This window comes from Cyclopterus lumpus, chromosome 22, assembly GCF_009769545.1.
Source record: "Cyclopterus lumpus isolate fCycLum1 chromosome 22, fCycLum1.pri, whole genome shotgun sequence".
Classification (NCBI taxonomy): Eukaryota; Metazoa; Chordata; class Actinopteri; order Perciformes; family Cyclopteridae; genus Cyclopterus; species Cyclopterus lumpus.
Window position 1 is genome coordinate 12,396,887 of NC_046987.1, and position 72,089 is coordinate 12,468,975.

At 42.8% G+C, this 72,089-nt stretch overlaps 3 protein-coding genes across 3 annotated transcripts; 1 reads left to right on the forward strand and 2 right to left on the reverse strand.

Moving 5' to 3' along the window:
* Window positions 1–5,240: 5,240 nt before the first annotated feature.
* rnf144aa (ring finger protein 144aa) lies at window positions 5,241–32,313 on the reverse strand. Its single transcript, XM_034563029.1, has 8 exons — window positions 31,690–32,313; window positions 16,851–17,001; window positions 15,558–15,662; window positions 14,579–14,639; window positions 13,198–13,414; window positions 11,615–11,762; window positions 11,151–11,240; window positions 5,241–9,201 (listed from the first exon to the last, which is right to left on the reverse strand). Exons 2-8 carry the CDS (start codon window positions 16,983–16,985, stop codon window positions 9,070–9,072), a joined length of 888 nt encoding a protein of 295 aa, XP_034418920.1. The 5' UTR covers window positions 16,986–17,001; window positions 31,690–32,313; the 3' UTR covers window positions 5,241–9,069.
* Window positions 32,314–33,247: 934 nt separating this feature from the next.
* On the reverse strand, window positions 33,248–35,834 carry rsad2 (radical S-adenosyl methionine domain containing 2). Its single transcript, XM_034563028.1, has 6 exons — window positions 35,417–35,834; window positions 35,168–35,329; window positions 34,670–34,899; window positions 34,433–34,582; window positions 33,760–33,792; window positions 33,248–33,632 (listed from the first exon to the last, which is right to left on the reverse strand). The coding sequence occupies exons 1-6, from the start codon at window positions 35,733–35,735 to the stop codon at window positions 33,468–33,470; spliced, it is 1,059 nt and encodes a 352-aa protein (XP_034418919.1). The 5' UTR covers window positions 35,736–35,834; the 3' UTR covers window positions 33,248–33,467.
* Window positions 35,835–36,496: 662 nt separating this feature from the next.
* cmpk2 (cytidine monophosphate (UMP-CMP) kinase 2, mitochondrial) lies at window positions 36,497–40,607 on the forward strand. Its single transcript, XM_034525633.1, has 5 exons — window positions 36,497–37,181; window positions 37,469–37,583; window positions 37,964–38,165; window positions 38,351–38,584; window positions 39,946–40,607. The coding sequence occupies exons 1-5, from the start codon at window positions 36,591–36,593 to the stop codon at window positions 40,064–40,066; spliced, it is 1,263 nt and encodes a 420-aa protein (XP_034381524.1). The 5' UTR covers window positions 36,497–36,590; the 3' UTR covers window positions 40,067–40,607.
* Window positions 40,608–72,089: the final 31,482 nt, after the last annotated feature.

The window sequence follows — 72,089 nt, forward strand, 5'->3', positions numbered from 1 at the left end:
TTAAGCTCGCTTTTCAGAAAGTTTACTGTTGACAGAGGGCACGCGAGAGGAGTGAACGCCAGAGCGCGTTAAAAAGACTGCACACTCAAGCAATATTAAACCCAGCGCTAAGGAGCTGATTTACAAGCAGAAGGTGGAGGAGGAGGAATATTGGGGGAGAGGGGCGGGAGGCCCGAAAACTTGCACTTAAGTACTACTAGCGACACATTTAAACCAGGTTGAAGAGAGCATTCTCAGTATTGAATCAGTTTTACAGTGACCTCAGGGTCACAATCCCTCCGTGGTTTCTGTCCCAGCATGAACACTTTCCACTTGTTCCAGCTCTGTAACTTTTCATCAAACCCGTCCATCACTCAGAGCTGCCTATTGTCGTCAGCCATGAGGGACACCTGTGTTTCTGCCATAAGGCAGCAGTTATCATCAAGCTGTCGGATATCTGTCACTATGGCAGGATCTATGTGGAAACCTTTGCTGTCAAAACCTGTCAAATTTCGCAGAGTCTTTAATGAGAAAAAGCCAAGTTGAAACCACAGGCGCAGACGTGTGTGTGTGTTTTGTGTGAGAGTGAGCGATACAGCAGGCTGGGGGAACAGGTGCATGGCTGGAAGCTGTGGTGGTGGTGGTGGAAGGAGCAGTAGGGGCTCAGTACAGTACGTCATCTCTCATAGCTGACGGTTGCAGTCCCACTAATCAAACACACATCAGCTGCCAGTGACTCAAAGACACATGACTGACATTACATAAAGAGCAGTGGGCTTAAACTCTATGTGAAACTCACACACTTTGAAAAATACTTTGTTTCAAGCCTCAGGTATTTGTCAAAATAAATAGAAAAATCTTTTGTTAGCTGTATAAAAATTAAAAGTTTCTTGCTAAACCAAACATGAATAGAACATGAAAACATTGTTTTGTGATTTCCCTACAGTTCATGTTCCACCTGGCAATATCGTAATCAACTCCAGCCTGTTTGTTTGGACTATGTGCTCATTGCAAACCCAATCCCTCAGGCCTTCGCTGTTCTCAGGTATGTCATCACGGCAGGAAACAGAGTTTGTTCCTGGCCTCGACAACCATTATCCTCACCTGCCTGGTGAGGCTCAGATGAATGACCCCAGACTTACGTCTCCCAGACACTCTCAGAAGAAAGAATGCGGGAGTGGGGAATGAGACACAACGCGGGTTGTAGAGCAAGAGGTAGGATGAGGTAGATGAATTTTTCTCACGCAAAGCTGGAGGTAAAGGGAGAGGAGGTATGTGATGACACATGAAGAGGCAGAGAAAGAGAGTGGAGGGGTTTAAAGTTCTATCTCTAAGTGACATTGACAGGTTCTTATGCAAGAGCCTCATGTGTAAATGCACAGTTACCATTCTGACATACTGTATGTGACCCACAACAGTTTGCACGGTGTGGATTGTAGTTTAATATGAATATGAACTTGCGTTTTTGTTTTACTTAATGTTTCATTTTCTTGCGGAATGAAATGAGAAGATCAAAGCTACAGCAAGCAGCTTATTTTTAACTTTGCAAACAAACTTGGAACAGGAGGAAATACCTGGTCTGGCTTTGTTTAGAAGTAAAAAAGAAGTCCACCTGTCACAGTGTTGATACTTGCCCTGTAGGTTGCACAGTAATATCTTCATAACCATCATTATTTGATCCATCAAGCCGGTGGAACAGGTTTGTTACTCTCGTTGTGCAGACTATCCGTACCACCAAAGCTAACTATGTATGTGCATTTCCCTATTCCTATTAACATATATTTCATTTGTTTATCTGTTCTACCTCACAAGATTTGAGGAAGACGCATCGTACGGTTTAAACAAATGAGATCCGTGTTAACAAAGATTTAGAGGTGTTACTGGTGGATTTTTCTTTTTTTCTTGAACTTTTGGACAGAGACAGTCTAGCTTTTTCCTTCTGACGTCAGTTTGTGCTAAACTGACCCTCACCTCGCTGTATCTCACATTGGATTGACACACACAAGTGTGGTATCGATCTTCTCGTCTAACTCTGAGCAAGAAAGCTTGTGTCCTTTAACTGTGGAACATTTCCTCAGAACAGATCAAATCTTCCTCTGATATTTAAATAAATTCCATCGATGTTCTCTGTGTCAGTGCTATTTATTAGAGCCTTCTAAGCAATTAATTGTGGGAAGAACATCTTTTGTTTTTGAATTGACAGGCCAGAGCCTTGTCTTGTTGAACTACAGGGAGCTAATGAGCGCTAATAGGTGTCCTTAGGCCTTAAGGGACAATGAGCAGTGCAACTCCATGCTGGGATTAAATAGATCGGAGGCGGGGCCCTGTCATCTTATGTCAGTCACCGGTTGATGTACAGCGGCCGCTGGTCACAATTAGAGTCCTGTGTGCTGTGTGTGCAAGTATGAGCAAATGCAAATGCCTATTATTAACCCTTAACTCCCCATCGGGAACTGGCAGGGAGCTTTTTCGATTTTAATGTCAACTCGTGTTTACTTGAATCTTTCCTCCGCAGGGGCAAATGCTGCCCGTCAGCGTTACATGTCAGGACTGAGAAAAGGGCCTCTAGAATGGACAGCAATGCTCAGTGAGACAGAAGCCAGTGTGTTGCTGTATACTGCACTGAAGACTGCCCTCGGTGACACATGAGCGAACAGATGAAGAGTGCTGAACCATTCAGAATGAATCCCTATGTTTGGGCCCGAGCTGCTTTGAAATTTGGTGGTGCTGAGGACATTTTGCCTCTCTGTTTTTGATGTATCAAAAGTCAGTGTGTACTTCATAATTGACAAACGGGCGTGCTGTTTTACCAGCTCTCTAGTTCCCTCTTCTGGCAAGCAGATTCACCAATAACATCACGTAAATTATAATATTACTCACAACACAACTACGGAATGACTTCAGCTCCACCGGAGTGCTCATGAGCATTTACCTTTAGAACTCGTGTGGGTACAACGATGTCTCTCAATACTGATTTATGGTTATGTGATGATCATAGAGGTAGCTGACACTTACAATCGTAAGACAAAGGCATTTATCCAATGACATCCATAGGTGTGGCCTCCTTTTCTGCAACATGTAGTCTTATTCTATCGTAGCTTTGCTCAGGGAAAAAATATTACCACTCACTTGCTTCTTAACTGATTCTTGCTGCGTTATAGAGTATGCACACAGAGCCAATAAGCAACACTTATAGTACCAGTACTGTAGGTTTCTATCATTGATACATTTACACCTTAAATCTGCATTCCGAGATCAGTTTTAACATGCAAATTAAATTCACTCAAAAACAGCCATCGTGAATTCTGACTGTAATAAGACATCCTATGTGCTCTCTTGCATTGCTGCTATAGTATTAGGGCTACACGGTTAAGAGGTTGTTGGTTGGTTTGTTTGTGCAGAGCAACAGAGGATGCTGATGGGGAGCAGGAAGAGGATCTGGCAGCAAGGCGTCGGAAGGTAAAGCCAGAGCAGACCCGGCTGATCGGCCTGCAGCCAGCGCACGTGTGACAGCAGAACCTTGTGTTCTATACAGAGCAGGTGCAAAGGCCTTGTCTTCATTCTTTTCATCCATCCCTTTCTCAGCTTGGCCCTTTGTCTTCTTGGTCTCGCTGTCCATCTCTCCATTTATGTTCCCGCACCTCCTGGCCCCCCCTCCTCCCTTCTCTCTAGCCCTGTATCATACTTCATTTGCTCCAGATAACACATAAACTTCAACGCCCATCCACAAACTCTGTCACCATGATGCCCACAGATGGCAACTTCCTGTGGTCCTGCCCAGTGATTGGTGGAGAGACTTCCAAACAGAGAACAGCTGGTGAGGGATGATATATCACCAAGCGTTTGCACTTTCATTTTCAGGGTTGTCTTGTTAATGCTCCCAATCCAGCATCTGGCAGGAAAGAGACACAAAGGCAGAGCGAGGGAGAGAACAACCTGTTCTTTGGCAGACCTTAACAAAAGGCTGACACATGTCTGATGAACACACAGAGCTGCAATGGAACAGACAGAGCCGCCGTGAATATGAACCAAAGATGCTTGACGCATGACGAGATAAGATGTGAACATTTTCTATGAAAGGTCGTTGCTCAGAGAATTACAAGGGGAAGCTATTGTTTGTCTTCTTTGTAGCATAAAGAATACAATTGTTTTCATTCTATATTATGGATTTTTCTTTTTCTAACTTAACTATGACAAGTTTGTGACATACTATATTATGATTTGTTCTATGCCATACAATACCATGACTTTTTAAATGGAGGTTCTATGAACCTATATACACCTTATATGGCATAATACATCATGCATTTCTTGTATGGCATACCTTTTTTGTGACAAACTATACTAAGACATTTTACATCACATTTTGTAATGGGATACTATACACAATTCTATATAATGATGACCTAGGTATGCCATAAAAAGCTGTATTTTTATTTTAATACTATACTTTGTGACATTTCTATGACATTTATGTGGCATACCAGTTTTTTTAAAATTAAAACATTACCATGACATTTTTTTAGGACATACTATACGATAACTTTTCGCATTTGTGTGATATTTCTTAGTATATTACATCAATATATCACACTTCTTTATGCCTAGCCATATATATTTTCATGACATACTAAATACACTATGACTATTTAATGAGATTTTTATGGCATACTTTACTGTGACATATTGTATATTTATCCTCTGCTCCAAACTCACTGTCCCAGCCACCACCTGTCAGTGGATCATAAACTTCCTGACAAGCAGCAGCTTGGGGAAAATCCCATCCAGCAACCGGATTATCAGCAATGGCGCCACCTAGAGATGTGTGCTCTCCTCTCCCTCTACACCAGCGACTGCACCTCAGGAGACCCATCTGTGAAAAGGAATGAAACTTACCTCCAGGATACCTGCCTTGACCCTGATTGAACTCTCCTGTGTCTAATCACCTATTTAAACCCTGTGTAAATGAGTGCCTGTTTAGGGAGCCGTCATATGATTGAAGGCTCACCTGTTGTAACAGGTCAGAGCTGGAAGTGGCGATGAGGTCTGGTGCATGAAAAGGATGTATATGAAACTTGCCTCCAGGATACCTGCCTTTACCCTGCTTTAAGTCTCCTTGTTCACTAAGAGAGTAAACATACACTTTCAACACCAGAGGGAGCCAATTCACAACAACATGGACCACAAGACTTCATGATATTTTGTACATGCAACATTGTAATAATTCAACACATTCCTGTGAATGAATAAAGAGAGCAGAATCACAAAAAACTACAACCTTTAATACCGGGTGTCACAGTGTTAGAGGAACTGTAGATATACCGAGATGTCGTAGTTGTACAGAACCGTTCCAAATATGCCATTTTACAATGTTGAAATCTTTGCATCACCCAGGTCAATTAACTTTCAATTACTACCTAAACTAGAGACATTGGTTGCTATCTCTAAATACATGTGTCTGGTGTACAGACAGCATGTCCTTTGACAATAATCCACTTACTGAGGTGACTGATTTAAATGTAATTGACCAATCAGGCCTGAAGGATTCCGCTCTTAAAAAACGATAATTAAAATACCACAAGCTATGATGTAAAAACAGGCGTATAAAATGAAAAAAATAAATAAAATCAAACAAAAAAGTAACAAACATATTTAGCCAACCTGCTGAATAGAGGAAGGTCGATCGGTCAATGCTGTATATCATATGGCTGATCATCAAAACATGTTTTTCCAAACAAAAATAAAAACCAGGCAGCTGACTGATACCATTCCAAAGATCTTTAGAGGCTACAATATCGTAATATTTAACATGTAGAAGTCAGAGAAAAATCATGCAGTTTCATCTCGACACAACACAGTTGTAAAACCGCGTGTAATCAAACTTGATCTTAGGTTAGTTGCAAAGTAGATCTTGAGCGTATACGTAGATTTGACCTTGCCTCTTATTCAAGTGCCACATTTTAGAAGCAATCCCTTAACTCGGTCAGACTGTTGAATTCAAACACCATGGCCGATGTTTCATCTGCTTTAGTGGTTATATAGGTCTTTATATTGAGCCCTGCCAAGCCTCTAGTGTAGAAGACAATATGCAATGAGACACTGCAGTGATTCTAATGTTTGCTGTTCGGCCCTTTTATGTTCGTTGCATAATACAGTATCCACCTGTTCAGAGTTGCCAGCAAACATAGGTAAAGGAGGATGGTGTCTCAAAAAAATGGAAGTGGCAATGATTTTGTTTAGACTTCAGTTAGTTTGTGCCTGCTCAAGATTTTGATGATGCTGATAGTTTTGTGTTTAAATGAATCTTTATCCTGGTGATATCAGAGCCCTGGTAACATTACATAATGAAAAAGGACAGTTGCAATCTCCCATATGTATATTGACTTTTCTATTGAGTAGACATTAATTTCAGCTGCTAAACTCCTCAGTTAAACAAAGCAGGCACCATACCACACACATCACAGATCATATCAAGAAGCAAAACAATGAAACCCATATACAGTGCAGCGTCTACATAAAGAAGCATTACTTTTTTTCCCCCACCCCATAAAAACTGTTAATACATTACAAATACATGGGCAAAATGTACACACAGTAGACAGCTCTGTCCTTATCCCTTCCTAGAAATCTGCTTGGCACGATTGTCATAAAAAAAAAACATAACATTTAAGAATTTACCTATTTTCTTTTAAGCACAGCACCAAACTTCTAAAGTAGAAAATTGGACTGTCTTTGATATCAAATTATCATGCTCATACAGTAGGTCAATGAAAGTAACAGAGTCTATAGGTAACATGTAGAATTAATGTAAGGCTTCTAAAAATTAGGATTATCATACTGAAAGTCAGAGCTAAAATCACGAGGACTGGAGTGAGTTGCAGATTGGCTATGTTCAGTTTAGATTAGCTACTGTTGTTACATGTTAAACTTTTTTTGATCGCCACACCTTTCAGGAAATGCTACATAAACACTTGCAAATAACCAGAAGAAAAGGCGAAAGTAAGTAGTAGTAAATGACTTATTCAAAACATTCAAATGGCTATGCATGGTAATAAAGAAATTATGAGAGAGAAAATTGTTTATAGTTAAATGGCTTTACCTTTGTTCCTAGATAAACTGTTTTTGTGAAGCTGAGATTCCCCTCAAAAGAAATGAGGATATTAATAAAGAAAAAGTGGCCGAACTCCATTCTGGTTTTGAAGCTCACACACTTTAGATATAGCTAAAACGCAGATAGCTAAGAGCAACTTAGAAGATGGAAGTACAATTGATAGTTTTCCGAATAACTCTATAAAAAAATCAAATAAAAGCTATGATATGCAAATATGGATATGGTGACATTCTGCAGCTTTCACCAGATAAACCTACTCTTGGCATACAGTTGATTATGACCAATCAATAGCCTTTTAAAAATGGAAATGCACAAACTTGCATAGATAAAGTGATATAGTATAGAGCAGCTTCATATTTAGGTGCCCAAAAATGGAACATTCTTTTATATTTACTCTATAGACCTTTCTTATGCCCGTTACAGGCAATAGCTGCTTGTTATCGGAGGTCTAACTACCAACAGAACAAAACATCGACACTCTGACCACTTACATATGCAAGTTTGCAATTTGGGCAGGTATTTCTTAAGCCTCAAAGAGGGGGAGATCTGGTACGAGTTGAGCTTCAGATTGTTTGTGACTCTCCGGCTCAAAAAGGCTAAGGGAATACAGGACCGAGGTCACATAAAACATCAGTTGAGGGCAGTTTGTTTTTATTCTTCCTTTTTGTTTTTTACAGTATGGTTATTGACAGCGTGGCATATGGATGACATCATAGAATCATCTGAATATAAAGGGCTTTGTTGACAACACGCTTTCCCTGGGATTTTCTTTTTATACTTTAACTCTCCTTAATGCACAGGGGGAAATGCCTGATTTTGGCTATTCTCAATGTAAGGCTATTCATATCCATTTGGTTACACCACCACCTGGGGGACTGAGGATCTCTTTTAGTGTAGTATTAAAATGGTTCCATAACATGTGGATACAAAGTCCTCTAATAGACTTTACATTATTGTTGAACTTCAGGGGAGTACCACTCAATTTGGGAAATCTGAATGACATCTTTCGCACACAATGTTTCTGTCTCTTGAAGAAATGTCCGGAGGTGTGTCAAAGAAAGTGATTTCGGACAGATGGTAATAATGAAAAACATGAGCTGAAAGTTGAACAGTCTTCAGTGTCACTTGACCAAAGGTAATTAGTGTGTTTTGAAATTTGAGTGGCAATCCCCTTTAATAAGTGTACCTTACCGTTTGGAAAACACTCAAAATACAACACAGACACAACTCTGAGCACAGGTCTATTAAAAGCAACAGGTTTTAAAACATTGACATCATCAAGAGGACGTGCTATACATTGAGCTGAGAGTAACAACAGCCTCCCATCTCCACCTCAGTCGTGAACATGATGTGAAAAAAATCACGTTCCGTGTGCAAATCGAGTGAACACCCAAACATGCGTGGCGTAACTCTAATGCTACGGACTGAATCTGTAGAGCTACGTCGGGTGTGGTGGTGGTGGTGGTGGTGGTGGTGGAGGTTAGGGGGAAGCTTTAAAGAAAACAGAGCGATAAAGTAAAAGTCCTTTCAAAAAGTGGCTCCTGCATTATAATGTCCATACAAGAGAAAAGCAATTGTTAACTTGAATTCTTCCTTCGTTTGTAGTGACCGGCCAAAACACCACACTACGGTAGCCCACGACTGAGCACCACTTGAAGTGACCCAGACTTCCTCCACGTCCCGAAAACACCAATGTCTAATGCGTGGACACAGTGGCCCTTGGACGTGTCTGACCTCCTCTGACCTGTGACCCTGCACCCCTCTTCAGGCCAAGGTGTAGGGTCGCTTTCCTACCATGCCTCTCTCATGCAGAGCGATGGATCCCGAAGCGGCCAGGGCTGTTGCAGGCTCAGCCCCCCCAAAAAAATTAAGCACTCAAAGCTGGTGGGAGGAGAAGAACGTAAAAAAAGGGGGTGAAAAGGAAATCAAAACATGGCCCATCCATGAAGCGGCTCTCTGCTCCAGCTTTGATGACGTGTTTAGGTTGGCAATGGGTCGTCATCACCTTTGCTGCACTTGCACTTGCAGCAGAGGACAATGGGAGTGGCCAGAAGGAGGAAAGGGGAGGCGACCAGCAGGAGCAGGCCAAAGCCAGCGAAGATCCCCACAACCTGCAGAGAAACATAAGGAAAAGATCAATACATTAATGTAAATACAACTCTTGTATGCATACAGTAGCATGTTCATAGGATTTGGGTGCAGCATCCTCTTGTAGAACACACATTTTGGATCAGAATTTATCAGGGCTTTACTTCAGCATGGCAACATAACTTTGGAAAATACAATATAAATGGGAAGAGTAAATACATTTAATGAATACTTCTATCTAAAATATCAAAGATGATAATGGTGATTTACTTGGTATACATCTTACTGTATTGCCTTGAAATCTTCCAATGCAATACTAAAGGTTGGCCTGCAGATGGCGATCAATGCCTCAAAACAACAAAAGTTTCTTAGCACAGAAGTCTTTGTTTTCGCATTAACTCAAATCAACAGTAAATTAATTAGGTTGTGTCTTCCTACTGACTTTCTCTCCAGGCCGCACTCATTTACATTCTACTCACTCATGTTCTAGTGCAATAGAGGAGCTTTTTGAAAAGCCTGTAGGAAGTTTAAAATAATGTTGCGCTGCACTGTGCAATACAAAAGGGAGGAATATATTTTCACTTCGTGGATTCGGTATCAAGACGAAGAAGAAATTAGATGGACGGGAAATTAAACTTTGTCAGCTTTCGAGAGGATGTACAAGATGCTAGCAAGTTTTCATCACCCATGTATCATGATTCATGTGTTTACTTGCTGTTAGCTATTGGAATTTAGGGTGGTTGCCGTGATGCAGCGACCGTTGCTAGAGATCTCCTGCATATTGTGACACCCTTGTTAAGTCTTTACTGGTTCTCTGTCCCAGCAGCAACACCAGGAATGCTACAGATGGGCATGCATGATTTCGGTACACAAATCACAATGCGCTGAACAAATATTAACATATACTAACGAATAATGCATTAAAAAAACATTCTGTGCAATGCCAACATTATCTAAGGGGAGTCTTCACTGTTACCGTCTTTATTGACCACATGGGGGAGCCAGACACCATCAAGATCAGAGCCGCAAAATAAAATGCATAACATGGAGTCACTTGCCACAGTGACTTATAATAGCACAATGTTTTTCCTCCCATTACCAGGGCAGAAAGAAACCTTTTCGGGGGTATGGTTTGCAAACAGGTTTCCGCCCATTATTTAAGAACACATTGATAACTATCCTTCAGACCGCTGGTAGACAGATTGTGCTGCAGAGGAAAGCACAGGGTGTTGAGCCCAGTGGGCTCCGGTGATGTTTACATGTTTAGGACATGACCGTCTCGTAACTGATGGTAGACATGTCGCCAGATAAAGACCGGGAGAGAAGGTGTTTTTTTTTGTTGCAAGATAGGTCTGCCCTGGAACATTTTGTATTCATAAGGGAGGCTTTTTAGATGTTGAGGAACAAGGGGGGTGAAACAAGGAGAACAAGAGAGAGACACAAACGCAGAGCAGTGAAGCTATAGCGGACTTCCACCAGCTGAGCTGTAATCGTATGACTCAGTCTGCCCCACTGTAAACATTAGCATATGCTAATGTTTACAAAATAACAAGTATGTTGGACAAGGAGACGTAACCACCCCATGTATAGATTATTGGGCTTGGGAGAGACACCGAGGAGAAATATGGAAATTGAACACACTCTGCTTTTGTGAAAGACTTAAAACACATGTCATAATCAATCCTCTGTATTGAATCCATAATTTAATTTGGTAACCTATTTGTAAAGAAGATCCTTGATTATGTAAACCTTTTATTTTTTTTTAACTGTAAGGTGTACATAATAGGCTTAGTTGAAAACAGCAGGACACTGACCACCGGGCACTAGTACATCATGCGAGTGTGTGAGCCAGTAAGAGAGAACGAGGCAGAACCGTGGAGCACGTTCACGGCCACATGCTGCATAGTGGTTTAAGGGAGGGAGCCCTGAGTGAGTGTGAGGGAAAGAGGGGGGAGGAAGATGGGTTTTTCACCTGTGTTCTGTGCCAGATAACAGACGCCCTGGAGTGGCCCAGTTTGTTCCGACAGGGCCCTTTGTCATAGTGGATCAGGAGAAAGTCGTCCTGGCACACAAACAGTACAGATAAAGATTGACCATTAAAAGTCTGAGAGACACAGGCAGCTGTTCACAAAATTGGTCTTACACAATTAAGATTACATAAGGCACCATGGCTCATAAGTCACCCTGATCCAAGCTCAAAAAAAACATCTCATCCCTTTCTTATCAAGACCAAGGTTAAGCTACAATATACTGATAATGAAAGCCATTGCTGTCACAGGGAGACAAATGATATCTACATCAACGATGATCACATTGTGCAAACACAGTATTGCAATAATCAACGTTGAGATTGTTAGTGTTAGAAAAAGAAGAAAAAAGCAGCTTTCTCTCTATTGCAATGCGCATCAAGAAATAACTTCTGAAGAACCGACTCACATCCAGGGACTCCAGACAGTACCAGCAAAAGGCATGTTTGCAGTTCTTGCACATCATCTGTGCACAGCCTTCGTCCCTCTCAATGTAAACTTTACATTTAGGACAGCGCTTGATTGGTGCGTCATCCTCTTCATTCTTAAAGAAAGAGCTGGGAAGCAATAAGACACAAGTTATTTTCTTCATTCCAAACACACACACACACAAAAAAAATCCCCAAATCACTTAATATTCACTTCACAAGAAGCACTGCAGATGGGATTGGTTTAATGCGGCAATCAACATTTACAATCTTTGGTGTAACAGGATTGTGTGAAACCGTGGATAGCTTTACATTCGGAGTCTACATCTCTTCTCCAATCCAACAGCCCTGAACGGCCTCCAACACTCGTATTCTTCCCTCCTGTCAGTGTCAGTTTGTCTGTATCTATTTCACTTGTGTCAGTAAAGTGCTGATTCCAGAAATCTGGAGGCGAGCAGGTAGCTGGCATTCTGGGCGCCGTTCTTGGACAAATAACAAGCCCATTCGTTCCTAGTGGAAGGGGAAGTCATTTAAGCATCAGCATACAGCTTTTTGAAACGTTCTCACAGTGAACAGGTGTAGTTCAAATGTAAGAGTAGACCTGTTAATCCTCTCTCCCTCCACTGTGGCCTTTGAGCTCGGCCCTGAACCTGTGCAGATAGAGGAAAGCTCTGCAGAGCTAAGAATATTTCGAGAGTAAGAGGGTAGGACAAAGAAACGGGTTAGCGGCATACGTCTCCATGTAGAACCTGTATCCGTAAAGAGAGTAATAAGCCCACCCCAGACTACTTTACTGCGGTTTAGTTTCAGCCTATTGTTTTATATCTGCCTATTAATTTGTGGTTGAGCCCTGGCTGATGCTCAACTGAGCCTCAACGCAGCCAAGGAAGCTGCCGCTCTACATCCAGGAACAAACCGAGTGAATCCTGCTGTATATTGAGTGGTTCAGCACTCAAGGTGAGCTTGAAGAGGTAGTAAAACATTGAGACAATTTATAACTCGGATGAATATTGCTGGTGTATGACACTTTTAAATGATGCTGAAAATAACACTTGAAATGCCTTGATGACTTGTTTTTTGTTAAAGTAAAATATATGCTTGTTCCAACTAGGCTGGTAGTCACCTATGCAAATTGAATTCATATCTACCTAGAATTTCTTACCACGTTTAAGGGTTATTCTTCTGTATATTTTGGATCCAGCAGTTTATAGCTTAGGGCTGCAACTAACTTTATTTTCTTTAGTGGTTAATCTGTCAATTATGTTCTCAATTAGGGAACTCTAAGATGTCAGAAACAAAAGTGAAAGTTTGTCATATCTGAATAAAAAACAAAATATACAGTATTTAGTTTCTTATAAAAAAAGACCAAGAAAACCTTTAATTAATGAACAATTAGTCAATTTTCAAAATAGTTGCAGATACATTCATGATAATATAAGATATGTGGAGGTCAGAAGACAGAGGTAAGTCACATCCATTCTAATATCTGATCTGATATATAACATAGATGAGAGAGAAATTGGGCAGCACATTGCTGTGATCATAAATGGGTCACCGGCGGTACCTGTTTTCTCCTGGCAGGTAGGAGGTAATGGGCAGGTTGTTCTCCTGGCAGGCCTGTCCGGGGTGCCAGTTGGCCTTGCAGGCCGAGCAGAACTCGAGGGCACAAACGGCGCACTGGACCAGCTGGGGTGGCGCAGGAGAATCTGCTTCCTTTAGTTGGCACACGGCCTGGCAGGTCGAGGAAGGGCACCACGTCCGACATGGGTCCAGCAGCACCTCTAATGGAACAAAACAATTTAATTGAACACAAATAAATTGTTTTTATTAGGACGCTATTTTTTCTTTTTAGTAGAAAGCAGTAAAAAAGGAATTTTCAGATGATTTCCTTGTCGTGTTTTAAGCAGCACATCTCCATTGTTGCGGTGGTAGCTGATGCTCCCGAGGTGTCTCCGAATCTCAGCACATGAAACCCACAACAATGTGCATATGTACACACATACATTATTTAGATAATATACAACTGTAAAGGTTCATGTTGATGTTGGTAAATTGCTTTTATACAATCTTACATGTTTGGCTTGCTTTTCCAAAAAAAAAAAATATATATATCTTTTTAAATATGTGTGAAACTGTGTTTTAATGTTTTGCCGGATCCGTTTTAAAGTTCCTAGTGTGATTCACTTGCCCTTGTATCCTCTACTTCCTTCCCCTTACCTCTCTGCCAAGGACTCAGAGCACACATTCCACATGCACTCTTGGCCCAGCCTGAGAACTATGGAATGGCTACAGCAACTGTTCTGCCTGACTGGACTGGGACATTGATGAGACGGCTGACTGCCCTTATCCAGGCAGGCAGCATCAACAGCTATTTCTGAGGATTTGTATTAATTTACAGGACCCCCACGTCTGTTTTTATGCATTTGTGTTCATGCATTTATTTGAGATTTATAGTGAGATCTGCATGTTCTGTGTCCAATGTGTGGGCAGAGAACCCGCAGAGCGACTACCATCAAAGAGTGATCGCACGGCCTGGTTACTGCTTTCTCTGGTAGCATGAACTCTAATATTACTGATCAGCATGTCTACGTTGACACGTATCTTTCCAGCAGTGACATCCAAGCCTTTTACCAGTTGGTTAACATGTATACTACAAACAGTGTTAACTGCAGACATTGCTTACATAGCTGCACACTGAAGCATAGATAAAGGGATCAAACTAAAGTATCTTGCTATGCGAAGAGACCTGCCTGCATCAGAGTCAGTCAGACAGTTTACGAGTCTAGAGCCGAACCAATCCAATTAGAATTTCCTTAAACAAACAAAGTATTCTTGGAGAGCAGGAGGGCCTACGTGAGCAATTGAAAGTCATTGGTCACACAGAACCCACTGAGGGACGCAGGACCCAACACCGATGTGCTGCAGCTGCTTTTCCATTGACTCACCCCTTTCAAACTGGAGCTTCTTGTATCTCTGCATCATCTCCGTGGCCACCATGCACTCAATCTACGGGGAGAGGAGACGTGGGAGGGAAATAAGCAGGTCATTGTGCATATTTATAGACAGCAGCAATAATACATTCAGTATGTGAATATCATTCCCATAACAATGTCCTATTCAAATTGCTACAATGTCAGAACTTACTACTTGCTTACCAAAAAACAATATAAACACCCCCCCCCCCCGATAGAAAAAGAGAATACAGTGTCCTGAAGGTATTTCAAATGGATGGTTAAATGCAAACATTTATTGGGCAATGAAATGATCATCCAGGCTTTGTCAAAGTGCAGTGAAGTATAGATCAGGGCATTGCTGTCAGAGCAGACATGGCTGTCTTTGCCTGAGTGGCAGCAGTAGCTGGGGTTCCATTAAGGGCCAGTGACACTGATTGATTAGAAACAGAAGGCTGTGGTGTGCTGGACCATGCTGTGCCTACGGGCCTCCGAGACCAAGCGAGAGAGTCAGTGAGTCCATCAACCGCCTTGAGGATGACGAACGCTTTGCCCTCAGATTGACCTCAGCTGCTCATTATAATGAAATAAACACACTGGCAGGTGGAGCGCCGTGATCATCTCGAGCTTTGAGGGGGTGTGTGTGTTAAACTAAATGGTATCAACTTGTGCGTTATATGTGGCCAGGGAAAAACGCAGCATAATAGGAGACATGGACACAATGTACCCGTGTAGAGAACCTCCCTGCTGTTTTGCACATGCACTACCAGTTCTGCACAGGCTCCATTTGAATGGACATACAAAAGCTCTATGGACAGACGTTTCACGCAAACTTATGTACACTGCCGTGTGAAAATGAGAAGTGACACTTGCTTTTGAATTGTTTTGATATTAGCAACCAGTCTCCACCTAAAGGGCAATTTAAACTGATGACAATCAAAGTAAAAATCAGACTTTTCCTTTTTATCAATACCTCATTTTCCTGCAAGTGTCCTCTTTTGGGACAGGCAGAGTCTGGACAGCTAATTGCAGTTTCAAGGCCTTCTTTAATCAGGAGTTCCACATACTGCTTCAGGCACTGAGGAAAAACAGACAGACAGACAAATAAAGCACTGAACATATTCAATATCCAGTCAGATTGAATAAAGAAAAACAATAAAACACACACACTAAAGAAAGTTGGTAAACAAAAACTGACATACGAGTCTGTCTGTCACCTCAGAAAAAGCTAGCTAGCTCGCTCGCTAGCTAGCGAGCGAGCGAGCTGGTAAAGAAAATGGAGCACTCAAGAGCAAGGTATTTCCCTGAGGAGTTGGTGGAGACGAGACCAAAACAGACCTTTCACCGGAGTGAATATTAGAATATTGCATTCGCTGACAAGAAACAACTCCATATGAATGCTTATGTTTCTGTGTGTCTGCTTGAATGTAAATACTCAATTGTTTGCGAACATGTTTAACTTTATAAAAAGGTGATAAAACTTGAGGTTTACAGGTTGTTCTCCTGGTCTCAGGGAGCCCGTCTTTTTGTTAATTTTTTAAATCAATGTAGCATTTTAAGCAAAAAAATATTAGCTCTAACTGATCCTTTACAAAGCTCAACAATCTAGTCTAATCTTTCATTAGCTTATATTCTATGTTTATGCATTTTGTTACATTGTGAATTTTGTTTTTATAATTTAAATCAATTTAGAAATATTGGTATCAAATATGGTGATGAAAAGAAAGTAGCTCATGTGGGGTAAAGGCAGCCTTTGTGTTTCTATTATTGACCTCGGTGGAATAAACTGTACTAACTGACTTTGGAAATGACTGCCACCGCCCAGACTGTGTTCTAGGAAGTGGCTTCTATTTTTAGTGCTCATACTTGGACAATGTTTCTATGGACTAGATTGGTTAAGATCCGACAGCCAATGGGTGTTGCTATTGCTCTGCCCCGGCCTTTATTACACAACATCAGTGTTACACACGAGGGGATGTGAGGTTTGTTAGAGATCCTGAGGTCATTATTGGTTTTAATACGAAGAAAATCCAGTGTTTCTCTCACTACATTTACTTCTGACAATACTTGCACTGTATATAACATTTTTGCCACTTCTACTTTTTGAAGTGTATCTAATGAACCCTAACCTATTTCACCCGAGAGTATTGCTCAATAAAAATAAAGAAAATCTGATATCGTTCAACCTTGACTTTTGTGATAATTCATTTCTTCTTAAGTCATCATTCTGCCGAGCATGCGTTACTGTATAGCGTGTCCCGCTCACCAGTGTACAGAAGACACATTGGCACTGTGTGATGGTGGTCATCTGCTCCAGAGGGAATTCCCCAAGGCACAGCTTACACGAGACCAGGGGGTCCACGGCCAGCTCCCAGGTGGGACGGTACCGCGCCGTGGTCATCTTCACGGCCACAGAGCTGAAACAGAGAGGGCAAGGAGCTACGGTTAATAAAGCCAAAAGGCATCCGGGAAATTAAGTGAACAAAGTGGATCGTGGGATTCTCGTAATCCTGTTGAGGACAAAGAAAAATCTTTAAAAAGCGAATATATGTGGCTCAGTTTTGTTTGCGTCTATAATAAACATTTGGACACAATCAGCGTGATGGTATGAGCACAAACTGAAAATGCATTGTGGGTTGTGTCCTGTGTGGGTGGACACGGACATACACAACACACAACACACAGGCCTGCTGTATGCAGAATGGCATTAGCTCTCAACCCTTCATTTCTATTCCAGGCCTCATGCTCCGGCAAAGAAAAAAAAACAGTTCAAAAGATCCTCAAAGTTGTGTATCTATCAGCCATCTCAGCTCCTTGTGACATTTTCACTTGGATGAAATAACACTTTTTTTTTTCTTCACCGTGCGTCATCGCTTCTCTTTTGTGATCGTCGGTGAGGGTTATTTTAGGCCGTCTCGTCTCACTCTCCCTCCCTCCCGTTGCAGCTGAGAGCGAAGAGCACCCACTCGGCTGTTTACAGGAAGTGGTACCGAGCACACAACGTCAACACAGTCAAGCTCTCCCCACGCTGCTTAGCAACCGACTGAGGGAGGATTTTGGAGTGGGGGGGGGGGGGGGGGGGGAGACAGATCGGAGGGGGAGAAGTGTGCCACTGGTCATGGTACGGTCTGCTGTCCACAGACACAAGAAGAGGAAGGCGAGGAGGCTTCTTATTATCGCTCCACGGACTCTTGTGCTGTATGTGCCACCCAAAGAGGGGAGTCGAGAGAGAAAAGAGAGACGGTGTGTTCTGGTTTAGCAGAGATATGAGATCACTTCACACAAAAAAAGCCTCCGCCATAGATCACCTTCACTAGGATGCTATGTTGTAGGCAACACACACACACACACACACACACACATATATGATAATAAAAACATAAAAAAATTAGATGGAGAACAATCTGCTGTAGTAATAAATCAAATCCAGGGATCAATGTGATTGCTGTGGATGCCTTTGGTGCAAGGTGATGTGTCAAGAAGAACATCTTATTTAACTTATTTCATATTGTTATTCTTTTGTCCCAACGTAAGAGAGAAAGAGGATGTGGGTGTGTGTAAGTAAATCACTTCTCGTACTGCTGCTCGAGGAGATAGGAAAGAGGAAGACTCCCAATGGAGACGTCAGTGATGATACAGGAGTACATCCTATGTGGAAGTCCATCATAAGAGACAATCGGTGAAAAATGTAGAATTGTTCATTAATATTATTGTGAGTGAGCTTCACTTTGCTCCAGTTTTGTCAAACTACTGCAGAGACCGAAGAAACAGCAGCAATGTAGGAGTCAGACTATCTGATTCCTTATTAATCATTCAGATGAATATATTGGATGCGTATTAAGTGAGGATTTCAGAAGCCAGATAGCATCTTCTTTTCATTACTTTTTCAATACACAGCCAAGGAGGTTAATAGTGATTTTTTCCACCACATGCATGTCATTTCATTCAGGTCATCTTTAGCTGACTTGGGTCTAATTTGTTTTCATTTTAGTAATAAAACACTTTTTGATTGTTTGCAAGACAAAGACAATAAACAGCAAGGAAACTGCTCATCAGAAAGAGCAGATTTAAGTGACTTGGAAATGTTTTCATCACATTGCGTAAACAACTAGAATGACTGTGCTGTGCCTCTACCAACCAGCCAAGAAGCCTTTTTTCTTTCCAAAATGTCACAACTTCAACATTTTTAGACATTTGTGTGAAATTAACTAGAATATGAATTCTTGAGTTATGGCCAAATACAGGTTTTGTGAGGTCACAGTGACCTTTGACCACAACATTCCAATCAGTTCATCTTGAGTCCAAGTGGACGTTTGTTCCAAGTTTGAAGAAATTCCCTCAAGTATTCCGAAAATATTACAGAAGTACTTATGTACGGATGCCAGAACACATAGTGCCTCCCATCACAGCTATGCATGACGCAGAGGGACAACAACTCTAAAATAAGACACAACAGAGCAGCAACAAGCCCATTTCCAGGTGAGCCAGCTGTGCATCTGTTCTCTCACTAAGTGAGTCATTCAGAGGAAAACGTGTCTCATTTGATAACTAAGATTCCCTCAATACTTCCTCCTCCTCCTCCTTCGCTTCCCGTCATCGCACTGAGCAGGTGGACGGAGGAGAAGTTGTGAAGTGAGAAAAAAAAAAAAATGAGATGCTGAAACATGCCTGACTCACTCAAATCACCTGACATTCATCCATCTATCCAGCATCCATTACGCCAACCAGGAAGCCTTGCGTGGTGAGGAAGCTCTATTATGGAGGTGCTGAGCTTGTATACAAAAAAGGCAATTTGGGAGCCAAGGACTTGGAAACATGACTCTCTGGGGAGTGTGTGGGGAAGAGTGTGCTTTGTTGACGGAGTAATTAAATCCAAATTGGAAATGAGTCATAGTTAAGTAGTTGAGTGGTCACAATTCTGACTGAAGTAGTGACATGAAGCACGAGTGACGGGTTAAAAGTTCAGGTCGCAGGAGCAACAGCCATTAAAATGTCAACATGATATAATGTAACAATATTATTTTGCCAACACGGACAAACTCCCCAGACAAAAAGGGAGACATGGGCCTAATACTAAATACAAAGGCCTGGGAAACCTCAGTACCACGAGGACTGAAATGAGTGTTTCATCATCGTCTGTTTCCATGTCTAAGCTGCTGGACTCCATCAGCCCTGTGGCAAAAGAAACAGAAAAAAAAGTAATATGCACTGTACTGCGCAGGACTTTCAGGAAGACTTTCAGTGTGTGCGTTTAGATTCAAACCGTGGGTTGATGAGGACAAATTAAATAGTTTTGTAAGGATGCCCCAGGAGAGGAAAGGTAGGATGGCGAGAGCAACAAAAGGAAACTGAGTTTTCATGAGAAAAAGGTGGTGCAGTGCCATACCTCTGCTGCATTATTAACTAGATGGTCCATTATCACTAAGAAACGCGCGGCGCTCATGCAAACACATGCAAAAGGTCCAGTGCATGGAGGCCTCTTGTGCGCTGTGTGTGCTCATTTCAAATATAGCCCTCCAGAATATTATACATCTGAAGAGGTCAGGTCAGAGAGCATAAGATCAATGAAGCGGGAGTCAGTCAAACATCCATTCTGAGCGGTGGTCACCACACGTCGGTCTGAAGGGGCTCCACTCACAGCTTCCCCGGCTACAGCAGCACTTATGGGGTAATGATGACTCTATAACCAAGAGACAAAAGGAACACACACACACACACACACACACACACACACACACACACCACACACACACACACACACACACACACACACACACACACACACACACACACACACACACACACACACACACACACACACACACACACACACACACACACACACACACAGAGAGAGAAATCTCAAATTGCCCCGAGTAGTTCTAAAACACTAATTGTCAAGGTTTGATGGGTAAAGTGCAGATATTGCATAGTACTGCGAGTACATTTCTTGATCATGTTTGTAAAAGCCAGCAACACTCAAGGCCTGATGTATTATCACAGCTCATTTAAATTCTGACATTTGTTAATGATTGAAAATGTCTTTCAAGTACCGCATTATTCTTTGCGTCATTAGTCAAACAATAACTTTTGATTAGCTTTTTTTTGTGGGAATGCTCTTATGACTGCTGGTGCACAAAACAAGCGATCTGAAGCCGTCAGGCTCTGTTCAATAACATGTTTAAAAATGCCCATTACAGATTTTCAGACACTTAATTGAAAAATGATCAACAGATTAATATGCATCAACTAGGAACGATATCACAACCATAGTGTTTTGCTGTTGCCATTGGTGTCCCCCCCCAGACCCTGTTCTGCTTTCACGTAAACGCTGCTTCCGAGCACACGAAGAAAACTATGACAAGAGATTACAAGATGAAGCCTCACGCTGCAGAGCCATGCAGGCTTCATTCAAGAGGAACTAAACTCAACTAAGTGCTCTCACTGCACCAGTGTGTACACTCTACATTGCCATTGCTCCTACAGAGGACAGAGATCACATGAAAGCATGTGAGAAAGAGGACAATAAGGGGCCAACAACCTTTCAGGCCGCCATTATTTCCTTGGTCCGACAGCTTTTTCTGTGTGTAATTATATAATGTCACAGTGCATTGCATAAGACTCTATTTATACACATCACCTATGGCTGATGTGAATGAAAGCTGCTAACAACTGTCAGGGAGTGGGAGCAGCCCACACGTTTTCTCACTCATTCTCTTGCACAAGCACACACACACACACACACAAATGATCATTCTTTCAACAACTACGTCCTTCAGCTGATTTAGACGGATGTGCCGTCAACCCATTAGACAAGTCGGAGAGAGTGCAATGAAGGATTTGAAACTGAAGACCAGCTGGAGAAGAAGGCAGGGCTGCCGCTGGAAAAAGGACCTTGAGGATACTATTCTATCTTAAGTCGGGTACTAGCCAATATAGATGTTCAATTGTAGAATTACATGTAGTAAGAGGCGTGATATGATACCAGCTGACTCAAACCATCTATGTTCCAACTGGCCTTATAAGTGAAGCTTACTCTAATCTCAAATTTACTCTGGTCAACATTTCTGTCTGGCACACTGCTACAATCATTTGCTAAGGTCTCACTGGAATTGCAGCTGCAACTTCATTCAACAAAAATGCATGTGAATTCATTCACTTCAAAATCCACGTACGTGTATATATATATATATAATCCGAGGGAGCACAGGCTATGTAACAGACACTTAGTGATCCTGCTTTTCCCTTTCCCCTCAACAGCCCAGCCCTGCTCTCCATGGCCAATTAGAAGGGTCTTTAAGTTGCACTTATGCCACATCCCCTCTGTGTCCACTGCTGCAGGAAAAGGAGAGAGAGAGAGAGAGAGAGAGAGAGAGAGAGAGAGAGAGAGAGAGAGAGAGAGAGAAAGAAAGAAGACACCAGCAACGTGGCACTTTTTCATCCATTTCCAGAATCCCCTGGCTCGCCTTTACTGCCTGCGCTCACTTCTTGTCACCTGGTTGTGAAGCTCTCACTGGGCAATGGTGCAAACAGAGCAGCTCACAGAGACACAAGATGGACCGAAGCATCCTGCAGACTGAAGCAAATCCTCCCATTCGCCCATTAGAAATGAATAGAATAAGAAAATGGATTGTCTGCCATGTGATCATCTTGCAGTGAGCACTACATTGGGCCTAGAGTTGTCCCTGAAAAAGACAAAAATAATAAGCAACAGTTTACCTTTTGATGGCCACCATCAACCCGACACAGGGTACGGTGTTAACAGCTCATACCTTAACTAGAGAGAAAGCAACATACAGTATGTGGCAGCAGCTCTCCTCCCTCATATACAGTTGAAAGGCACACTGTGTTAAAGCCTTACAATAAAATGTCACGCACATCACCTACGGCCAAATACAGTGATTTATCAACATCTTCTGTATTCTTCATACAGTAATACATGATTGCTCTTGAACAGCCATGCAAGTCCATTTACAAGCATAATCAAGTCAAAATAAATAATGACATGAATTACCTTTCACTACATTTACAACACACAATCTGTTAACAGTCTGTGTCCTTCTGAAATGTAACATTGGTGTAGTATCAAAATAAAATATATGTGACACATTAAACTACAATATACAGCACGGTCCTATCTGATGGGAAAACGATATTGATAAATAATGCCAGCATCTATTTCTAGCATGTTTTTAGGCAGAATGTAGGTCATGGGTGTATATGGGCCATAGGGTGATGGAGATCCTACAGTACGATACAAAGCTATGACCCACGTACTCCATCCACTAACCCAAATGCAGAACCCAGAACACTTGCATCGGGACTTTATTTTTGGATAGCTCAATTGCTGAATGTGAAAGGTGACATGCCTTCGTGGGGGGGCAGCAGTTGGGGACGGTCTCCGTCTGTCCTTGACAGGGAGGGGGAGCGCTAAGAGGATAGCTTAGAGTGGCGATAGACCTAGTTTCTCCATGCCCGGAGGAATTACACAATGAACTAAATGCATTTGGGCTTTGTGAGTGGCGTGGAGAAGCTATGTGTGTATACGTGTGTGTGTGTGTGTTCGTTTCGTGGTGTCAAGCAAGTCAACGTCCGTTTTGCAGAGTGAGCCAGACAGGCGCCGACAGTGGTCATGCCTGGGGATGTAGGACAAAAAACCTGCCTCATGCCTACTTGGTCTCTGGCCATTTTTCTGCTGCAATGCAAGCTGGATATCTCCTCTCTAAGCAGAGTATACAGTTACTGCAGGCCGGGTCTGTGATTGCTCTGCAGCTGGTTTGTCTTTACCTAAAGTTGGGCTTGTTGATTGTGAGGACAACACTAAACAGGCTGGAGAACAGCGAAATGACTCAGGCATGCTGAATGCATGTTCTTTCTCACAACTGTTGCTACAGCTCTCAGAATGAGAAATGTGAACATGGTTATTGATGATAATACCAGAAAAGAAGTATAGTGTGGCCTCAAGGACAAGTTTATTCTTTCTGGAGCACATACAAGTTTCAGAAAATGTAAAATCTGCAGTCAGTTTACCAGTAACTCTGGCTTAATCGTCATGTCTGAAACGATGTCCACAGGCAGAGTAAATTCTGTGAGCACACAATGAACACGTTTACCAGAAAGCACTGTAGCGTCAGAAGAGATCAAAGTCTCACAGCGTTAATGCCACTCAGTCGTAGAAACCGTAAAGATGCCCGAAGACAAAAACAAAAAAAAACAGCCGAGCGATGGGATGTAAAAAAAAAAGAAAAAGTAAATTAAAAGAGGAAGGGAGATGTGGAAGGAAACATCAAAGTGCTATAAGAGTTAAATGGTGCAAAAGACAGACAGTAAACGAAAGTAATCCTGTGAAATTGGGATAAAAAAAGTAAAATCTTCCACACCCCTGGAAGCCTCTTACGTCCACTTCTAAGGATTAAGATTTCCAATGTTTTTGTTGTCGTCATTTTCTTTTCCCTCGAATGAGTTAATTTCCACAGGCCAGATAACTTCTCGGTACCTGGAGGAGACGACAGATACCACACGCTGCTGCTGCGATTACACAAGAAAGATGGCGGACTTAATGACCTCTCGGTGAGCAACATGCACAGAGCAAGAGACTGAGGCAAGAGGCTTCCTTCCCACAATGTCCTATTGTTCAGGCCCCCGTGTACTGAACAAGGGCAACAATATACAGTTGAGTCAGAGTAGAACAAAGAACGTGCACAACAAGATAAGACAGATAGAACGTCCTTGCTGGAGAGAGTCACACATTGCCAACTCTCCCCTCCAAAAAAGCCATTTAGGCTCACGTTGGTGCATCAGAAGCTGAGTGAAGACGACAGGCGTGCCACTTTGAGCCTATTTCTATTGACAGATGCAGAGAGCCTGAGCAAAGGGTTGACTTTGCAGGCAATCTGTTGTCACTCATTGCTCTACAGCTTCACGCGTTGTGTTTACATGCAAACTAGATCCAGATCGCAATCTGGTTAAACTCTCAAATTATTCATCTTGAAACGCTTCCCTTTACTGTATTTATAATAGTGCACATATACACCCAATCCAGACATTTTTCTAACGTCATCAATCTGCTCAGCTGGCTATGAACATGTTTGTCCTCAACTGCTCTCCTATGTGTGTTATCATGGGAAGTTATATTCCCCCCCCACACACACACACACACGATTGGTTAATGTTGTTGGCTTAATCTTTACTATTTCATAGTATTTTTTTCTGCCAGGTTATGTTTTTAAAAACAGTTTCTTTGAAGTAAGCCTCATAAGAATGAATTGTGAATTTCCATCCAAAATAACATGCGAAAAAAGAACAAACCCACTTGGTTGTTTATTAATTGGGGCTGAATAGATTTAAATGGCAAGCTATTTTCTCCAAAGAAATCTCAATTTTAAAAACAAAACACCTGGTCACACCCACCTCGGGCTGAAAACCAACAAATATGGGCTGTACTCACAGTTAAGTGACGTAACTAGTGGACACTTCGGCACACTGATGGCAGCGTTTATGAAAGAAAAAAAGAAGAGGCCTTTGGCTGCTCGCCAAAACAAAGTGTGGCAGCCCATAAGAAACCTATTATTAGAGTGACAAAAAACAGATGACAAATAGGAAATGTGCTTAATTACTACACCACCATGCTTTATTACCAACACATGTATGAAAAATCCAGTCAAGCTTATTACATTCCTATCGAAACGTGATTAAAACATTGTCCATGACATGAGGAGGTGGAACATTCTGATCAGCTTTATCATAATCATGTACAAATGAGGACAAATCCATGATGTTACCACAGAGCTGGCACAGCTGTTGTTAAACATATGCAGGCTCTGAGAACTCAGCTCAGGCTCTCGTGTGCTGCAATCAGCTGACACAAGGCAAAAAGTACAGAACTTCACCTCTCCTTTAAAAGTGATTGCATAGCACTGATTGAGACACTTAAACAACGCAATATCACATCAACAGTTCTGTCCGTTCCCTGAAATGAGAACACGACATAACTGGAACCAAACTAACGAGCGTGACTGCTGCACGGCGAGGACTACCATCACTCCCCTTGGAGAACAGAGTTTCCATGGTCTCAGGAAGAGAGCCACTCCGACAGAGAGGCACTCGGAGCCTTAACTGCAGGGTACTAAGACACCCTCACGAGCAGTGGGCAAAACTATTCACACGCAATTTCTGTAATCGCTCAGTCGGGGGCAAAGCAGACAAAACAAATGCGTACACACTCGAGAATGTGCCCGTTTTGTGGGTCATCTCGGGATCTCCGGCAGACTTGTGAATTTGCTACCGACATATCATCCTCTACAGAGGGCCTCTCTCACATCTTATATATTTCGCCGCAACTGCACATTCTGGCTCTAACTTATTGTTCTGCCCTCCAGCCGCATCTTTGCCGTTTGGTGAGCGACCTCCTTGTAAAGCGAACCCAGTAGGAGTTCCCACTGCAGGGGAATGGGATGGAGGAAGCCAAAAACTATCTTAGGAAATGCGCTGGCGTCCTGTTGTTGGGTTTGACGTAGATACACAAAGGATGTAAACCCATTAAAAGTGAGGAGGGAACACTCCTAAGACAGAGGTCTCTCTCTCTGTGCTTTAACATGTCAAAAGAGGGAAGAAAAGCCACAATGACACATTTAAAAAAAAAAAGGCAGTGCCATGAGCATCAAATCATTGTTTTGCTGAATGAAATTATAATGCATACACTTTGTTGGTTGTTTTACCTTATTTAAGCCTTTATAAACACACATTTAGACATTAGGGGTCGACACTAACGTTAAAAGTGATTGCCAGGCTGGCAACCAGCTTCAGCTTTTGTTTTTATAGTCGCCATTCTTTGTAACCTAATATTTTGAGTAATTAAGATATTAGGCATTATACTCCTACCTAATAATGAGCATGTGTATGTTATCCATGCTTTGCATATAATGTTCTGTTCAGCTCAAAGAGGCCGGGACACATGAGACGTCACAAATCTCTCTTGTCGACATTCATCCGGTTCGTCAGTTGAATCAATATGCACATTAATTTGTGCCGTTGACAGTTTAGTCACACTTTTCACCACTCAGTCAAGAACAGATGCCCGTCTGCCCGTCCGTGCGCACGAGAGTAAACACACCAACGCACGTGCACACATGTGCCGTTGTCTGGTTTGAGTTCCGACTGTAACAACAATATTCAAATATCACTAATGCAACAATTTCGATTGCCAGAATTACTCTACACTGTCCCTATTTTATTATATGTTAAAAAGTGGTTGCTACTGATGGCAAGCATAGGCCAAGAATTGGTTGCCAACCAGGCAACCTTTACCTGCACTGTCGCGCCCTGGACATCACATATTCTCTTCTTCATGTTTAGGATCTTTAGTCAGAGTGGAGGTCGAGCTTCCACAAGCGGGGCCCTCACTTTCATTGTTGGGACATAATGTATTGCAGGGATGTCAGACAGTAACGATCACGGGAGGGAATTGTTATCGGTATTACGGATTAAACTATTTTCAGATAAACTGCAGAGCTGTAGTCTCATTATCTCTGCTAAAACTGAAAACAAAATAAACTGAATTGAATTGAATTAATGCCGTGACACTGCAGGCCAAACTCAAAGAGCCAACCGTGATGAAGGCAAACTGATCTGTGTGTCTACCACTACAGCTCAGTACATGCAAAATCACAGAAGGTAAAAAAAAACATAATTAACCATGAAATCAAACCCCATTTTTATATCATCTATGATCAGATTTGTATTCCAAAATCGGCCTTTCAATGCAGTAGTGGTGGAGTCCATCATTCCCCCACTGGGCTTAGACTGCTGACCTAAGCAGGACGGATTCACAGGGAAAGTATGCATGCTGCTCATTCTCATTAAAAAGGCATTCAACTGACCAAACATATGAAACCTTTACTGTGGAGCAAGCAAAGGAAAAACGGTGTTTTTGTTTCCACGATTAGCATGAACAGTGATTGGTTATCAAAAATAGGTCTACAAAACAAGACAGTGGTGGTTTTCTGGATGTTTTTGCACAGACTTATGTTACATTTTCTCAAGGTCTAACGGAACAAGAAGGAGCAGCTGCAGGGCGCTGTGGCAGTTGTAGGTGACAGACACCTCTAAAAAGTGTTGGGAGTCATGACCAAAACAAGAAGAGCATGCAACCATAGCCACTCAAATTGACTCAAATATACTGTATAAAAGAGTTGATCAAATACTCAAAAAGGCAACAACCTTTTCGTTTTCTTTGAGCAATCACAGTAATGATGACAATGCATCATGTTGTGAGACCTTCAAAAAGTGGTCTTAAGACCTAGACGTATCGGGTACTTCAACTGTGCCTCCATCTCTTTAGCAAAGTAACCAACTTCACTGTGTGGAAAAAACGACACGCATCATTAACCAGGTTGCAGTTGTAATCATCTTTGACTGACTTCTTTATTAAGACCAGTGTGTTTGGCTTCGGGCTAAACAGAAACACGAGCGGCTCCTCGATTATATACCTGACAAAGTAGCTGCTGCAAGAGTGTTTGATCTTGTGTTAAACCCCCACTTGCTGTTCCTACGGTAACCCCTGGCGTTGCCAAAATAACAAGGACCGAAATCTCAAGGATTATAACTTTAAAAAACTGTTTGTTTAAGTGGATGTTTAAGTCTTGATATGAGGCTAAGAAATGTCTTTAATGCTGAGATAGTTACTGTGTTCCAAGCATTAGTCAGGCCCACACAAAGGGAAACAAGCATCTAGCAAGAGGTTTAGGCATGCTAAGCAGCAATGTAATCAGATCTGTCCTGAAATGCCCGCTTGTCAGTCTCATTGTGCCGTTCATTGGTGTTCTTCCCCCGTGGTATTCATGCCAGGTTTCACCAGCTTCTGGCTCACGACTGGCACTCCCAGATCCCGGCCTACCTCGTGACTCATCTTCTTCCACTTCAGTTAGAGATTTTCAGAGAACGACTTTCAGCAGAGTACGAGCCTGAACGTGGACATTCTGTTTCTTTTAGGTGGGGAGCATCAGTGATGGAGACAGACATGGTAAGAACAGAGAGTTGGCTCTTTCCCAGTCGAGCCGGAGAGCGAGTTGAACTCCGCTAATGAACATGAAGCATCATTTGTTATTGTCCTATAGAATATTGAGGCTACTGTGTGTGGGAAAATCTACTCTCTCCTTCAACAACATGTTCCTTCCGGACTTTTTTCCAATTAAGAAACTTAACAAAAGAAGCCCTTGCAGGGTGAATGTGTGGGATGGATGCCAGAATTGGAACTGGAATACGATTTTCTAAAACTCCATTATAGCTGCACTGAAAATATCCTGACAATGGTGTTGCATTATCTATTTTCAGGCAATTTTCTGCAGGAGTCAGTCAAATAAAAATGTATCCAGAGTTGCAATGGCATCTGTTTCTAATCTGTTGGCTGTGGCCCACATTAGGCAGGCAGGCAGGAAGGATGGAACCAAAGTATCCTGGAGTTAAAGCCACTAGACAGTATGACACATACAGTCAGTGGAAATATTGTTTTTCCCAATGTCTGAAGAAGATGAACATATAATTGTGAGCACAAAAGGCTAGATGTTCAGATGAAGTTCACTCCCTTTCTCATCTAAAATGGCGAGACTCTCGCTGCTTGTTTGTGCGATACTCTCCCAACCCCGAGGACTTGATGCCATTTACGCATTCCTGAAATCCTAAATCTTGGAGAGTGTCAGCCGGTCAGCTGAATAACAACGTCTCACTTTACTAACCCTACCTGTCCGAAAATACCATAATGCTCTCATACCAATCCCCATCTCATCCGAACTGGCTGGATACAAGCAATAACGCACTGATCTAAAGCGCCGTCTGAGCAATGAATATCATTTTCAGCAGCTATTTACAAGCAAAAATGATTACACTGCTGACTGTCTGGTTCATACTCTAGCTCCCCTAGCTCCCCCCCCACCACACACACACACACACACCACTCTTGAACACTCCCAAAAGCCCTGCTGAAATGGCATTTTAGATGTTGTTGCATAATCCTTGGCAACCAGACTGCACAAAGGCAGACTAGCTCTGGAGTCAGATTACAGCAAAATGTCTGACAGATGAGTAGATGTTAGGGAGCAAGTCAACAAGTGTACACTGCAGTATAGTGTCCTGCATATCTGAGACAACATAGGGTCTTTAGAAATGATAGATTTAAAAACTCCATAATGTCCTGGCCTCACAGACCCTCCTCGTCTCGGTGAAACCGCTCTAATAACAGGCCGCGAGGAACTGACACTACTTTGAGTTTTAAATCACTGGTTAAGTGTATTTAAACAAAACGGGTGTCACATTTCTAGATCAACTCCGTCTCAGGCCGACTAATCTCCTTCACATTAGATGCTGCTCTGTGATCTAACACTTCCTTGTTTATTCCCCAGACACACGTGTCAAAATGAAATCCTACAAATCAAGCACCAGGATGTATTGACAGTATTAAGCAAAAATATTGCAGTTACAAGCCCTGCTGTGTCATTTTCATCCATAAAAAACCCACGGGGGGGGGGGGGGGGGGGATTTGCAGAACAACGAACAACAGTTTGAAGATTGTGCAAAAGGCCCAAAGCTTGTAAAACAAATCCAGTTTCAAGACTTTCCTGGAATCACAATATCTGTTATGTTTACCAAAGTGCCTTATCATCACCATCACGGCAACATAATCAGCAGAGATCCTTTTCAAAAGGCAGCAGTGATATGATTCAGTACTTGGCGATGCCAAGGTCAGGCAGCCCCATGGAAGGCTTGTTATCTAAACATGAAGTGTTGACTGAGCCCTGTGCTTCGTGAGGCTTTTACAGCGCACCAAAAAAAACCCCCCCCCCCCTCCCCTCCCCTCCCCTCCCCTTGTCTATATAAAGTGCACTCCATACGTGCACGCCCGAGAACGTATGCGTTTCCATGTCTCATGCGTGTGTATTTCAGACCTGTACTCCCTCTGGACTGGAACGGCACACAGAGTTCTCTGGGCATCGGAACTTCATTCCGTCTCACTCTTAAGTAAACTCATCACCACTTTCCCCAAGGAGCCTGCTGCTGGTCACAGGAATGCGTTGCCTGTTTTGTACAAGACATCGCTTGTCTTCAACCAATCTGCAGCAGCAGCAGCAGCAAAGTAGTGGCTCGATGCATTCATTCCCCCAATGGGACGAGCTCTTGCTGAGTGGGAGTGGAACAAGTGCATCACAACATCGCCTGCATGTCATTTCACATGGAACATACAACGTTCCCCAATCGTGTGTGTGTGTGTGTGTGTGTGTGTGTGTGTTATGGCTAGAAACAAGAAACTAGGACAGAGACCAACGGCACATGATGACAGGGATCATAAAAGCCGAGGTTCATAACAGGCTGGACCTTAGCGGTTGCATGTTTTCAAGCTGCCGCAGGTACAAAACCAGCACTTGAATACACAATTTTGAAGTGAACCAGTTCCTCTCCACATAATTGACCTCTGACGGATTAACTTTACAGGATGCTGATGATATTTTAGAGAAAATACAAACGTGAGAGGATGATTAGAGAGATGAGAACATGATGTGCAGGTAGGACAAACATTATACATTATTGTCATGTGTTCTCACACACACACACACAGTTTGTCTAGTAGCCTGGTTCCTTAGCTCAGTCTGCTTCTTCAAATGGAAAGAGGAGGACACTGTGTGACCTTTCCTCTGTTGGAGGCCTCCACGCTGAGAATGCTCTGCGTGGAGTTCAGAAGCAACACTCTGCAGTGGCCCGATGTGACACCAGTACGATGTAAAACTGTGGTGAACAACGATTACAGCAACTTTCACACACACACACACACTGAAGCCCTTCCTGGTGTCCCTTTTGAAGCAGCTACCTGCAGCCAGTGCTATGTGTCGTCTATCCAATACCCGTTTACTCCTCCAAAATAGGTCGACGAGGAGTCCACGGTTAAACACCGCAAACAGTTGGCTGTCTGTGGGTCGCGATGCGGCACATTTTCTTGCTGTGGAAACGAGGAAATGGCGAAAAAAACAAAACCAAATGCGACAGCAGTTAACGGGCTCACTGTGACCGTGATCCGTGGACTGCTGTGGCTCCGACTGAGGAAGCGCAAAACCCCGTACCTGGCTTTCTGGGACAACGCCGTCCTGCTGGTGTAACCTCAGGAAAAGGTTGGCAAGATGATCTCCTGAATTGGATTAGCGAAGAAGCGGCCAACCAGTCAGGCGGAGGATGATGATGAGGAGGAGGAGGAGGAGGAGGAGGAGGAGATCTCTGAAGGGGTGATGCCCATGTTCGTTATGTGTCCCTCCAACGTCGGGGTGGAAACATTTGACCCGCTACTGTCGCCTCCAGCGCGTGAGATCCGGCCCCGTGTGACACGCTAACGCCGACGACCATCGGCGACAAACACCGCACAACCCGCGCAGATTAATGCGCACAGCGGAGGGGAGCGCACGCTGCAGCTGACACTGTCCGCGTCGGGTTTGTTTTGCACACCCCGGAACAGCGGTCTGATCTCGGTGACTGAGGAGTCCGCAGCGTCCAGCCGTCACTGCTCCGCGAATCCGGCGTAAAAGCGAGAGTCTATCTCATTGCAAAGGAATCCGGGGGCGGTGTGTTTACCTCTCCGCCGTCCGCGCGGCGGTGCTCGGTGGAGAAATCAGCTGCTCCCGACTGGAGGGACGCCATTTGTTCGTGAGAGGCTTCCCGTCTGCGGCCGCTTAAAGGGAAGCTCAGCGCCCTCCAGCTTTTCATACACGACAGCGCCGCCTGCTGTCGTAATACTGCAATCGTATATTTTTCTGACAGTTGGTTCAATTTACAAGTAAAATATGTGTCCCTCTAGTGGCGGAGAGCCATACAGACACTGTACATACAATAAATAAATATATATTGTTATGATGTTGAGATCCTGGACAAATAATACACCCCTAATGCAATAGAGGTGAATGGAATTTAGTTTATAGTGCAATTTTTATATTTGTACCAATCACTACATTTGATCCACATGCTATTGGGATTTGTTTTAAGTCCCCTTTAAAAATCAGCTGCTAAAACAATGTAGGTTCTCTTGAACTCCAGGGTCCTCAAGTCCCCAGCAAGCACTCAGTTCCAAGACTGATGTGCAATCTTTGTAAAATGCAATGTATACATTTTGGTTCATTGACAACATTCTAATATATTCAAAGGGAACAATATATCAGATAATATATACTTATATACACACAGTCCACCTTTATTAAGATTATGATTTTAATTTCCCTATGAAATATCCAATTACCAACAAAAGTAGAACAATTGGAATGTAGTTAGTATTGGAGCATGGAGTCACCGGTCCTCAACACTATTGACAGGACTGCTCAGCAGGCTCAACTAGTTCTGGAGAATTACAAGTTTAAAATTACATTCATGTGTCAGCATGGCATCTGTTCCACACTACTGGAAGAGTCAGTTGGACTGGTTTCTGCGTGACTACCGTGGGTTCAAATGTTACAAAACAAATTGTTCATGAACAAATGTTGCTTTCTTATAGCTGTTTATCTTACCCCATGACTTTTAGACTTGGCCATAATGGAAGATAATGACTTTTTACGAGACGTTAGGATGCTACCGCCGACCAAAACAAAATGAAATAAAACACTTTTCATAATTATTTTAATTATAAATATATTTATTAAATCACTGTTTACAATGTATTGAAAGACTGTATGTATACAACACTATATATATATTTATTTATTTATCAAAAGAAGAAAGTGCAAACATTTGGACTTTGAATTTGACACTTTTTTTCAATATCCATAAGCAGTGTAGTGAGTTTTAAAAGTAACACATATACAAATTAAAAAAGAACATGTACAGTATCTGTGGAATCACGCAGTGAACGTAAATCTGATTTTCACCACTCCAGCTTCATGTCGGCTTTGCTCCACACATATTTCCCTCCTCTTTTCAGAAACATCTTTTCATCAAAGCCACTGAAGCAAATGGCCTCCTTCACACCAACATCAAGGATGGACTTGGACGGGTCCTTTCGTCCCTCTCGACAGTCCAGGAAACGCATCTGAAAAGTGAAGAAAGAGGAAATCAGCTACACGTTTAAATGCTCATTAAATATGGAACAGTTAGAAGGCAAATGGCAATCAATCTTAATCTTATGTTTGGTCCATAAACAATATACCGATACTTACATATTCATCCAGGATCAGGTAGGAATTCCTCATCTGTGAAGACAAAGAAGACCACAAACTTCAGTTATGTGAGCCTAGGTGTGACTTGTTGTCAGACTATTTACACGCTAACACCACTCCCAAAAGAAAACGGCCAACAGAAATGTTCCAATGTTATTTAAGACACTAGATGATGGTTGGGCCTCCGTCCAATGAGCATTTTACTTGACCACTGTGGTTGTATAACACTCTACATTTGCACCCGGTTTGCAAATGGGAAAATAAACAATGGTCACAAAACTGCTTGTGTTCAAATGTATTTGCTGTCGTCCAAATATATCCAGCACACTGTGCATCCGTTTCCAAAGTGAAACAAGAATGGGATTCTGGTTTTGTAAAACCGGAGAGGAAAATGGCACAGTGCTTTGATTGTGGCTGGAAGTAGGTATTATTAATTTGAGTTGTAAGTAAATTGTATTATATATCTATAATTTCATGTAAATGATCATAGCATCACTTTTATATCAATCTACAATACAAACTAATGCTTCATTTCCACTCGTTCATTAAAAAAAAAAAAAGGGAGCCAGATACACTGATCTACATTGTCTCACTGGGTGTACAATGGTCGTGTAAGAAAGTGTATGTATGTGTATAAGGAAACAAATAAACCGTCAACAATCTCCTCTCATACCTTCTCATTGGACTCAGGAACCAGGCAGGGAACACTGCTGTGTCTTTCCAGGAAGTCCTGAAACAGCTGCTCGCTGATGACGAACCCCTCTGCCTCTCTCAGGGCTTTCTCTCCTGCATTTTCCCCGTCAATCAGCAGACACTGGAATACCTGAGCACAGCAAGCAGACAGAGAGGGTGAGTATGTGTGCCAAGATGTCATACACGCAAACATGACATGACATGTGTCTGCCGTCACCTTCCAGCGGACCGGGTTAAGCTGGAGGATGTTCTCCACCATGTCTTCGTCCACGTTGAAGGTGTTAATGACCGAGTTGATTTTGAACGCCACTTTGTACTGTTGGCACCAGTTGCGGATCTTGTGGAGGTTGTCAACGTGGCTCTTCCTCCCCTGAGCTCTGCCAATTCGCTGGTTGGTGGCTTCATCAAAACTGTCACAGGAGATGGCAAGGATGTCCAAATCGTCACCTGGTGGAGAGAGAGAGTGAGAGAGAGAGAGAGAGAGAGAGAGAGAGAGAGAGAGAGAGAGAGAGAGAGAGAGAGAGAGAGGGGGCGAAAGGGAGAGAGAGAAAGAGAGCATAGTTTTTAGAATCATGCTTTAAATTATTTTTGCATTGGTGCCAAATGCTTTTTTTCTTCTTGGTCTAAAAATATGCTTCGAACTAGTGTGCAATATTATATTAGGTTAAGAAAAAATGATTTGCCCTCAGAAGTTGAGACTAATTTGGAGTCTCACCATATTTCTGGAACCATTTTTCTTTGATCATGCTCCCGTTGCTGACAATGCTGACACTCGGGAGCTGGAGGTCCTGTTTGCAGTACTGAACTAATTTCCCCAGGAATTCTCCTTTGTCGTGCAAGAAAGGCTCTCCTCCAGAGAAGTTGATCTTCTCCATGCCTAAGAAACAGAGCGATGATGAATGTAACCGCATGCAAGAGGTTTGACACCACACACAATAACAACTTAGAATCTGTCAACATGTACCTGATGCCTCCAGGAGTTGGAGGCCCCTCTTGGCTTCATCCAGAGGCAGGACAAATGATGTTTTTGCAGTGTGGAAGCAAAATCCACATTTGTAATTACACTTGCGTGTGAAATGATAGTTGACACTTGTTGGAGTCATCACATCTTGGGCTCTCCCTTCACCCTCTCCTCCGCCAACAGGTGCAACGGAAGACATTGTTCCCCAACGGGCTCCGGGTGTCCTCACTGTTAAAAAGACGCTCGCCAATATGTTTCGCAGGGTGTTGATGCAGAGCTGCAGTAGCAGCACCGGAGACGCGAGCACGGAGGAGAACTGCATCCTCAAGCCGGCCGAGTGTCACTGCGTGTGGACCCGCGCGCGTCTTATATACGGGACTGCAGGGCGAACCTCGGAAACGGAGAAGGAAACTCCATCAGCTGAGCGACTCGATAGTTTCTGTTTACTTCAAGTCGAAAACGAAACACGGGGGGGGGGGGGGGGGGGGGGGTGGTGACGTGTACTGATGCGTCCCATCTATCATACAATGTAGTCCTTGTGCACCAATGAGAAGAATTAGGACATTCAATGTCCCATGGGATAATATTATGTGCTGTTGAATATAATGGTGCAGGTGTTTTTTTGGTGACTTTTAAAACAGGAGCAAATCAGTCAAATTGCATGTTTGTAAACGTTGTTAACTTTTAGTTTCTTTTAACTTGTCTTGTTCTGTGTTTTTTGTTTGTTTGTAACTGTGTTTCTTACGTTGCTGCCTGTCTTGGCCAGGTCACCCTCGAAAAAGAGATGTGTAATCTCAATGGGATTCACCTGGTTAAATAAAGGTTTAAATAAATAAATAAAAGGGTTTCCTGCTAACGTGCGTTTAATTATGTCATGCCCGAGTCTTTCGCAACATCTGAAACAGAACTGGGGCCCTTCATGCCCCACCTGAGGAAGTGCATACGTGGCTAAAAGATGTCACAGAGGCACCAATACTCTGATCCATCCAGCGAGTATTTCCTCCGGTTGCCTCAGGCTCACACCTGTCTATAAACACAACTATGAGTCAAGGGGGAGTGTGTTATTAACTTGTCTGACAGCTGAGGCAAAGTTTCGTTTTCAGTATAACTTTCGTTTCCCCCCGCTTGCGGGCCTACGTCACGCCTCGCTGTCGTTGGACCTGATCCGGGGAAAGAAATGTCACGGCGCGCCATGTCCCTGGTTGCTCCCTGGTCCTCGCGCGTGCTCTCCGTGGAGCTGGATGGAGCGCACTTCTACTTCTCCACTCGAGAGCAGCACCGCGGGGAGGAAGCGCCGCGCGTGTTCAGAGAAGCGCGGAAGGATGCGAGGCTTTACTCCCTCCTCGTCTGCGGCGGCGACAGAGTCAGACGCGCCGTGTGTCACGCGCAGCTGAAAGACACATTGCTGCGAGAGTTGCCTCCAGCGTGTCACGTGTCTCCCATGTCCTCGTTCGTGCCAAATGTCAGGGATTCCCTCTTAAAGGGCTACTTTTTAAAAGATCACTCGGAGAGCGCATCCCCGACCGAGCGCCTTTTGAGGGATTTATCTCAGCGCGATCCGGTGTTTGTGTGCTCATACCGGAAACTTCAGGAGGGTCAACTGTGGACTCAGCATCTGTGGTCTGGTGCAGGCAGCCCGACGGCGGACATGTCAGAGGATTCCTATGTGGTACCCTCAGAAGCGCCAGAGTGTCACCCATCAACACTCAACATCATCAACTCTGATGTGTTCTACAGTTTTGAGGAGGCCCGTGAAGTTCTCAACAAGGTTATTATACTCTCATTATGACGTGGCCTGCCTGTTCTAACAATTATAAAAACAACACATTATGTCAAGATATTGCCTCACTTGCAGGACTCGGGCAGGAGTGGCGCGCTCTTGTGGTAGAAGAAGGTATATCAGTGTGTCCCAAAGAGGCTCTTAATGCCTCCATTTATCTAGCAGTGCCAGGTGGCCGACAGTAGTGTGTGTGTGTGTGTGTTCATGCACGCCGCAGTCTATGGCTCCCTCCTGCCTCCTCTCGCAGCAGCAAACTGATTGTGTCTGTTTTGCAGTGTGGTGACATCATCCCAGAGGCGATGTCTGTGCTGGAGCTGCTGCCCAGCGGAGCGGAGGCCAGAAGTAAACCAGACTTCCCTGTTATTGTCATAGAGGGTCTGGATGCCACAGGTTAATACCATTACCTCATACATAAATATGGGATCAGTTTGATGTATAGATGTCTCGCTACGATTGCCAGTTGTTCTCTGCTAAAGCCATTATCTGCCAGTGAGCTTTTGCCTAATGGAATATCATGTATCATGACCTCAGGAAAGTTACAGCGCTGTGAAAATGGTTTATTGAAGAGCTAGCTTATCTAATACTCTTTGCAAACCTCATGAACCCTCAACCATGTATAGGAGGTGGGATGGGAGTTTTAGCTTTTCAAGAGTCACTGCAGTCCCTTATTACATTTACAAAAGAAAAATATTGTGAATTCTACTCTCCCAGTCTTGTGTTTATTCGTTGTATGCGATTGATTCTTTCCTGCCACCCTCTCCCCATCACAGGTAAAACCACTCTGACTGAGTCTCTGAGGGATGCTCTAGGGGCGTCTCTTTTACGGTCACCTCCCCAGTGTCTGTCCCCCATGAGGGCCCGCTTTGATCGGGAGCCTCCCCTCATCCGCAGGGCCTTCTACGCTCTGGGGAACTACATCACAGCAGAACAAATAGGCCTGCAGGGCATGGAGACACCTGTCATTGTTGACAGGTAAAGACGCAGCTGTTGTGACGTTGTGTGACCTGTTTTGAGATAGTGGGGACGATAGATACATTCCACTGTGATCCAGACCTACAATTTGATGTTAAACACCTCCGACTCCCCCCCGCGAGTTAGCTGAGCATCCATCAATCCATCGTTCACCTTTCAATCCGCCATTTATTATCTGTCCCTAGATTCTGGCACAGCACAGCAGCGTATGCCATTGCCACAGCAGTGAGTGGTCAGGTGTGCAACCTTCCAGCAGAGGGTTCAGAGGTTTATCGTTGGCCCGGTGACCTGCTGCAGCCCAGCCTTGTGGTCTTACTCACCCTGGAGCCTGAGGAGAGGAAGAGGAGACTGAGCAACAGAGGTCAAGGAGAGACGGAAGAGGAGAAAGAGCTGGACCACAACCAGCTTTTCAGACTCAAGTGAGATATTTGAATATGTGTAGGATACATGTTTGAGTCATTTAAAATATGGGGTATTACATTAATAATGAATCTACTAATTGCTTCTTTGATTAATCCATTTATTGTTTTTTCTTCAAAATGTCAGAACATTTTGAATAATCCCTAAAAAGTTAAGGTGATGTCTTCAAAGTGCTTGTTATCTGCAGCCAAAAGTCCAAAACCCAGAGATATTCAATTTACACTCACACAAATAAGAGGAAAAAAAGCTTATTATGAAAATAGTATTTAATTTAAAGAAATTGTTTCTAATAAAATAAACTAGTTTCTAACGATTCTTAAATTGTAACAACGTTAATACCACCAGTTACTATTAGAAAACTCCTTATTCAATGAAACAAGGGAAATTGCACTGTAACTATTTCATCAAAATTGTCCACCTGTTTTTATGAAAAATAAGGTTTTAAGACTGAAATGTATTAAACCAATAAAACTGAAGGCCTAAATGATTTCATTCTATGAAAAAAAAAATTGTAGTCGTACATTAAAATGTTATTTGAGATTTCATTAAACGCACAATATTAATCTGACTGAGGTCCAGTATGGTATTACTACTGTATGTTACACAGAGTGGGTAATGACAGAGAGAGAGAGAGAGAGAGAAAGAGAAAAACACACAGTAGACACACTTAGCGGTGTGACATGTGGACAAATGTTCTGCAGTCTGTGAAAAAAAAAGTTCTCTGTGAGTGTGAAAACATGAAACCACAGATGGGCTTCAAACCGTACGGCACGTTCCACTGAGTCAGGTCAGCTCAGTCTTCGTCTGATCCATCAAACACTTAACAATCAATTGCCGTCCTGTGGGGGAAGCAGCTGATGAGAAAGAACAGGTGATTAGTTGCCGAGCTGTTGTGCTCCATTAAGCTGGTCAAAACTCGCGAGGCACTGCCTGCTCAGATAGTCGCTTCGCAGACAGGTCGATGGCTACTTTCATTCATCCTCTATCCTGACATAATGGCCTTTCCACACGGGACAGCCAGATGTTGGGCCAGCAGAATTAGAAAATGGTGGGAGTTGACCGTCTGCCGCTGAGAGAGTGAGAGATTCTGCCGACTTGGTCAATCATTATTGCGAGGACTGTTCTTCATTTGTCTCAGGAAATGGCTGCGCTCTGAGCCATCTGTGTTGTTTTCTCATACTAAATTTCTCACATGTTGTGCATTTGTATCACTCTCCTCACTGTTCACCAACACTGTGAGCAGTCGAAATGCTCAAAGTTGTCCTGAAAAGATTATTCAGTGTAATTTAAAGTGTCGTCTGCTGTGTTTATATGCTCATTCTCTTCACTTGTTGACCGAGGTGTTTGTGTGTGTCTGCAGAGTGGAGACGGCTTACCAGAGGATCTGTGGCCCAGCATTTGTCACTGTGGATGCTAGTCCTTCTGCAGACCAAGTGCTGCAGCAAGTGTTGCTTTTAATTAGGGCCAAATGCCACTTGTAAACAGTTTTCCATCTCCCCTGCTGTCGGCCAAGCATCAAGTGGGCGCAGTACCTCCTTTCACCACTGGGTGCCAGTAAGGTGTTGTGGATCCACCGGCAGGAGGAATTGTGTCCAGATTGGAGTGAGAAGAGATTATTTTCAGAATGAGTAAAGGTTGAATGGCCGGGGGCCAGAACTGCATGCTACAATCAGAAATACATATTCATGTAGACACACACATGCATGCACTGATATTCACACGCGCACACACACACAAAATTATCGTGAAGAAGTGTGCACTTTACAGTTACTGCTGTTGCGACCTCTCAGAAATGAGACACAGTGCAGCCGCACTTATTGACTATTACTTGTATTTGGACCGACACAGAGAAAAAATGGATGATAACATTTCTATAAGCACCAGTGAGTTAGATTTTAGTCAAGCACACAAACCAATCTCAAAATATACAATTGAGCGACAAGAATGAAAACATTGAAAGACACATTCAGATAAAATACTTTAAAAAAAATCACATTTCAAATTAAAAGAAAATGAAACCAAGTATCTGTTTGGGGGTCTCTCCTTGAGTGAGCACGACTTACATAAGCCAAAGAAGATATACAAAATGTGGGTGCTTACATAAGTACATATGAACTTTCTGTGAACACAAAGTTGTTTTTTTACAATATAAAAGTCCTTTTTTGAAGTGCACTGCAGATGGCGATTCCCTGTAGTTCAATAGTGTGATATTGACACAACTGATGCCATAACCTGTGTGGCTCACAGTGGAGCTGTACAGTACACACCATGTCTTCATGGGCGCAGGCACTCACAAGTGTGCACACATACAGTACATGTACATCTGCACTCCTACTTGTGTAAACACACACACACACACAAACACACACACACACACACACACACACACACTTGCACATCTACTAAGAGCATATACTGTAACTCATATAAATATATAGGGAGGAAATGTACATGTGGCCTATATGATGGGAAGATTAATTGGAGGTTTTAGTAATTATGAGCTTGGCAAAGCTGCAGGCTGGAGAAGACAGAGTGACCCATCTCTTTTACTGTGATGCATCAGCAGAGCGCCAACCACTGCAGACCCTATTCATATGGCAATTAATGGAGCACTGTATATCAATGTCATTCCATTGCTCCCCCACATAAGTGCAAGGATTACTCCTACTACCAATTACGGCAATCCAATGTTTTACTGAGTGGAGAGGTGCTGTGGATGCAAATCATAGCATTGCATGTAATCACATAAACTAAAATAAGGTGTCATTATGTTTATGGGTATGGATTCCTACATGAGGTAAGTATCAGAAGGGTTTATTGAATTCATAGGCCCTCCGCTGACTGGTGACCATGTGTATGTGCTGTATGACACAAAATGAATGTGGCACAGAGCTGTGTGGAATTTTGATTGCCATTAACACAGGAGCCTCTCAAGAGAGTCCACAATGTATGAAGTAGGAGAGCAATGCAATTAGGCATTACGCCATACATCATACCTGAATGCAAGGCTGTGTGTGCCTGTGGTGTCAGACATATTTCCAAGTCAGATGTTATGCTTTGCTATTCTTGGCAAACGCAAAGTGAGTGGTGATATCATGCCACGACTGGCCCTAAACACTACTGTAATATGACGTTAATGACCCATAATCACAGCACATTACACATGCACTGAAGTTATTCTCTTTACATTTGTTAACAGTGCTTTGTGCATGTTGAAACATGGAAGAAGTTCTTTTTGTCAGATAGTCAGGATATACTCAGGGGTTTTAACAATAACAACGACTCTCACACTGAATATTTGTGTTTCGCAGTTGAACCGTGGTTTGTGGAGGAAAAGTTAATAAATGCAATCTGCTTCCAATCTGTGACCTCACAACTGAAGTTACAAGATAAAAGTCCAAACTATAGTTGTGGGGGGAAAAAAGGATCCGTCGAGAGGAGTTCAGCCTTACACACATGTCCATAGACATACATATACAGTACACTTACACTATACACAGCACACACATGCACACACACACACCTTGCCCTGTATGGGGCCACTTTGCACTACACTCCTCAACTTCAATATTTCATCTGCACAACAGAGAAGGAGCAGCAGAGAAGAGGAAAGCCCTCCATGAAATAATTAAAGATCCAGCAGGGATGCAGCAGCACAGCAGCCGCCGTCCCATCCTAAGTAATAGATCAAATGAAAGCTGTCCCTCAGATCATTAATAATGAGTGTGGAGACTGAGGGGGTAGGGGTGGAAGGGAGGGCATAGGGCTGGTACAGGTTGGAGGAGGGAGAGAGGGCATTGGGGAAGCACAAGGTGTTTTTATGTATGCATGTGTGTTAGGAGTGTGTTGGGGGTGGGGGCGGAGGGGTTGAATCGTAGGCTAGGTCCCTTGGCAAAGACCCCAGTGGGCCTCACTTGGCAGCCACATGAAGCGGCATGGCAAGAGGAGTCATGCATATGATCTGGCACCAAGTGTCTGCCAAACTCTAAAGACCCTACAGCAATATCCATATACATCTCCTGTCAAATAAACAACCTTTTACACAGTGAATAAGCAGGTTATCAGGGGCTAATAATGCTCTCTTTAATCAGTGGGGCCTCAGAGCAGTAGCGGGATATGATCGTGGATTTTGGGAGAGCTGAGTTAGCTAGACAGGCAGGGATGGGCTGTCTGTATTGGGGGAGGGGGGATACAAGAGGGAAGAGAAGCCGAGGGGAAGGCTGGAAAAGGTGGCCAGGATGGTGGATGGGGGGGGGGGGGGGGGGGGTGAAGGGGGATGTTGCGGATGCTCATCTGTGAGCTCAAGTCCCTCCAGATTCCTCCAGCTGGCCGATATACAACGTATTTCCCAAACACTATCCTCACCAAATACAGTATGGAACATTCCCTTAAGCAGCTTCAAATACCATCTGAGGTCTTTCCTAAATATTCACCAACCTCCTTAACATCCCAAACAACTGCCAGGGCGGGTGTGTAAAGGAATTGCACCAAATTGGATTAGAAAAAGCTGATTAAAACAGAGTGACTGCAAAAAAATGTTAAGAAGGGCATTCAGAACCCACGATTGAAATAGCCTACTCAAGTAACCGCATATTTTAAAGACGTTGAAACACAACATTTGGAGGAAACAATCATATTTTATTCAGCGTTAGTTATCCAGAAGACTAAATGAAAGTACATGATCACAATTACAATTGTTCCCCCTTCTTGACCCACACACAATCTAGCCCAATCTCCTCTCCAACCTCATTCCCTCTCACACACGTCCAGCGTTGCACACATGAACACACCGCATGCTTGCACAGCACTACCACCTCCCTCTCAACACAGCAGGTGGTAGCAGACACCCCGGCCCCATTCTCTGTGAATGACGTGCGGTGGGATGTAAAAACACGAAGAGTGTAGGAGTTGAACTGATCGGTGGTGAAATGTTTGTCAAAAAGCATACAGCAAAGCTCACAATGTGCTGGAAAAGGCAAAGGCGAGGCAGAGATGTGAGGGGAATTACTTTGTTCAGGAGGAAAAAATAAAAAGGTTTAGAAAATATCCCATCAAAAACATGTATAATTCAACAGCTTTTCATCATCATGCTCACCCTTTGTCATGGTGTGTGAATACTTATTTGCAGGGGCAAAGACAGCATCTCTGCCGATAGGTGCAGGTATTAGGCACAGCATGCTCTATATTCAGGATGCCATTATATATTCAGGTTGTGCTTATTTTCTGATGTTTTCTGAGGATAGGTGCTGTATAGTCTGTGATGATTGCATGAAATCTCACCAGTTTTGCCTGGCGGCTGTTGGGGAGGCTTCACCAGGAACAGTTAAATATTTAAACACTGCTGTGAGATCTCATTAAAAACGGCACACCAGCCCCCATAAGGCCCCTACAGCACTCCCTCACACACTCCCCGAAAAGCCAGTTAGAACTTGGTGGAGTGTGACAAAACAGTTATTGTCTATTTACTGTGGAGAACTTGTGATAAATCATCATATCCTGTCAAATAAGGCAGCTGGCAGTAGTGTTGACAAGTGGTAAGTCGTCATATGAGGGTAGAAAATGATTGAGAATTCAGTTCTGTTTTGACAGCTGCAAACACACAGAAATATGCCAAAAACAAAACAACATGACAGCTAGACCAGACTAATATTTCCATAACACACATATGAAACAAGACAAGAACAAACTTTGGCTCTCTGGGGCCTTCTTGCCTTCTCACACAATCTGGGCAATTAATTCCAACTCTATTGTTTTGGGCTTCCCTATTTTTAGCCTGGCTGCCCTCTCAAATAAATTGATTTCCTGTGGCGAACTTGGAATGTTCCTTGTGTGCCATGTTTTTTTTTTTTTTCCCCTCCTCCAAACACACAAATGCCGTCCTTCTTCCCCCAGAGGAATAAATCAAAGGCAACGCTGCCAAGTTCTATGCAGCTGTGTGTGTGCATCTCTTTTTATACATGAAAATGGTTTATTTTTGTTTCAGTTCCATTATTGCTTCGGCATGTCTCCTATACTTCATCTGGCATCAGCAGACAGCAGACAGCTGAGAAGCTACTTGCTTGACAGGCAAGTGGCCGACTGACTCTCAAAAATACCCAAACTGACTGACTCTCCGTCTCTGGTCTGACTCTTTGATTTGATCTCTCATGAGACACAGAGGTCTGTTTTCTGTGTGCTCTCCACCACAAAACTAATGGCTGGGTCAAAACACACTGAGCTCTCAGATCGCAAGAAGATATTTAAACACACAGCGCTACATACAAATAAAAGTAGAGCAACTTGATCCTGGATTCTTGTAATGGTGTCGGGGGAGCCCCTGGTCTTTGATGAGCACGACTAAAGACAGATGCATCGCGGTTGGGGGAAGCTGCGCTTGCAAGGAAAGATGAAATTACAATGCAGACTGACAAAGAAAGTGAGGAATATGAATCATTAAGCAGAGCAAATGTTTGCTCAACTTCAGTGGGACAACTCTGTAAACGTGCACCACGTACTGTCGTATATCAAATTACTTTTTAATTTGAGTGCTGTTAACTCAGTGCACCAAATCCTGGCGGAAGTTGAGGGTGTATTGTGAATTCATGAGTGAATTTTGTTAAACCAGATGACCAGGGATTTGGTGTGGCTTACGTTTCAATTTCGGTTGTCACATTCCGCCGTGTGAGAGGGAAAGGATCGTAAATAAGGCCTTTGGGGTGTGAAAACAGATAGTGATGGAGAGACAAGAGGAGGGAGAGAGGCAGGGAGACACAAACGAGAGAAACATACCGCTAGATCCCAATTCCTTATCCTGACTAAGCCATCTGAATCCCTCTACAACACCCATTCCGCTGGCTCACTCACTGGCTCTCCTGTGAGAGAGATGAGGCATTTGCCTGCTTTACAGTCTTCTCACTGCACCGCAGACATTTTTTGAGTTTATCTGCGCTCATCTCCATAATCAACACCATATACCCAGCAGCCTACAGGGGGGACTGCGAGCCAACAGGGGAATAGGATTCACACTGGCTTTAGCTCCCAACTCTTCCCACAAGTCACTCCTCCTGCTGTCTAAATAGAGTTTATCCAGCAGTCCTCAGGGCCTGATGTTTACTGTATGTTCCCACAAGTCACATACTTACTCACTTTGAAGCACGACCAATGTCCGTCTCTGTTAATAAAAATGTAGGATGCAAGCCTTTGGTCGACCATGTGTAGAATACAATATGGAGAATGGAGAATATTGTTAAAGTGTCAACTGTTTGAGCCTCCGATGATGTACAGTGACAGAAACATAAGAAGCCTCACTTTTAGGAAACAAGACTTAGAAACAGTTCCACACAGGTGAAACCAGTGACACAAAAAGGAGAAAAGAAAAAAGACATCTTGCCTTCCAAACACCCAGAGCCAGGTGATGATGTAGCTGGCTCGAGCCTGGCTGGAGCAGTTATCCATCTCACCCTGTGCTGCCAGCTGTCAGAGTACACAGCTCCAGCTACCGCCAGTGGCAGGTGTAATCAATATGGACTCCACAGAGAGTTGCACTACCAGAGGCCAGTCTCCACTCTCTAACCCATCTCTGTCTCTCCAGGGTAAACAGTAGGCAGGCGGGCAGGGAGAGTACGTTTGATGTCTCCACCGGGCCAAGATGCAGCAGCCTACTATAGCTCTCTAGCAGGGCGATGATTAATGCTGCCTATCAGATGCACCATCATGTTTGAGTTAGACTGAGGTGGGTTGTGCTTCTCCAAAAAGTTGTATTTTTAGAAATACTATAGGCAACAACTGTCACTCAGCACCTATAAAGAACATTCAAGCTCAAGCATGAGTTGATTTCGTCAAAGACGCAGGTTTATTTTCAACACCTGGCGTGACACATATTAAGTGGGCGGTTTGGGTGGAAATATCTATATTAATGTAAAGGAAAACTAAATTTAGACACCGGGTGAAAATTAAAAATATTGAAATATAATGAAATACATTTTAATATGGCTCTGTATTATAATTTTGTTACTGTAAATCAACTTCTGGAGCTGGAGTTTGTGATTAAGCTATCTCTGGTTCCACCAGAGAGCCGCCGGAGCAGACGTTTACTTAGGTAACATTGTTATGATATTCACCTAAAAAACACACAAAATTCCCAAAACAAAACATACAACACTACAAAAGTTGTAGCAATATTCCAAACACAGATAACATGGATGACAGGATGTCACAGACAGTAAATATGCAAGTTTGTGCTTGCACTTGATTTAATATTAAACCAATCCTGCTTATATACCGTATAGTATGAATGGTAGCAATATATGGTGAAAACAGTATACACTTATTAAAAATGAATGATGCTGTCAAGTTGTGTAGGAGTTTTGAATGATGCATCATTAACAGTAATTTGAGAGAGGGACATACTGTCTTATAAACACACACACACACACACGCACACACACACGCACACACACACACACACACACAGTGCCCCTGAAGGTATTCGATTCTCCACCTAAACTAATGTGCAGAGCAATGGAGAAGAATAAACAGTGAATTTAAAATGATCTTTCATTTTAATGACTTGTTGTTGTCTTTAAAAAATCATTTTCTGAAATGTGTTCAGGGGATCTGTGGAGGAGTCAGCTAATTTAAAATAGTGTAGATCTTGCCCGAAGACAGAAATCCTATGTATTTGCATGTACTATGCATTTTCTTCAGCATATTGCACTCCATATGCAGATATAGAAGCACTTACGGGGGAGAACTATTTAGGTAAGAGAGCTGGGATTTATTTTCCAAATTCTAGTATCTCAGAGGCATTTGTCCTGTAATTACTACAGTCTTGGTTTTGCTGTTTAGCAAGAAAGTATAGCTTCTGTTTGGTCTAGAATTTAGTTTGTATTCAACACCTAAAGTGTGGCAACAGTTTGAGTTTCAAAGACAACTTTATAGTTTATTTGCAGAGCAAGTGAAGCTATTGTGTTGTAGTCTATCACAATGACCCAGCAATCCAAAAGAGTATGACACAAATGGTGATCACAAAACACATGACAAAGGCTGCTGACCTCTGGGCTACCCTGAAGGAAGTCTAGTAACAAAAGGCAGAGATACTATTTCAAGGTTAGGCCTATCTTACAGATGCACATACACACGCACACACACACACACACACACACACACACACACACATATGAACACACTCACTCGTTCATTACAGCATTCCATTCTGAAGTAGTGGAATTGGAAAACAGTATATCATAAAAGGCGTAATAATCTTGAGTAAGACTACTGACCATCAAACTGTTTTTAATATGTAATCAAAACCAATTCTAGATCTACACTCCCACACTGAGGTAGCACATGGATTCTCGCCAATAGGCAAGCAACTGAAACACCCTAAGGGTGTTAAAGTCTTGGTGTGATTAATATGCGCAGTGCAGCATTTTAATTTGAAAAGTCACTGGTCCATTAGATTCCTCTGTTACAGCCATGTCAGCCCAGTACTGCTCTCCAGGAAAATCTGACACCATGTTATTCGGCCAAAAAGCCTCTCTTGTCTGTCCCTCTGTCTCGTCACATGTTTTTCTTTAATCTCTAGTTGTATCTAAACCCTTTCTCTGTCTCTCTTACCCTGTCTCATCTCATCATTCTTTATTTCCTGACTTGCTGTCCAGGACCCCGTGAAATCAGCAGGGAGAGGCAGCCAAAAAGCAATGGATTTACTGCATGCTTTGGCTCCATCACACAGAGCGACAGAGATGAAGAGAGGTGAGCTCAAATGGTGGAACATTAGATGGAAAATTATCTCCTTTACAAAAAAGAAGATGTTATTTTGCAGTCTGACGACAGGCGGGGGGGGGGGACGTGTAAGCCGGGGAGAAAAATGTTGGGAAATGATATTGTCTGTAGATTTGGTTCTTAAATCCAAGCCAACGTTGAGTTCATTAAATCTGATGTCAGAAACCTCACTTGACATTTAAATCTCCAGTTTACTCTGATGTATCAAAAACTTGAAACTAATTGATCTCCTAATATCCACAGCACTGATCAAACAGTTGGTGACAGGCCCGGACACTGATCTCGAGAGGAAAGAGGAGACATATCTACACTGTGGGTGTGTGTGTATATGTGAGTGCTAGGTACGTGTCTTTCTATCACTTTCCCTCCTCTCCTCCCACGCTCCCTCTCCTCTTTCCCTCTGACCTCGATCTTCTGCCCCCCCTAAACAACTGATCCTTTCCACTGACCTCAAACTAGTCCGACTGCTCTGAGAATGATGGATTGGTGCAACACGGTGGCCCATTTAAAGTTAAGTCCTCTACTTTACAGCATGTCTGATGCAATGAAGCGCTACGCCTCGCAGGGTGCAAGTGTGTCAGCTACATGCAAACAACACCACTCAAAGCCATTGAAGTTTATTTAAATTTCAGACAGTATTTATAGGGTGATATTCACAAGCTGTTATTATATGGCATTAAGAAGACCATCAGTTGGATACACTTCAAGGAGAATGTGTTGTTGCAGCCTGTAGCAGAATCCTAAACTTGATGTCTCTTATTACTTCCAACAAAAAGCAGAGAGGCAGAGTTCACACCTGTTCACATGGCATAAAAAGGCTTACTGGAGGGCTGTTCCTGACTCTAATGTTTATACCATCCTCCTCGTCGTCCCCACAGGCCACTGAAAAGACTGTGGATTATTTAATAGTGCTGTATACTGATGGCAGGCTACAGTTTCACTGCCACTTTATGATCCAACGCTGGGAAAGCTATCTTTCAGCTGAAAAGATGGGGAATGCACGAGGAGGAGGCATCATTCATTGCCGCACAGTCGCTAGTTCCTTATTCCGTTCTGAGGTGTACACAAGTCACGGGGCACGACAACCTCCCTGTGTACATTAAGTCTACGTCTGCAGATAAATTGGTCGGAGCTTGGCCGGAGATTGCTTTGATTTATGGCGTAATTACAGAGTTTTGTTGCAGCATTGATATGCCCGGCTGTCTGTGCCTGGGTTCGTGAGTATGGTTAATAACAATGAAGCTGTCAGGTCTCAGAGGCAAGCAGACAGGTCTGATGTTACCAGTGGTATGATGTGTGTGGTGGCATATCTCATGTAGCAACCACAAGTCATATAGGCATGTCATATTACACTGCAGTCTCCAGTATGTCTGAGCATCCCGGCTGAGAGAGTAATCAGATAAGATAATGTAGTCAGGAGAGACAGAGAGAGAGCGAGAGACAGAGAGTGTGCGCGAGAGAGAGAGAGAGAACATTGACTATAACACTCATTGTCAGAATGGTAGTGCATCCCTGGGAGGGACAATCTATCACTCTCACACACACACTCACACACAAAGTTGAGCAGAGGAGACGAGGCTGTGAGTGTTCGTCACAGACAGGAGGATGTTTATAAAGCTACCAGGCTCAGTGCATCTTTCAGGTTGCATTATGGGTGCTATCTAATTGGTGATGGTGGAGGCAGAGGTGGGCCTCATTGGAGGTTCAACCAGAGGCTAGCAGTCTCCATAGCATCTCAGCAGCTCGTATTTCACTCGATCACACACACACACACACACACACACAAACACACACACACGCACACACACACACACACACACACACACAAACACACAAAAAATCCTTCCATTGCACTTCCGTGAATTAATGTAATGTGGGTTTCTTCATCAAAAAGATGTGAGTCAATCTCTTTTTAATTGTGTTACTTTTTTAGTTCACAAACTTCAGTGTTCTTTACTGTTGACTTTAGATCCACCCTCAGCAGGAACATGACAGGACCAACAGAGCTAACTGAAATACGATTGTGATATTAAACAACGTATAGGATCATTAGTTGCATCTCAATATGCAGCTTTCGAGCCTTTTTCTTGTAACACACACTCTTTTACGCTTTCTTAAACTCCCCGGTTGGGAACACGATCGGTGAATATGGATCTGTCCACAAAACTGCACTCAGATAAATCCTTAAAAAATCTCTCTGTTGGCATTTAAAAACCAGAACAATATAAACGTTTCTTCTGCTTCTTCCTGCAGAACTGTACATTACAGCCCTGGTTGTTACCTGGATATAAATGGTGGTTTGATTGTGGGCAAAACTCTTTGATGCTGCTGAACTCATACAACAGACACAGAAATATATGAATGAGAGAGCAGGAGGTAATAAAAACAGGTTTTTACTGTTGCAATTACAGTATGTGGAAAAAGGCCACAATGTCTGTAAGCTAATAGTCATATGACAGCATTTTCGAAAAAGCATAATTTTCCCAGTCCATGCAATAAGAATACACCAACTTGGAACCAGTCTTATAAGTGCTTTGGAAAAACTCCCTTTTCTGGGGCAGGAAGTGCAAATGGAGGCCCAAATGAGAGAAATAAGCTGAGGCTAAAGCACATAAATTACACTAATAGACCTCTGTCTGTGTCTCCCCTACTCTCTGTCTCTTTTCACTCAGATTCTTTGACTGTCTTGTTTTAACTTCCACTCGACACGGATGAGGTTGTTTTTCTTTGCATCAAATATCCACTGCCCTCTCCGCCCCCCCTTTCCTTTCTCCCCACCAGCCAGAACTCTGCTCCAGAGCGAAGTGGCCAGCTCTGTCTGATCACTGGGCTGAGCAGCAGATCCCACTGCGAGAGACTTGAGGGGCTCGACTGTGTGATTAAGCAAGCCTTGGTTCCACCAGAGGGCCACCGGAGCAGATGTTCTCATTAAAAATGCAGGCTCTGTGAGCGAAGGAGATTGCCATGTTCCAGGCAGAACCTGGCCGGAGGTTTAAAGCTCTCATTCCTCTCACTTGTAAGGCCAGCCAAGTTTCAGTGCCTGTACACCCTTTAAGCAATGTGGCAACCACGGGAAAATTAATTATTCCAACAGCATCGAACAATCTTGGGTTATTCTCTTTAGTTTGCTGTTAAAGGGAAAAGAGGGGATCGGTGTTAAAAATGTAATTTAAACCGTGATCTTAGAGGCTTTACACTGATTCTGGCATCGCTGTGTTACAGATCTCAGCTGGGTGTACTTGTTGGACATCTCATTTGGTGAATGAAGAAGAAAGAAGCAAACATTTGAGCATTTTCATCTCAGTAATAAAGTGCAGAGTATGATCACTCTGGGTTTTGGGGGCTTAAGAACAACCTGATGATGACAGCTTGGGATATTCCATCCATTCCAGCTGGCACCAAGACGGAGCCTGGTACAATTAACATGAAACTACAGAGCACTAAAGAGTGATGTAGCACTCCAGAGGCTGCAGCTACACCTAGAGTACACAGCTGGTTAATAGATTCAGGGGTATCCATCAAAAGCTTGTGTAAACCAACAGTGAGATGGCATCACGGGCTAAATTCTTTGTTGAACTCTGAGGGTAAACCCTGGGTATTAAATATTGTCAACACAGACACAGTTTGGCTTAAAATGCTAAAGATGTTGGAAAGTTAAAGGGGGATTTGTGTGATCTGGAGGGGCATTCTGGTTTTCATCAAACGACAATAGGCGGGCTGGGAGTTCGATGCTGGGGTTACGTGAGAGTGTGTACGTCAGTGTGAGTGTGTTGAGGTGCGTGCACAGATGCATACTCTGCACATGGCTGTATGTGGGAGGAAAGGTTACTGATGGATTATAGCCTTCACCTTTGAGGTTGACCCCATTACTGCCCTTCACCCTCCCTTTACCTTCCTCACCAGCCCTTTTCTTCTCTAAAGTCCTATCTTCTGTCCTACAATCCCAACACACACAACCACACACACACACACACACACACACACTGGGAAACCTGCCTTAACAGCACTTGCCTTGCCACACGAGAACACACACGTGTGAGCTGTTGGGTTGTGTCAGGAGGCACAGCTCATATTTAACTTGACATGCATGCCAATCGGCGGTCCTGGCCTGCTGCTTGTGGCTGTAAACTAGATAGGCCTTCTAGCTTACTATATGTCCAAAAGGTTATGTCCCATTTCATGTATTTGTCCGGCACAGAATGGTTGGCTACCTGTCATGGACATTTCACTCACACGTTAGGACGTGTTGGGATAAGACCTGCAGATATTAGAGTAATGAAAGATACAGAGGGTGAGGCAAAGTTCAAATGTCGTCAAGCGCGTCAGCCTTGTTTTATTTGTTATTAGTACTACAGAGCATTCTGGGAAAAATGTGAAATGCTTCAATTGAAGATTACAGGAAGAAATTGCTGGTAGCTCTTGTGAGACACTCAAAATGTCCCAGAAAAGAGCTCCCAAATTGGCAGAGTGACCCCAAATGGGCAGACACGTCAGCATCATTAAGGAAGGTTCGCTGAGACTAGAGTTTAGTCTAATGATACACACACACACACACACACACACACACACACACACACACACACACACACACACACACACACACAGGCAACATACAAACATGTACGCACAATTACAGAAACAGAGATTTATGAAACATTCATGTTTGCAGCAGCAATCTCAATGATGCGCTCTAATGATTTACCACAGCAATATGAGGCGGAAAAATGCCAGACATTTTACATAATTCACTTTTTTCCCTCTTAGATATGGTGCTGATGTCAATTTGTAGATTATTGGGGAGGGAGGCAGTTCATTATGCTCAGCTATATCTCTCTCGCTGTCTGTCTCTTGCTCGTGAGTGTAACTCGGAAACTTATATAGTCCATAAAACAAATGCCGGTTGTGTAGAACAGATTGTGTTGTTAAAGCAAACACTGTTTGTAACAATCGAAGGCAAGCAGAATTTCAACATAAAAAGAGCAATAACCTGTATGTTACAAAGATTTATTCATCCCTGGATGGCGTGCTTCCTCCACACTGAGGATTGCCAGGTAGTAAATTAGGAAATGCCTTTTGGCAAAGAGTGTACCCTCTACTCATACACACACACACACACACACACACGCACACACGCACACACACACACACACACACACACACTGTATTCCATGCTCACCACGATGTTTAGTCACACAATTGAGCAGCACTATTGCCAGTAATGGTACACACACACACACACACACACACACACACACACACACACACACACCCATTCAAACAAATGTTAAAGAAACCAAACATCTGTTTTTCTGTCTATCAGCAGCACAAGGGTTTACTCTTTATTAAGAGCCCATTACGTCACAACAAAAAAACATTCCTCATTCCTCATTCCTCACACACAACTTGTGAAAAAGCCCTTATGATTAGGGAGAGAGATGTTAGTGACATGTCTTATAGGGTTAAAGTGAACTGAAAGCTGTCACACACACACACACGCACACACACACACACACACACACATTAATTCCCGGCATGACTATGCCTTATCTAATGGCGTTAGCGAGTAAGAGTGAAGAGGCTGCTGGGTATGATCCATTTATACGCATGCTAATAACAGAGCACATTGAGCCGGGGACGAGCCGGACGATCTCTCTTTAATCGACCATCCATCATTAGGATGCAACTCTCCGGTCAGACACAGCGCATCATTACTCTGCGCACACACACACACACACACACGCATGCACAAACACCCCTCCCCCGTCTGCAATTGTTCATTTTCTTTCATCACCTCTCCACATACTGTTTATTTTGTATAAATCAGGCAAAATCAGCCGCAGTCAGTGGAACTAGTCAAAGTCAGTGAACTTTAACGATGGCACAGCTCTCTTCAAAAGGCCCTTTGTAAGCCAGACCGCTCTTTCAGTAATGAAGCATGCTCCCCTCTGTAAAAACAGTGACCTGAAACTACACACACACACACACGCGCACACACACACACACACATTTGTCCTCACACGTATACAGCTTATGAGATCACTGAGGGAACAGTGAATTCTGCTGCACAATAAATGTCGTCCACGTGTTCCAAGCGCGGGCGGCCTCAGGAGTCCTGCAGTGGTTCAGGGGTCAGGGTTGAGGTTTGGGTAGCTGGTCTCCGGTGGCTCAGTGTCAAACCTCAGCTCTTACAGCTTCTCGCTGCTCTTGAAGGAGGAGCTGGGTATCGGGATGTGGCTTTTTGCCCGGGGAGCGAGAGCATTGAGGGACCCTTCCGTTGTTGAATTTCTGAATTTTCATTTCATCAGGTCAGATAGTGTTTTGAAATTACACCGCTTTTTTTGTTGTTTTTTCATCAAGTTGACAGATGTTTTTCTTCTTGATTTTCAAACATCTCTAATACATTACATAACGTTTTTGCTCATTTGTACAAGTTTTGCATAGTGAAGCCCTGGGCACATTCACATTGACTCCATACACACTCGTAAAAGCATCATTAAAACATGCAACTTGCTCACACTCACCCACATACATATGGCACACTGTGAGCAGGCGAGTTGGGCAGCTGGCCGGTGTTAAATTGGATCCCTGGGTTCCCCACTGTTCAATGGGACTTAAAGCCATATTAAAGGCATCTCCTACAGTCCTGCACCAGTGGGAGAGCATGGACATTGGCCAAGGAAAGCAGCCCGGTGCCAGCCACACCCCTAGAGGACTGCATCTGCTCTCACTCTTTACGTGGCCCCTTTATGTTCAGCATGACATATCATCCCATGTGCCAGTGGTACCAGACTACATGTGCCTCACACACGATCATAACAACAACAACAACAACAACAACAATTCTGATTATGTCCATCAGGATGTGACTTTGTGCATGTTTGTATGTGTGGAACATGGGAATGGGAGAGGCATTTTGCAATGTATGGGTCAGCGCACGTTCGAAGCACACTGTCTGCTGAGAGTTGAGTCCAAATTTGGTGATCCCCTCCCTTTTTTATTTCTTATTTATGTTGAGCGTTATTTAATCTGTGCGAGGAGGAGAGGGGAGTGTGTTTGTGCTTCCAGTGGCTGCTGAAGACCGGCCAGTGCGGTGCAGATTGCGTGGGCAGATGCTGCTTTATACACCAAGCTCATTTTTATATCACCGGCTTGTACTATACACCAGTGACATAAAGCTATTGGAGCAATCATGCCTGAAGAAAGTTAGAAGGGGTGCATGTGGAATCATTTCCCTTTGTATCTCTCACATAATTGAACGGGTCTCATTTCCTGCCAAAACAAATACAGAGGCTACATTTCGAAGGTGATTAAAATTGTTCCGTGAAAGAGCAAGAATGCTGCATTGAGTGAGGGGAATTCCACGCGAGGGCATGTCATCAAGCGTGTGCACATGTAAGAGTTTCTGCGTGTTCCTGTGTGAGCAGAAGCATCATGAAAAAGGTGTAAATCTACAATAGCGGCTGAAGAAAAGCTGTCTCTCTAACTGTCACTTTGGCAGTGGACCCTAGGAGAGCAGGGAGGATAATGGGAGCAGTCCAATAAGTTTGTTTGGCTTGTTAGTGTGATTGTTTTCTCACAAAGCTAATTAACTGTCTTAGCCTTAGGGACCCTCCTCCGTCCTATATACCACTATCGCCACCCTTCCACACATACCCACACACATATACCCGTACTCATCTATCCATCCCCACCTTGCTCACCCCTCGAGCCCCCTCCTCTCTTACCCTCACCAGCGGCAGCTCTCTGTCTCTCTCTCTCTCTCTCTCTCTCCCGCTCTCTCTCTCTCTTTGGTTCCTGTCATGTGTAAATTGATGGAGGTTCTAGTGATTGTCTGTATGGTCCCAAGGTGCCTTTCCCCACTACACAGGCATCCTCCGGATTCTTCCTGGTCCACAGTTGATTACGATGAATCAATCTGAGGGGTCAAACACTTGGACTGGGGCACTGTCATCTCCAGTGGCTGTGGGGGTAAGCCAGCCCCGGATAAGAGGGCGTTTCCAGCAACCCCTCTGACCCCCTCGACCACTCTCGTTTCCGTGGTGAGACCTTCATTAGGGGACAAATCTGTTCCCTTAGTTAAAAAAAGAAAAGGTTAAAGGAAAGTGACTAGTGCTCTTGTTTTTCATCTCTTCCCTCTCTCTTCTACCTCTGGTGGCCTTTTTCTCTCTCTGCTAGTGCTGAAAAGTGACAGGTAGCAGCAGAGCAGAGCAATAACGCCTTCCCACTGGCCCGTACAGCAAATAACGCCGGAGATTTAATCAATGGCCGAGAGGAAAAGCACGGCCAAATCAATAGAAGCCTGGCTGTTTGCTCCCCTTGCTTTGAAGGTGAATCCGGGCCTTGCTACATAAATTGGACTAATTGAAGCGCATGCTAGGAAACAAGCCCCTAATAAAGCATGTTTGTGTCAGCATGATATTTGTATGTGAAATTCATCAACCTAGAAGAGCAGAGGCTGAGATAATAAGCTGCCATAAGCCTGGAAAGAAGAGTAGAAGGGATAAACACAGCGTGAGCTTGCATTTGAGCTGATAACATCCGTCCTCATTTAGGTGATAAGCGTGGGTGTGCCGCGGCATCAACAACAATACCACTTGGTTCGGAGTTAAAGCTCACATTTCATTTTCTAAGTATTAGAGAGGATGTGTTTCATGCATCAAGTGTGTTCCTTTTTATTTATCTATCACAGAGTAGCATCAAAGATCTATGTTTTTATACTGTACAATGTGTGTGAATGTTAAAAGGGCCCCTTGCATGCCGAGCTGAGGACATCAATCCAGTGACAGTGATGCATCTCATCAGCAGAGGCAACAAATTAAAAACACTCACCCATGAGACACTGCTGTTCAATAAATTGGCCTTATTTTCAGGGGGAAAATAGGGCAGTCTCAAAAGCAAAACCAATCAATCAAAGGAAATTACCCTGCTATTCACACATGTGTCACAGCAGAGCAGTGCTGTGTTAGCCATCAGCCCTATCGGCTGGTCCAGTGGAGATCTTCCCTGAGACCTCATTCCATCTCAGGTCTCTGATGGGGGGTGGGGCCCTGAGGTCTCAGACCTAGGGTTGGCCTTTAATTAATAAGTTTTGTAGTAATGGCGAGAACAACAGGAGGTGTTAACCCTGTTAGTAGAGTGGCATGTTATAGCATTAGGCTCCTCTGAAGGAAGCAGTGGAGGGGGTGAATTTAAAGATCTCGGCCGTGGATTGGCTCACAATGCACAGGAAGGAGATTTGAGCCCAAATGAAATGATTGTATCAGATAGAAATCGATAGCAATCCATGCCTTCCTTAATCCAGCACGAGCTCCCAGATCACTCCCCGGTGCAGGCAATCTCTCAGCCATCATTACGACACGCAGATCGATAGCTGGGCAGCAAGGCCTCTGCTTAGGTTTCTGGCTACACTGCAGAAGTGGGGGAGAAGAGAGCAAAGGAGAAGTGAAACGAGACAAGAGGATGAGAGAGGCCACAGGGTGTTAGAATGGCTTTGGGTTGTCTGACAAAGTACAACCGTGCTGTTGTTAGGGGTAATTAACAAGAGAAGACACCAGAAAACAGGTAATCTACCTCGCCAAAAATCTTGAAATCCTGCCAAAGCTCCAAAGCACAAACTCTTTTGTTGTGTTATTATCTCACAATAGGGGATTTGAGTTAAGCGCCAAGCACATTCCGCTTCAAGAGATGGATGATGAAGCTCGGAACTGTTTTTTTATGGTTGTAATCAGAACAGATGCAAATCATCTATCTAGGCGTAATACAATTTTACAAAGTGCTTTCTTCTCTGCTATACTCCTGACTTTGGAGTTTCGGTTTACGCCACGACCGATGAAAGAGACCATCTTATATGGCTCACTGGCAGCATCTCAGGGTATCTGACTGAAGAAAAACAGGCATGAGGTACTATGGGGGATTTTGGTGGCGCAGTGATTGCATTCGTGTGATGTAAAATGAGAGAAAACCCCTGCAATACCACAATGATGAATCAGAACATTTGCCGACTGGGAGCAACACCTGCAGAAAAAGAAAAAAAAAGATAAAAAAATGTAAATAAAACAACTTTAAATGAGATGTTTGTGCACAGAATTCACAGGGTATTTGTCATGCATTTTCTTCTTGAAAAATGAATTGGTGTATTTATCATTAACACCAGTGGCCTTAACAGCAGGAGGATCCATCATTAACACCAGTGGCCTGAGCAGCTGGAAGCACAGAGAAAACGCCTTTGGGTTCAGTCTCTGCTTTCTACGTTTTGTAGTTAAGTCACAGTGTCTCTTTAAAAGCCCTCAATTAAAAACGGCGAGTCGGGCGCTGCTTTAATGATAGCTGTGATTTTAATCAGGAGCGTGGTATTCCTAGTAGGTCCTGGAGGTCTGGAGGCCTCACTGCACACATCAACTTATCTCTTCTTTAAAGCTCCCTTTCTAATTTCCCACCTCCTTCAAAGTCTGCTGTGCTGTCCCAGCGCTCACCTCGGTCCTCTTCTCTCCCCCAACACACCACCCTGTGTGGATGTTCATATTGAAAAAAAAAAATACAACACACCACAAGTAATTAATTCCAATTGGCATCAATATTCTACTCATGAGCAGAAAACACAGGCAGGGGGAACTGGTACAGGACATCTCATTGATGGGAAAGCATAGTAAGGGGATATGAGTGGGAAGAGAGATGGAAAGATGGAGAGAAGGATTGTTTACCCTCTCCATGTTCTCTGTCTTTTTTCCCTCTATCTCTCCTTCTCTCCTGAAGAAGCCTGCTGGCGCGAGGGGAACTTCTCCCACCAATTAAGAGGGGCCGCAGACGCTCAGCGTAATTACCGCCGCACATTGCTGCTGTCACAAAACTCAGCTTGCCCTCTGGTCATAAAAAAAAAACACACTGAAGAATATTTAGAAATGAATTATTCAGAGTGATTGTTCGCACTCAATTATTCATGGGCGCCCGGCGAAGGGAGATTTGCATCTCAACGCTGTAAATATTATTAATCTTGCCAATTACAAAATTCTCTGCCGCTCCAAATTTCTCCGAATGATGTTCCAAATGTGTGCGGCATTTTATAGCCTTTAATGTTTAAGTGGCTTGAAATGAATGTGCTGCAGCTTTTACAAATCATCTGCAAAAAAAAATATCAAGCTCTCTGGAATGATTTTTCTCATAGCGTGTGAGACAAAGTCACACCACAAAACTGGTTAACATTAAACATTGTAAGCTTAACGGTCAGATTGTGTCGACATAAAAGGGAAGAAAGAACGGAGAGAAAGAAAAAGCTGTGCGCCATTATGTTAAATATTGACTAAACACAATTTTATTTGCTAAATGTATCCATGGCTTGGTTCCATAACATTTTTTTAAGACTACTATTTTAATTATCTTTGATTGTCTTAGAAAGCAGACATCATTATCAACTTTACGTTATTTCACATCATTGTAACTAGAATACTGCTACAAGGGCAGCAACACAAGAAGAAAGTATTACTTGTACAAAATGTTTATCTTAACTAGCATAGTTACAGGAGAATATGAGGCCATTTTACAAGAACAGGTGATAAAAAATCACTTATAATGTGTACATATTCAATTTCTTCCCAAACACACCCCATCTAGTTTGCCTTTTTATAATACATGGAATATAATTGGCTCATTATATTTTATCTTACCTCTTTTAGTCCATCCAAATGCATGATAGAACATATCATTTATGGAATACGAAGTGCAGGTCCATGTCCAGACACTTAATTAAATCTATTCCAACTCTGATATTACTGTAAGCCGTTCTCTTCTTGAACCATGTCACAGATTGTAATGAATGGTATGCATGCTGGGCCGGATTAATAATTTGTCCAGACTGGTGGAGATTTCACTGTATTAAATGGAAGGGGTTGGTGGCTAGAACACTTAAGTTGTGCAACGGTCTATAACAATGTCTTTCCTGGAATTTACCGCCCAATAATGGAATTTCATGTTTGTGCATAACATCTTTGGATTGTAATAAAATAATTTGAAGAAACAAACTTAAAAAAATAATACATAGAAAAATCGAAAAATAACAACTAATAAAAGTATGTATACCTACATACATTTTGTGCTATCGTGGATACAACTATTTACAGTTACCATCTTTAGTGACTCTTGGATGGCCTTGAAGGAGCATTACTGTTAAGTTTAAGGAGAGCTCTGTCCTGCCGTTAAGTCACACCAACAGCATTTATCCATTCATAAACGCATCCATCCATTGAGCGGTGTTACAGCAGCAATCTGGATTTCAATATTAACCCTGTGTCTGCTGCTTCACCGGGTCTCAGGGTGAATGGGAGAGTGACACTTTGTAATGCTTGAGGCTGAGGAGCTCACTCTAATAGGCCTAGACTTAATTAGTATGGGACTCCCCCTGTACGAAAAGATAAATCCTATCCCCTTGAAAGTAAGACTGCTGACACGCGTACAAACACACAAACACAATATACACAAACAAATATAAACACGCTGACTCTCTCACAGCTTCAAGTAAAGATGTATGCATTACTTTCAGTGCCATTTGAGCTGAGATGTGGATCTGAGAATATTCTTTAAGTTATAAAAGACTTATTTCTTTTTTACCCTCGCTCCATCCTATTTCCCCTATCCACTGTATCTTTCTCTCATTGCCCTGCAGGCTGCAGAGTGATGTGTCATTTTATAATCCTGTGCTGGCTAAATTACATTAGGTATATCCTCTCGTTAATTAAGCCTGCTATTGGCAGCACCTGAGATAAAACAGATTATAAGAGCTGAGAGTGAAAACACAGAGCATGAAATGCCAGCGTCAGCACTTTGCATGTGTGTGTGTGTGCGTGTTCCTGAGCGCATGGGGAAAACGAGTAAGAGCGAGCGATACAAAGAGAGAGAGAGAGAGAGAGACACTGCAGGAAGAAATGGCACAGTTAACATCTGTCGGTGTACTTGTGTCTCGATGGTGCCTACACCTACACCATGTGTGATTTAACGTGTATCCTTTCAGAGATGGTTTGTCCATAACAGGATTAGTTGTAGGGTTAATGGACACTATTCACATGCTCTTTTGCCCTGCTTCTGGCAGGTGGTATACATAGAGTCCATAGACAACTCCTCTCATCAACACATTCTGCATCTCTGGCACCAGCTGTGAGAGGACTTATATTCTCCCAGAATGGTACAAATCTACTTGAAATACTTTTTGTGATTCGATCTTTCAACTGAAAGGATTATCGCCTTGCAGACATACATGTATAATATCTGTGCAAGTGCAAAACGTGCATTTTACTTACCGAATACGAAATTCATCAGGTGTTGTTTCAATAAGCCAGTCTGGCTTTGGAGAGAGTATTCAATTTATTTTTTTGGGCTTGGGTAGAGTAACCAACACTGGAGTCTATGTAAGGAAAGATCTTAGCAGATACCCCATTAAAATGTATCAGAGATACCTCCTTCAAACAAAATTAATCATGATAAAAATTCACATTAAACACACTCTTCTCGGTAGCTGTCAAAGCTGATTAATGCAAAGGGTAGAGGAGCGACAGAAAGGGAGAGAGAGAAAGAGAAAAAAAGAAAAACTTGTATAAATATAAAGTGAGTCGGAGTGGGAATGCATGTTGCCTTTGTATGCACACCATGTAAAGCCATTGTGGAGTTCAAGCGGGTCCCTTACAAACGAATAAATCACTGCCTTCGGACAAATTAATCAAAGTGCCCAGCTGTTGCTGTGCATGGCTAACTGGCGACAGCGCCAGCAGAGGCTGAGACTCCTTCCCTGGGTGTGCTGTTACCCTCCCTTCCTCTCTGGAAGCAGTAGACCTGAAGTGGCAGATTGGGTTTGTCTCCCTCTGAGTGATGTAGTGCCACTTCCCGTCTGATGCTTTATCACCAGGTCAGATGTTTCTTACACCGATACATTCCCCCCCCCCCCCCCCCCCCCTTCTCCCAAAACAATTCAGAGAATGGATTCTGACTTCTGACTTTGACAAAGTTGACGTTGTTACACCAATACTATATACGGTATATATGTAGAATATTTTATTTGATCATTTATAGAACTCAACGTGTCAGTAACGTAATCTTGATATACATATTTTGCATTCACACGTAGTTTGTTCGCGGGATACAGGATATTGTTTTTAGTCTGTGTCGTTACTAATCACGTTCTAGCATGCTGGAGCGAAAGAGGTGTTCCACATTGGCTGAAATGCAGTCGAAGAACCCAAAGGCTGTAGGCTCAGAGGGGACTAAAGTCCTGTGGTTATTTGACCCCTCCACCTTACATGTGGACTATCTCTACATCAGTTGCTCTGCCTGTAAAGCCGCGTCACATACACACGCAAAATGTGCGTTGTTTCATACGCCGAGGATGATGTTGGGAGTGAGAATGGGGTTGTGTAAAGGAGGGGGTCTATGTTCTAAGCCAAGAGCTAGCATCTAATGTAGCCAAAACAAGCGAAATATTCCCAAACTTTTTTTGTTTATGGATGTGTGTAAAAAGGTTGATGTGTCCTGCGAAAGTAAATCCTCTTTAATCTCGAAGATGGTCTGTTCAAACCATTCAGTCTTCAAAATCTGTAAGGCAGAGAGAACAGTGAGTGGTCAATGACTTATGAACAGTTGGCATGTCACACAGTCACCCGCTCTCACTCCACGGTCACTATGCACTTAAGGTAATGGAGACATGACACATTTTGTCCGTCACTTGCACTTTCTTCTCATTTTCCTCACGACCATATTCCTGGACTGCACTTTGGATGTTGCTATTTTCTCGGATTCTTGAACTGATTGTCGCCGATTGAACCCGTCGCCCCACCCAATTCCTTCTTTTCTCTCCACCTTGCTGACTGCTGATGCCCTCTGCAGGGGGAAACCACTCGAAGAAGAAGTTTACTTTGTGCTAATCTCATAAATGCCCTGCGTCTCCTCTCCTTTGTCCTCCTCCCCCCCCCCATGATGCAGGCATCCAATAAACCACTTACATAAACCTCTCCTCTGAGACAGGTCTGACAAAAAAAAAACGCTGACAAAGTTCCACTCTCTCTCCGGACGCTTGTGATTTCCACCAGGAATGCTTTATTTGGATCCTTTATAACATGCGCTGTCCCAAAGTCTTGAAGGACGATTTTAATATGTGAATTCTCTGCTTTGTAGCGTGTGAAAGTATGAGAGTAAAAACGTTGACGTTTATGAGCACGAATGCATTTCACGGAGCCACTTGTTGTTAAGTGATCAACGGATGGCATCAGTGGAGGCTATACTGACAAGAATGGGCTATTTTACATCCTGCTTGTAAAGTCTATGATGGCATGTTTTAATCAGCAATAGCTCCACAAGAGTAGGATTAACCATCAGAGATTTAGAGAAAATGATTGAGTCTTTTACAACAACCACTTTTCCAAGGAATTGTCGTATTCTACAGATAATGTGCTTTCAGTGGAGAGCACAACTAAAACATGCATGATGAGTCTATGGAGAGCCACATATATGTTTAACTCTGTGTTAATCAATATTTGTGTATGAACAAACAGTCATTTTGCAGCTGAAGAGCCACATATTTCCCACAGGCACTAAAAGGTCAGTCAATTCAATAATCAACATCATCAAACCTAATACACCTAGACAAAATAGACTAGTTTTTGAGATTTTACAAAATAAAAAATGTTGTATTAATCCATAGAAGCTCCACTGCTCGACACAACACAGTGCTGATCGGATTCAAACTGACAGATGTGATCGCCATGCTGTTTTCCAAAAATGTTTTGAATCCCATCGATTTCCCAGGAGCTGAGATGTTCAGAAGATGTTCAGGTGTTGTTTATGTCATGAGCCAAAGCTTATTTGGGAATTATGTGATTATATGCAACACCTACAATTATATGCATTGATATTCCTTTGCTTATTGGAAGAAGAAAGTGTGCATACCAAATGGTAAAAACTAATCTTTGGTTGCAGAGGTTGCTTTCAAGAGTAATATCTTATTTGCACAGCAACCAAAAAAATCCATCAACAGTAATGTGACAGCGAAACAGACACCCATCAGTCCAATCCAATTATAACGCAGTATTCATTCTCAGGTCAATTAGGTTTAAAACTGATAAGATAGCACAGGTGGACTAACCCATTCATCCTACATTTAATATTTGTTATTCTAATCCTGACTGTGTATGTGTGCATTTGTTAGCTTTCAGGCCCCTTTCCCTAATTTTTACACAACCTTGTATTTGAAAGTCCTGCTCTCACACAGTACATTATTTTCTGATTGGTGAGTCAGGACACATAGACACCATCATCATTCATTACCGGTTCTTCTCCACTCCTCTTCTCACATCTTTCTATAGACTCACCTCTTTCCATCTCCTTTAGTCAAATCTTCTTTCCCTCCATCTTCACAGAAGCTCCCACTCCAGCCGGCACTGTGTGATGTGCCATCATTCCCCTCGAGAGAGCTATTCTCTCTCTGAATGGGATCATAATGGGCCCAGCTTTACTTTTAATAACCAAAGTGACAATACCTTGCATGTGCATATGGGCACATGTGTGAGTGTCTTCCTGTGTCTGACACCTCTGTGGCTGCATGGATGAGCATGGACAGATGTGCTCACTGGAGCAAAACTGGCTGCGTGTGCGAAGACTTGGACGTTAATGAGACGGTGACAAAACTTGCACTCTCCAATTAAAGAAAGTGAATGGCTGCCATTTAAAACAGGAGCACCGGAAAGGATGAGAAATGACATGGATATCCCATAGGGAAGGTGATGTGAGGAGCAGTAGAATTACCTAGAACAGTCATGGATCAAAATAATGATTAATGATAAATAACATAATTGAATACAGATACAATTTTGCCACAAAATGACATTTTTGTTAAACCCTGTTGCAATTAGACAATAACAATGGTTATGTCTGTAAAATACACATACATTGTTCTAACCTTTGACTTTATTTAGGGCCTGCAAAACGCAAAGACAGTATTATCTGAGGTATTTAGATGCTGCGGTTCTGTCAGGCTTTATCTTCAATCTTTCCACCTCAGCTCCAGCTCATTAGAGGTGTAGGAGCCTTAAAGTATTACAGGGTCCAAAATGTGATAACGCTATTCTCCCTGCACACCTCTACCCTCCCCACAGTCATGCCTATCCATCTGCCGGTATGTGCTCTCAAACAAATTAATGCTGAGGGGCTGGCTTCCTTGGACTCCTCAATCATTTTCCTGCTTTTATTTAACACGTTGTCAGGTGTTGGCCTAAGGGCCCCACACACAAACACAAACAAAGTTTGGCAAAAATTGTCACTTTTCTATCAATATCATATTTATTTTTGAAAGGATTTCTAGCTACCTTCAACCATGTTGTGTTGATGTTATGGTCTAGGAACATTTAAAAGACTTTCTTGAAATGTAGGAGTTGTTTGAAATGTAACATATTGAAGTCTGTTCATTTCTTGTTTTTCTATAAAACAGCTGCAAGAGGTGCTCAAGCGATCAGCAGCTTAACAAATCGACAGTTACAACCAAACTAGCGGTTCTATGAAAACCAAAGTATTGGACATATTGAAGTTTTGACCTGATGATGACGCTAGATGAAAAGTCAGAAAATCACAAAGTTCAAACAATTTGAGACATTTCACACTTCACCATAAATGTCAACCTGCTGTTGGGGCGAGAGAAAAAATTAGGTGAGGAACAAGACTGAATGTCGGCAAAAAAGTATGCCAATCCATCATGCAAAATAGTAATATAGAAGTATTTGGTGACACTAGATAAAAGACCAGAACCAAATTATTGGATTAATACTTTAATTTTAATACATCCAATAATGTTGGCATATTTCAGTTTGACCCAAGTGGAGGACCAACAGACGACATATTACCACCAGTGTGGCTAAAAAGACTTGGCTGCTCTCTGACCTCATTTAAATTCTGTAATTTTTGTATTCTATATTCCGAATCATGTGCTGATTCCATTTGACTGTTTGGGTCATTGGTTTGTTGGTTCTGACCATCGTGGCAAAGCATGCCTTACTCATTGGAGAACTGCCATATTTGTTCAGTTTTAATTGTTTCCTCTTCTGACGTGTTGCTCTAAACATTCATAATTAGTGTTGGGTTCATCACCTTGGTTCAGGTATTAAACTGGGTGGGCAGTGTGCATGATCTTTGACCTATATCTTACTTTCACACTTTTCACAGACCACCACAGGGCTGTGTGTTGATACATGGGTGGTCACTCTTGTTATCTGCACTGTGCCTTGTTACAAAATAACATTGAAGTGGTGTGTCGCTACATGAGTAGCAAGCACTGCTTCCACCATGTATATAGTGTAGGTATGTTGCACCCCTCTACTGTAAGCATTGATCGACCTACCTCCCTGGACGCTCAATGCAGCCTGACCCTTCCAGCAACCAGCCAGTAATTGATCCTATAGTTATGTTGTGGAGTCCCATGGCACACCGAGTCCTCATGTATGTGTGAGTGTGTGTGTCTTCTCCATCTTCCTTTGGCTGGGCTGCTAGCAGCATGTCCCACCTGGCTAACCTCTCCATTGCATTCAGAACGTGTCCATAGGCCAGAGTGATGGGCAGAGCGTAACCCTGTACTTACATGCATCTATTTTGTTCACCTTTCTCTCTCTTTTGCACCTCGCTCTTCTCTTATTTATTTTTTTTCTATACAGTCCGCAGCACTTATCCCACGCCTGATGAAACCTCTCTCATGTCGGTCAGGTTTCATTCAGACTGCGGCGCGGGTTTCGCCTGCTGATCAAATAGCCCTGTGATTTCATGTAGATGAAAGTAAATCACAGCTCCTCAAAGTTGTTTCAATGCTCCGCCACGCTCGATTGTCTAGCCATTTTCAGCGACTCTCTCACCATAAAAGAGCCCATTTCACTTCCATCCAATTTGAGACAGACAGAGAAAAGAGGGGTGTGCCAAGTGAAAGCCTCAGTCTTGCTTTTGGTGGAAGATTAGCAGCTGCCAGGAAGCTTTCAGATCCTCCAAATAAATAAAACACACACGTGTGCACACACACACTACATGTCTACATGCATGGCCAAATCCACACACTTGCGAGTGAACACATTCATACGCACAGTCACACAATCAGATAGTCATGCACGCACACGCACACACACACACACACACACACACACACACACACACACGCACGCACACACACACACACAGAAACTTCAATCAGAGCCTCGTCGGAGCAGTTGCAGTTCCTTTCAGCCTCTGTAGCTGTGTATCTGCAATTCAAAGAGCTGTGGGTTTTGGCTTCTCCCAAATTACAAGCTCCATTTGCCAGCCTAATTAACGGTTCATAGCATTCAGAGAAATTTATTGCCGCAGCACTGGCTCATGCCAAACCAAACAGGATAGACCTCACAGATAACCGTAAACCTGGCTACGGAACCTGACACCTTGAAAAAACAAACTTGTTACAGGGAGTCTGTTTATATACTCCTCTGTCCCCCTCTTTCCCTCTCTCTCTCTCTCTCTCTCTCTCGGCCTCTTCTCGCTCCACTGTCTCGGCTGACAGTTACTTGACTGTTTCACTTCACGGTCTCCGTGGCGATGGTTGTTAAGAGGGAAAACCCAGACTCCCAACCTATTCCTTTTGACCGCAATTCATTGTATGTTTGTCAGCGGGTGCCCTTGTGGTCAATACTGTTTAGAAGCACGGCCCAAATGTGAATCCAGAGGGTCGGACACAACAGGACGAGACAAGGCGTGAATTTAGATCCAACTCACAGAAATCACCCAAACAATCTCCCTGGGTTCGGGTTAATGATTTCTTGGAAAACAAAATCCAGTGGAACGTAAACAGCTTGAATATAAACGGTCACACCTTAAGAGGAAAGGCAGCCTTTCACACTGTGACATAACATATTTTGATGCACTGAAAAGAAGGGAGGCTTAAAGTCTTCCATTAGTAATATGCAAATGTCTGACACACATAACTCTACCCACATACATGTGCCATATCTATTTGAGGAGTAAAAACACTCTGCCCAGCAACTGACAGAGTGGAGGTTCCAATCCAGGGAGCACCAATTGCTTCCTCTTGCTTTCGCTGTTGCGACACAGGTGCTGAAATGTGTCCGAAAGGGACCTTTGTGATGTCGCTGGAGCGTTCTGTCAAAGTCTTGCATCACCCGGGTATGACATTGGCTGGTCTGCCATTGTCCTTGTTGGGTCAGACAGCAAAACAAATCATCCGGAGAAGTGTTCACTCTGCTGACCTGTGATACGTTCTCAAGATAAGCGTATTATTAAAACCTCAAAGTTGTGACCATTTTGTTCATTTAAGTAATATGTCACAATGCGTGGTCGCAAAAGCAGGGCCTGCTTTTCTAATCCATCAAGAAACTTTTGTGCTCCTGTCGGGGATTGCAGTATCTCATTTGATGGATCACAAGCTAGGCCTTGGTGCTTCAATCCCAGAATTCCTCTAAATTGTCTCCTTTCTATTACCTGTAGTTGTTCACGCACCCTCACAGTGGCCGTCTAGTTCTTTTGGATTAATTTATTGATTTTTGTCCAATGTGTCTCAGATAGACCTTGGTACGGTGTGTGGAATATTTCTTCCTGTGAAGTCAATTGAACAGAAATACTTAGCTTTAGTTTCCTCACAGCTCATGTCTGCCCTCTATGTTTCACACATACACACACACACACTCACACACACACACACACAGACACACTCACACACACACACACACACACACAGACTCACACACACACACACACACCTACACACGGTTTCAAGTTGGACATGGAAGGAATAAAAATAAATCTTCATGCTCTTAACTCTGTGTCTCTCAGGCAGCCGTCTAGTAGATTGCCTCAAAGGTTCACCACATGAGTAACCCTTCCCTCCAGATGTGACAACTACCTTAAGTCTAGAAACAAAAAAGCAACAGAGCCGTACGGAGAGATTGACATGGATGGCCGAAAATAATAAAGAAGAAAAAAAAGTCCATTTCATGTTTCTAGGCTAGAGTTGCAAGTCTTTGGCTCACTTCTCATGGAAATGGCTTTTTGTTGTAGGTAGAATCAGTGCATCAATCAAAGGTCTAAATGAGACACAGAGGGATGCAAACATAGCCGTGTTGCTAATTGATCCATAGCTTGTTCGAGGAATTAAACAGAGGAGGCTTGCTTCATTAGCACAAATGTTCTAAATCTCCAACCTTCCCTCCTTCCTGTGAATATCGCCAAAGGTCACTATCCCCCCCCCCCCCCCCCCCCCCCACACACACACACTTCCAAAAAAAACAAGATACAGAGGAGAAAACATCCTGAGTGAAACAATAAAGGATTTAAAGTGAATTCATAACGACCCTAACTGTCACTCTTTTTAAGCTGTGCAGAACTGAAGTGGATATTTTTTATGCTGATGCTGTTTTCAAAGAGGATTCCCTCTATTTCCTCTTTTTTTCACAACCACACACACTTTCACAGACCAATACTAAGTCTCCAATTTACCCTGTAATACCCAACATATCATTCATGGGCCACATAAAAATAAGACTTGACATGAGCACATGTCATATTCTCCTAAGAGGGTGCCATTAGTAGAAAAGAAACTGGACCGGGTTTAACTTGTCAGGCGGCTTCAAAGAAGACTGTGTGGGCCTCTCGGAAGCCTCGCCGGCTGATGGAGAATTATTGATTGTGTGTTCAGATATCTTGAGGCGCTGGTGTATAACACTGGGGTTTAAATTCAGCCCTAATGCTCAGCCCATGCATAATGTATGTAGTTCCCATCAAAAGGTAGTAGCAATGCAAACTAAAGAGGTCTCAAGAAGCTTTTTGTTGAAAGTTTTCACACATCAACAAGCTCAAAGCCCAGTATGATTTACAGCAATAGGTCAAGATGCATGAGAGAAAAAAATCAAAACAAAGTACCAACTGAGTGGAGCAGTACTTGAATATTGACGGACGCTTTTGATCTTGCTGTGAAACATACACCATTATCTTTGATATATGATTTAAGTGAAGGAATAACACTGTCTGCAGTCTTCCCAACCTATTAATGGGACATTTTAAATGCATGGTCTATTGTCTTTTGTGGTTAATTTCTCATACATGTATAATGAGAGTGCGCAAACACAAGACTGGTGTTTTGGGTTATACTATTTCCGTGCTCCTTTGCTCTCCATCTTGCATGTAAAACCAACATGCATTAGTTGAATAATGAAAGGACCATTCACGTATTGATCTGTCTGTCTGTATTGACCAACGCTGCTCCCGGTTATGCTTTCCCAAATTGATAAAATACATTTATTTTGATAGAGAGGCACATTTACTTGTAATTACTGAAAACAACTGAAAAATGACAATTGCTTATAGGAATATAAAAATCATAAAGCCCTTTAGGGGCTAGTGATCGCATGTCTTCTGTTGCTCCTCCATATTGGAGATGGTGGTGCTGACTCTGAGAAAATCTGTTTCTTAAAAATGACCTCACCAAACTCTTCATTGCAAGAATTATTCAAGATAAAAGAGGAGTACTTTTGCACACGCTTGACTCAATACAAGGTCACTTTAATGATTAAATACATTGCGTTGCTTCTTGTCTTCTCAGTTATTCATGCTGATGAAACAAGTCTATTAGCACTTTACCTCAAATGAAAATATAATTTCACGAACAATATAAGAGGGAAAAGTGTCCCAGTGTCCTAAGTTTTCTAGCGCTTATTGGAATATATCTGCTGACCTGCTTGTGACTTCCTATAAGGAGATGTGCAGCTCAGTTTTGGTCATTTCTGACTGAAACTGAAATACTCTTTCTTCTTCTCAGGTTGCTGACTGGGTCAGTGTTTCTCTGACAGTAATGGAATATGATCCACCCTCATTATTTACATTGTTCATTGTCTTAGGTTAAATTACATACTCCAGCAATAATTAAACAACGGCACTTGAGACTATTTCAAACAGTTGATAGACTTATTTGGGACCAGACGCTGAAACCATGTGGGCAACTGGATAACCATAAAAAATAACATCTCGGCAAATAAAGTTTTCAAATGTCTTTTGCTTCTCTCATTTGTGGCTGAATTTTCTTTCACCACAAATGCCTGCTATTATTATTAGAGAGTTATCGTCCACCTTTTACTAATAATGAATTTTATATGGTCGTGTGTTTGACTAAGAGATCGTCTTATTAAGTGATTTGAACATGTATTGTGTGAATAAACTAAACAGAAAAAAAAACAAAAAAGGCCAGAGATACTACGAATACAAACTGATCTGATTTTGAGCAATATTACAGTATTGTATGATTGTGAAATATTACGCAAAGAAATAGGACTTGATGATTAATCTAATGAAGCATTTTGTTAGGTTAGCATTTGTAGGTGTGAGCTTAACTTGTTTTAATAAATGCTCCAAATGGACTAAACTGTCTTTTTCAAGACTGTGTTGGAATAACATTAGTGCCTTTATTAAAGTAATTTTGTATCTGAACAGCTTTGGGAGGTAAGTGAACCATATTTCTAACTGGCAGAACTCTCGTCTTGGGCTGAAAGGAAATACATGGCCTTTATAAAACAAAGAGAACATGCTCCTAAATAATACCTCAAATGGAGAATGATGTGTAGACTTTTAACTTGCTCAGAAACAAAGTGATGAGTGAATTTCAAAAGCTAAAGCAAACAAAGTGTATTAGCATTATTAGCAAAGACCGTCATAATAACTCTGTGAGTCCAAACTGAATTAAAAAGGAAACTGCACTCA

Coding starts and splice junctions, on each gene's coding strand:
- cmpk2 (XM_034525633.1), top strand. CDS start 36,591: ATGTCACGGCGCGCCATGTCCCTGGTTGCTCCCTGGTCCTCGCGCGTG. Junction 37,182..37,468: donor CCCGTGAAGTTCTCAACAAG/GTTATTATACTC, acceptor TCTGTTTTGCAG/TGTGGTGACATCATCCCAGA. Junction 38,585..39,945: donor AACCAGCTTTTCAGACTCAA/GTGAGATATTTG, acceptor GTGTGTCTGCAG/AGTGGAGACGGCTTACCAGA.
- rsad2 (XM_034563028.1), bottom strand. CDS start 35,735: ATGCAGTTCTCCTCCGTGCTCGCGTCTCCGGTGCTGCTACTGCAGCTC. Junction 34,900..35,167: donor AAAATGGTTCCAGAAATATG/GTGAGACTCCAA, acceptor TCTCTCCACCAG/GTGACGATTTGGACATCCTT. Junction 33,633..33,759: donor ACCTGATCCTGGATGAATAT/GTAAGTATCGGT, acceptor TTCACTTTTCAG/ATGCGTTTCCTGGACTGTCG.
- rnf144aa (XM_034563029.1), bottom strand. CDS start 16,985: ATGACCACGGCGCGGTACCGTCCCACCTGGGAGCTGGCCGTGGACCCC. Junction 13,415..14,578: donor GAAGCTCCAGTTTGAAAGGG/GTGAGTCAATGG, acceptor TTGTTCCATTAG/AGGTGCTGCTGGACCCATGT. Junction 9,202..11,150: donor TTATCTGGCACAGAACACAG/GTGAAAAACCCA, acceptor GTTTCTCTGCAG/GTTGTGGGGATCTTCGCTGG.